This window comes from Semicossyphus pulcher, unplaced genomic scaffold (genome assembly GCF_022749685.1).
Source record: "Semicossyphus pulcher isolate SPU_LCO1_2020_fin unplaced genomic scaffold, fSemPul1.0.p SCAF_12, whole genome shotgun sequence".
NCBI lineage: Eukaryota > Metazoa > Chordata > Actinopteri > Labriformes > Labridae > Semicossyphus > Semicossyphus pulcher.
The window spans coordinates 9621900-9693988 of NW_027211626.1; the positions used below are offsets into that span (position 1 = coordinate 9621900).

The 72089-nt window shown below is 41.0% G+C and overlaps 3 protein-coding genes across 3 annotated transcripts; 2 read left to right on the forward strand and 1 right to left on the reverse strand.

Annotated features, from left to right (window-relative positions):
* The first annotated feature begins 8973 nt into the window (after positions 1–8973).
* On the forward strand, positions 8974–41390 carry pcsk2 (proprotein convertase subtilisin/kexin type 2). Its single transcript, XM_069659075.1, has 12 exons — positions 8974–9237; positions 10988–11092; positions 17608–17721; positions 18118–18226; positions 19871–19908; positions 26679–26755; positions 27711–27799; positions 28316–28491; positions 31200–31415; positions 33116–33216; positions 34962–35189; positions 40314–41390. The coding sequence occupies exons 1-12, from the start codon at positions 9052–9054 to the stop codon at positions 40801–40803; spliced, it is 1929 nt and encodes a 642-aa protein (XP_069515176.1). The 5' UTR covers positions 8974–9051; the 3' UTR covers positions 40804–41390.
* A 2086-nt stretch (positions 41391–43476) lies between these two features.
* LOC138588992 (filensin) lies at positions 43477–52984 on the reverse strand. The gene is made up of 8 exons (XM_069659254.1): positions 52611–52984; positions 51718–51778; positions 51292–51387; positions 49922–50014; positions 46759–46872; positions 45499–45719; positions 44650–44741; positions 43477–44468 (listed from the first exon to the last, which is right to left on the reverse strand). Exons 1-8 carry the CDS (start codon positions 52982–52984, stop codon positions 43477–43479), a joined length of 2043 nt encoding a protein of 680 aa, XP_069515355.1.
* Positions 52985–61459: 8475 nt separating this feature from the next.
* On the forward strand, positions 61460–64099 carry prokr1b (prokineticin receptor 1b). Its single transcript, XM_069659044.1, has 2 exons — positions 61460–61917; positions 63403–64099. Exons 1-2 carry the CDS (start codon positions 61460–61462, stop codon positions 64097–64099), a joined length of 1155 nt encoding a protein of 384 aa, XP_069515145.1.
* The last annotated feature ends 7990 nt before the right edge of the window (positions 64100–72089 follow it).

A 72089-nucleotide genomic window follows, 5' to 3' on the forward strand; every position in this document is an offset into this window, starting at 1 on the left:
GCTCCGTTGCTCTCACTGCCGCGTGCGAGGAAAGGTGTGTGAGAGCTGCAACGGCGGATTGTTTTTTCAAGAGAACGTTAATAATATAGGATATGTTCCCCCATATTGATGCTAAGCCTTGGAATGAACCTAGCGAGTTTATGTTTCATTTGTAAGAGGATTTATAGAAGGAGCTGGGCAGAGGGAAGACATGGTTTTCATTGCTGGAAAGGAAAACAATTGCATCGTTTATCTTTCCAGTTGTTGAATAAAACATAAAGTAGCTTGGGAAATGATACTATGAAGGGTCGTGCGTTCATTCACTGCCTCTCAGTACACATTGTCTTTGTCAATGTGTGTTATTTCTCTAAAAAAATTGGTTTTGGTAGCCATTACAAGTCAAGACTCATTTTACGTAGCCTGTTAATTTCTATTATGATTTGATTGCAAAACGTACAACGCCACCACCAGCAGCATCCATTACTAGCCTCACATTGGATAGAAAAGAGGAAAGCTAATGTAAATACATAAGAAAAACAGCAGCTGCCATATTCTAATGGCCGTCAGGGCGGCAAGTTGAAATAAGATTAGCCAAATTCTGAATTCAGCTGGACAGACCTGTGCGCTAAATGATCGCAGCAGCCACCCTTGCTCTTCTTGCATGCTGTTTTTACGCTGAAAACAATGGAGGCAGCAATAGCAACCACTTACTGTATGGAGCACCTGAACAATGTATCACATGACTATTTAAAGGGGCCACTTGTTGTAACAAACACACAGCAGCTCTCTGTAGCTCCCCTCAGCCTGACAGAGCGTATTAGCTTGTTTTAGCTTACTGTTTGGTTTCTCTGCTAGAAATGTTTAGTTACCACTTATCACTCTTATAGTGTTTCCACCTGAATTAGTGTAGCTTCTGTACTTAGCACCTAGCTGCAGCTAGGCAAAGTCAGCAACTGCGAAGCTAACATACATGTAACAGTTGTTTGCTAGCTGGTGGTGCATTTAGCTGCCACAGGGCTAATTTCCCTCAGGAGTTAGGTTACTAGAGACGGAGCTAAAAGGACAAAACTTATTGGACTTAAACTTGCCTGGTGAGCAGAATAATTACTAAAAGTTATGTTGCTTAAATTCAATAGGCTATAAAACTGTATGCTAACATATTCACACTGTTAAACCTGGCTGGCCTGGATAGACTCACTTACGAGGGTTACTTGCTGCTTACATTATGCTCAAGGTTAGCTCAAGGGTAAGCAGAAGCACAGGCAGGAATATCAATAGTGTCCATATTAGCTATAGCACCACGCAGAGAGAAACATGAAAACATCACAGCAGTGTAGCACTGGACCTCTTAAATGAAAGCTGTAGACTGTTGTCACCTGAATTACCGGTTCCTGTACAGTCTCGTGCTCCCTCCTAACAGGGAGTATATAAACACAGCACCTACACTTAAATGTTTAATAAAAGAAGAAGAGTGATGAGCTCAATTTAATCTTCTGTGCTGAGTTGTGGTCCATGACAAATGGAGCCTGAGTTTCCACCTGAGCTGGCCTTGCTGTGTTCTACGCCTCACAGCACATCAAGCTCCAACATAACCTGGCGTTGTTCCTCTGCTCCCAGCTATCTGCTCCTCCAGCTGGTGTGATGGTAGCAAGAGATCTATAGGACACAGTGTTACAGCACAATCTGCTTGTAGAGTAGCTGCAATTAAATCCTACTTATGCAGTGACAAAGGCCGGGCTCCCGACTACAGGAGTTTTAAAATGATAACCGAAACACAGATATTCTCTTTGGACTCAAACATATATGAAAATAATGCCACATAACTCACTACAGGATGTGATTCATATTATGTCTGTAAAAGAGGGAGGACATACCACCTCATGTGATCTTGTATGATTTCACAAAATGGAGACTGACTTTAACCCGAGGGTTGTCTACTCTACAGCAAGAACTGGAGGTGAGATTGTACCTGCTTGTATTGCATCATATTTATTTATCTGTGTAATTGATGGGGACGGAAGACGCTGGTGAACATCGGCTTGAAAATACAAGATGTGAACAAGCAAAAAGGGTCCAAATGCAGACCTCTTTCCTCAGGCACCTCAGGGTTCTGTGAGCCAATAGGGTCTGAGAATGAGTTTGTGAGTTCCGTTGTAACAGTATGTCACTTCCTTTGAAGCTACATTTTCGGTTATTACATTTTAACTATAAATCACCGTAGCCGGGCCAACAAAATCTGTTTCTGAACACATATGACGTGAAAAATAAGCAATTCAGTCATTGAATCTTCTCTCATATTAGCACTACAAAGCCTAATTTACATTTGGGTTCCGACTTTCGGAAGTCAAGGGCACTACTACTCTACTGCACTGGAGATTAGCAATTGGCTAACATGAGTTTTCTAAGCTTACTGTGTACATAATGTAGCTCAATAGCCACTGGCAACTAGCATTCTAATGCTGTTTAATAAACTAAATAAACAATTTTTGATCAGTAACTAACTATACGCCGATAACACCAACGAGCAGGGAGCGATATAACCCGCATGAGGTGCCTGAGGAGAGAGGTCTGAGCTACTCGATTGGACCCTCTTGAAACAAGCACGCAAGATGCTAATCTTAGTCCGTAGTTCTGGCAGATAACAGATAGAAACATTAAAAAGACAATATATACAGTACATACAAATACACAAAAACATTTTTCTAGGATTCAAGTGAAATGAAGTTTCACATTCATGGTTTGTCTTAAGCAATTGTTTGAAATGTTTTGGTTGTTTTTTTTTGTCAACAGTAGCATTCTAGCTAATGTTAGCCCCAGGGCTACAAAGTTTACCGCTTGGAAACACGATCAGTAGCTCCATCCCTCCTCACTCTCACTGACTTTCATGGTCACATTTAGAAAGTATCAACGTTGTCATCCAGATTTTCAAATCCAAATATCAAACATGAGCCTGTTAGCCGTGAAGGAAGTAAAAATTTACATCTGTCACGCCCTCACGTTACCAGATTATCTTGGCCGAACATCAGTACCGTCCAAGGTTCCAAACCAAATTCCTTCCCCGAATTTCGGGAGTTACCAGATGGGGTAGAAATCAACACAAAACTCTTAGCCTGGCCGAACTCTGCCAACTGAATGGATAGATTTCTTGAGAATACCAGAAACAGGGGGACATTACATCTCCCACGTTAACACACTAAAACATACTTTTGATAATTGTCAATTTATGCACAGGAGTTTGTATTGATTACATCCTGGTTTCCACAACTGCTCTCATATCCTATTTCAAGACCACAGCTGAAGTTGAGTTAAATGACCTAAAGCAGGTGACACTAGGGTGATAAAATGTCATCACTTGTCAGCCCTCTGCCAGTATGAAGCCCAGAGTTGTCTGTGGGTTCTGATATCCGTCTACCTGTGAGGGGCCGGCAGCTTATCTCACAGAAACAGAGGCAGGCAGTAGCTTCCAAGAGTGGAGAAGAAACAGACAGGGAGAGAGAGAGAGCGAATGGAACCATTAGAAGTGACACTATCCGCACTGCAATCAATGCGGATATCGTACCCACAATCCTCCACTCCCATCCCACAACACTGAGTAGCAATGACGGCGCAGTATGATATAGAGCTGCCTCTGAAATGACAGCTTAACTACAGGGCCCTTTAGCTTTCTATCTCTTTGATGCTCTTAATTTATCTGTAATTATATAGAGAGAAACTATTAGTGAGAGAAGGTTCCATTCGCAGATTTTTACTTCACAGTTTGCACTCCGTGAATGTTTGCATTTTAGAGAGCGCCTGTCAAATCGGCATCTTGATGAGAGCAGGGGAGCGGGATCTCTCTTAAACCATAAACTATTCATAAACTCTGCATATTAGATGCATAAAAACAACTGTGAGAGTAAGAGAAGAATTCCAGTGTGGTTTTGAAGGTTGGTGGAAGAGGTCGCAAAGGACTCTGCGTCTGTGCATGGTTGATTGTCTCCTAAGTATCAGTGTGTAGCTGTTGCCGTAATCCCTCCTGTTCCCCCTGTAACTCGTAGCACAAACACCGACATGCAGCCTGCATCCACTCCAGCCTCGGGCGACTATTAAAAATTAAACATCCATGTTGTTCGGCTCCTCCTCTGACACTGCCGTAGCAGATGCACGTCCATGCATTCTAACCGCCCCGTTAATGTTATGCCATCATACAGACTGAAACTACATTGTAAAATATCCAATTTCCAAAAGTCTCCAGAGCTTGAAATAAACAATCAGCCCAGGAAATTTTGAATTATATGTTTACTTGGAACACTATCGTGCGACAACAATAAGTGCAGCCATTTGAACATATTATTATCATTATTATGGACTGTTCAGTTTCCAGTGAAGTCGAATTTTACAAAAGATTACAAAGTCTAAATTGAGTTGTGCTGCCAGGCCTTTCTTTTAAATTACAAAAACAAGGAGGCCTAAGTTATTTCCAGTGCTTTGAAATTCTCTGTGTGCTACTAGAAGCACTGGGAACTTAGTTTGGTTGGTTTTGAAAGGGTTGTAAGAGAACAAGATGTTTCAGCTTGTGAGCATTGAAATAATCAATTAAACTACCACTATTAAAATCCTAATCACAGAGAATCCTTTCTCACATATCACAACACACACTTATAAACTCATAATTCAATTCAGTGCGATCCAAGTGATGATTAAATAAAAGCAAATAAAATACAAGCTGTAGTCTCAGATATTACCCAAAAATGATGATTAGAATGAATATCTTTCGGAGCAGAAACTTTATCTCTTCATCTCTCAGGTATTTCCCTGAAAACCTTGGACCTTAATTGAAATATCTAAAAATGAGATTGCGTTTTATCCTTCCACTTTAGGCCACGAAATTGAAAGCTACAAGTTGGACCTTGTATTTGGAATGATTTTGTCACACTGCTTATTCCAGGGTCAGTGATGAACCTTCGAGCTCAACTCATCATTTGTACTGTAAATTTGATAAATGCTGTTTTTTGTGAAAGATATATAAACAGTGCAAAACATGATGATAAGCAGTGTCCCTTTCCCTCTGCACCTACTCTTTATGCACAGTAATGGCTGTATGATCCTGTGCATTAAGACGGTTAACATCACGTCATTAACACATATAATTATTATAAGTCACAAAAGAGAGCTGTTGTGAACCAAAAGATTTTCATTTGGAGAAATTGGCTGCAAACTTAAAAACATGCAAATATCCAAAACAAATGCAATGACGGAAACATGCTGCGAATTAAGAAAGCTGAAACAAATACATTAAAAACCAGGGTGTATCCCGCATCTCGCCCAATGACAGCTGGGATAGGCTCCAGCTCCCCGGCGACCCTCAACAGGATAAGCGGTATAGATAATCAATGGACGATGAGCCTCCAGGCCACTTGATGATATAAATAAACCTCTTCTTTCTGTTTAATGACTCTTCCTAGCTACATCCTAAGGAAGACCCTATGAGGGTCAACACAGATAGACAGATTCTCCCTCATTAAAAATTCCTGAATCTGCATAGCCCACTATATACTTTCTCCTTTAGTAACATTACAGCCGGAAAAAAAACCATGTCTCTGCCATCGTTTAGTGGCAACTTGTTGAAACTTAGCTAGCATGAAATGTAATAATTAGTTGTAGTAACGTTAACAGTCAGTAGTGAGTTTGCAAAAATGACGATGACGGTTACAGCTGGCTCGAGCATGGCTCAAGTGGTTGCCATAGGTTGCACATAATGATATGCATAGTCTATTGACGGGATTGGCTCCTTAGGTTTGTGACATCTCAAACCTGCCAATCTGAAAACGTGTTGTTCAGCCTGTCCTTGGTACACTGCAGTTTAAAAGCAGACAGGCCCAGCCATGGAGATGACTGCTTATGTTGTCCCTGATATGTCTTGTAGCACATGAAGAACACCACATGGAGATGTTTACAAGGTTAAACACTTGATTTTCACTGGAGGGGGGCTTTCACAGCAAACATGCTGCAAATACATAAACGCAGCAAAGTGCACTTGTCGGCCACCATAGTTATCAGTATTATACTCTGAATTTGTCTTCTTTATGTCGGCAACAATGCTCCATAATCTTCCATCTTTCAGTGTCTCATAGGAAATAGTATTTGTATGTGTAATGTGATCAGATGTGAGAAGTTTCATTGTAAGCATTTGACTCCATAGGAGTGTCATAGTCCTTGAATATTTCTTCACAGTGGGAGACGCAGCTCGACAAATACACCCACTCCTCTCACAACATAAATCGTTGGTAATTTGTCAAGAAAACCCTGAAAGCTGATGATGCAGCTTTTTTTTTTTCTTTACAGCTCTCCCAGACAAAACATGATGAAGAGGACATGTGAATCAGCAGCCGAAGCGGGAGTCACGACTGAAGGCCAGGCAGTGAGGAATGATGTAGCGATGGAGAAGGGAAGGATGCCGGCTTGCCCAAGCTAAATAAATAATCTCTGTGCTGCAGAGTAGCAGAGAGTGTGGGAGGAGGTCTGCAGGGGGTCATGGAAACAGTGATTAGTAAAGCGGATTCACTTATAGAAAATCCACCTTCATTATTTTTGCAGACTTCTGTGATACATGATCCTTGTGTTGTGCTACATATCTTTCAAACTATTATGGAACAGTGGGTGCTGCATGTGACAGTACGCCATTATGCTGATAGATTAGTGTCTGTTACACAGGTGCATAATAGAGATGAACACTCTGAATATAAAACACGTGTCATAAAATATGCATAGGCATATTCTATAAGGCTTTTCTTATTCTCCCCATGTCTCACTTTTTACTGTATAAGTAAAATCAGTTATTGGTAGGAGTGCAGAGCATAAAAAATTTACTTCATAAAATTGCTTTTAATTAAGCTATTTTGCAAAATGTACACATAACACTTGGAGAGATAAGCAGTAGAATTTTTTAAAAATGTTTTCATTTAAAGCTCTTGTGAGGAGTTTTTCGCAGGTTATGAAACAGTCTGAAATTAATTCTGATTACTTTATGTGACCTACAAAAGCAAACCAGAGCATCAGCGACAAGATTGATTATTGCTGTATAGTTATTTTTTATGCTTGAAATTGCTGGGGGGGGGGTAGGTGTCAGACGAAGCAATTAACTGCACGCTCCTTTGTTTACATTTTCCAGGGCACAAATTTAAAGTGAGTGATACATTATGACTGTTAAAGAAAGCAGGATGAGATTTTTTGTTAAAAACCACCGCTTGAGCATGTACAGGACAAAATCAGCAAAGAGATAAGAGGCACAGCTTTGTCCACAGGGGGCGCCAAAATCACACAAACTGAAAGTTCCTCACAGGAGCTTTAAATAAATGTCTGTTAAGTCACTATCTAATGCCGAATGAGGTAACACAATGGTGACTGAGCCTATGGCCCACTGATGAAAGTCTTTGCAGTATATGGTATTATTACAGACTGGGTGTCTGTGGCGACTTTTGTGGAAAAAATCACAAGCGGCGCCCAGTTAGTGACGCGTTTTCAATCACCCAGCAGTGGTCAGTCTGCCAGAGAGGGTAGGTGGAGCTAAGCGGCTGCTTTTCCGGTCTCTGCAAGTGTCGCAAGTAAACAGTAATCTACTGTGGCTGAACAAACAAAGAAAAGATCGATGACTACAGATACAACTTCAAAAAGAAGTGAAAATCCAAAGAAAAAGGAACAAACTCGATGCTCAGATGAAGGCAAACAGTCTTAAAAGGAAAGTGACCGTCAGCGAGGAAAATCAAGAGTTACAACCGGGGCCAACCGTGGACGTCACACATGACATGTGACAATATCTCCCGCAATTACCGTTTCTCGCCATGAGGTGCCGCCAAAGAGAACGAAACTGAGATCTTCGAGATTACCACTTTAAACCTTGTTTTAGCTTTAGTTCAACACCACTTTTAAACCAATAAGGCGAACAAACAAATAAAAAATCCTGCTTCCCTTAGTTTACTAACTCGTGCAAAAAAACCCAACTAAACAAAGAGTACTGTTCATAGGAGAATTATTTAATGGGCCGTTGCATAAAAGGGGCTCAGGGGGCGTCTTTATTTCAGCCAGGCGATGAACTGTAAGGACCGCTGTAGTAACAATTGCTGGCCGTGCAGCAGGAAGCATAAGCTCCTTTTCGCTGCTCACTTTAACCTTGCCTGTATAAAGGAAAATTAGTGTGTCTCCCTCTTACTCCTAGTCTCTCACATCCCTGTTACATCAGTCCACAGTCCCCTTCATGTAGCGTGTAGCAGCAGGAGGAGAGCATGCAGGGGAGCTGGAGTCCTTTAATGAGCAGCCTTTGTAAGAGCACTCTTTTTCTGCACGGTTCTTTCTAACAACCTGCTGTTCACATCCAAGCCACCATTTATAGTCTGATGGGATTGCTCTTACATTCCACTACACACAGAGGGTCAGGCTGCTCGTAGTAGAGGTCACATCTTTAAAAGGTGAACTGTAGGATACAGGGGAGAATGTGCTACCTAAGAATTCTGTATGATTATAGGCCTACATATTAAAGGGGTATTGCTTTAAAAAAGGAAGGTCAACATGAGCTGTAAATGGGCTTTATTGGGATTGTATGTGAACCTTTTTTTCTAAGCTGTATTGGAAAGTAATCAATAACATTTTTTTTTATCAGCCACGAGGATGATGGGAGGAATTCTCCAAGGTGCTGAAAAGTCCACGAGCTCATCCGGGGGAGGGAAAAGAAAAAAAAGAGAAAAACCGGAACACACCCGCTGGAGCCCATTGGTACGACGTCACGCGCAGAAAGTACCCGAGCGAGTAAGGTAAATGAATTAGAGAGGAGAGGAGGAGGATGAGGAGGAGAGATAGAAAGCTGAGGATGCAGCTTTGGTCCACAACACACATCTCCATCACTCCAACCACACTGCACGAGCGGCACCACCTCGGTTAAATAGCTACAACTTCCAGTGATCGACGAGGAGATGCTTTGATTCGACCCCTTTACATTCTCCTCCTTCTTGTCCTCCTCCTCCCATCCTTAGCGAGGAGCATCCCGCACGCTGATTTCACTCCGACGGAGACGGGCAGGCAGACAGGCGGATTGACACGATGCGTGGATCTCCCCGACATGGGACAGCCGTGGGATTATTAGTGCTGCTGAACGCGCTGCTGCTGCTCGCGACGCAGGCTGCAGAGGGAGTCTTAACGGACCATGTTCTGGTTCAGCTGCACGAGGACGCACAGGATGAGGCGCACCAACTTGCAACACAACATGGGTTCCAGAGCGCCAGAAAGGTAGGGGGAAACTGTCACGCAATGCTCGCATGATTACGCTTTTTATTTTATCCTGAGAAAAACAAACTTAAATATAAGATGTATTCTTGCAAATGAAATTATTCGCGTTAAAAAATATATATAAACATGTTTGGCAACGATCCTGTCTCTTAACGAGAAATAGTCAAGCATGTTTGGCAACAGAGACCATCCGGTTGAAAAAAAATACTACGATTATTCTCGGTGTTTTCTTTTAGTTTGACTTCATTCCACTTTTGCTTAATTTGATGACGTCATCACACTAAAAAACGCAGGCCCTGATTAGCAGGTTTCCCACAGGATCATGGCCTCTGTGGACTCTGAAGCTGCTCAGAAATTAATCAAATTAATTAACACACCACACATGTACCAGACGCATCTAATTGCAAAGCACAGTTGGAGCTTTTGTGAGTGTGAAATGTACCTTTAAAAAAAAAAAGAAAAGGCAAACCCATTACATCAGCAGGGGTTTCTCTCACAACATGAAGTTGTTGTGTGATCTCATCCTTGAAGACTGCATGTTTGCAGGATTTATCTCTAAATGCTGTGAAAAAAAAAAATATATATATATTGTTTATATTCATTGTGTTGCCTTTTTACAAAACACCTTTCCCATCTCTCACATTCAGAGCGGGGCATCCACATTTTAATCGACATACATGGCCTTCCTGCCTAGACGTGACATTTTACTCACCTGTGATATCACGTCTCATTAAAGAGCTTGACAAATGCATCACAACATGTCAAAAAAAAAAGCTGTTTATGACATGAGCAATGGTAATCATTACCTGACAGTGTTTGCACCTTGTCACATGTCAAAATAAATGTGTGGGGTGAAATTGTCCGGAGCGTTAGCTACTGAGGCGTAGCAGCAAACAGGGATGTCTGCGCTGCACTGAATGAGGATTTTCTCTAATGTACCTCCACAAAAACATGATGATGTAGAATCTGTGTGATATCCAGCTTTGTGATTGCAAGCATCTAGGACCCCCCTCTCTTCTACCTCCCTGCCTCCCAGGTTATGTAATCGGCAGCTATATTTGTCTTAATGGGATATGCACCATTAAACAATGTCTGTGTCGTCTGAATTATCCTCCATTGTTGCTTAATTAACAAGACTGGGACACAGAATGGGGACTCAACATGCAGATGAGAGCACAAAGGGAGACAGACAGATCTGTGACCAGCCAAACATTTGAATAAAAGAGCATTCAATGGACTCGCAGTATTTGCTTTTGATTATTTGCATCACGTGCATGATCTCTTATTCCAACAATAAGGGGAGCATAAAAGAGCAGCAGAAGAGAAGAATAATCCTCATGCTTCCATAATTTTGTTTTCTCATTGGATCTGACAGGCGCATCTAAAAGCCTTTATTGTAAGGATTGACCCGTCCCCTAGCTGTTACTAAAGCATAAGGGGGTCTTTAATCTGAGCACAGTGCCAGAGGGAAAGCTCGGGATGATGCATCTCATTTCCCTGCCCTGCTGATTTATTATAGTTGATCCCAGCACTGTTCTCCCGCGCCTTAAAATAGATCCTTGTTGAAAGCCATTGAATCCGCTCCCTTGTTTCCCACCTGGAGGATGACCTGCCCTCTCTCTCCTCCATTTATGATCTATTGTGTTTTTGTACTGGCCAATCTCACACTTTCTGATTGCTTCCTCTGTGTTTGTTCTCTTGATCCATCTTCCTCTTTTGCTTTTTTTTTTTTCTCTCTCTCTCAACGCAGCTCCCCTTCGGAGAGGGTCTCTTTCACTTCTACCCTCAGGACACTTCAAAGAGACGGAGCAAACGCAGCGCCCGCAGCAGACAGCGGCTCCAAAAAGACCGCAGGGTGAGCACGCACAATGGAGATGATGCACACAGAGAGGATCACGCTGTGTGTCACCTGCACGCATGAACCTAGAGCAGCATGGCTGCCCTTTCACTTGCCTGACAGTTTATTTCAGATAGCCTCTGTGTAGAATACACTGCATAAACAGGGCTTTAAATATTACATAAAGAAAGATGGACGCTCCTAGCTTGCAAATTCAAAATATTTATCACTAAATCTGATGGAGACAGAAAGTGTGCTAATCATGAGTGAAAAAACACACCAAATATGATCATGTTTATCAATCAGAAACAATGAGAACATCAAAAATCCATTGTGTTCTCTCCATACAGCAGAGACGGCTTTATAATCTATACAGTTGTGTGACTCAGTGTCTAGAAGCACCTGGTGCTGAAGGCTAATATCTGCTAACATACTCTAAAGCAACTATTATAATTGCTCTATCATGCTAAAGTTGATGCAAATTGATCACACTCAGAGTCTATAGTGGGAACCGTGTGAGCATTAACCGTAATTTGAAAGTGTTATCATGTACGAGATGATGTCAGCAGCACTGGTCCTCAGTCAGGGTCTCATTATAGCAGCTGTCATTTTGAGCAGCGACTGATATCTTATCGTTATTTTCAACAGGAAATTATTTGCACAGGCCTCACAAATATATTAAATAATCTCCATTATGAAAAAAAAACTCTAAATGTGATATGGCTTATAAATAGCACAATGATAGAAAACACTGTTTGTCATTGGATGTTGTCTCAGGTTGTTGAGGTGGATAAATTCATACTTAAAGCATGCCATGGACAGGTAACACTCCACCTGACATATGAGCTGCATCACAGCTGAAAGAGCCCGTATCTTTTGAATGGATATTCTCATATTTTGGGTTTCACATTTTTGGGTGTTCATTGTTCACAGTGAAAAAGTGAAAACTGCATAATTCCGTGTTTTTCCCGACATTTTTAAAAAGGTCGCCTCTGAAATGGGCCGTTCAGAACAGCTGCAGGTTTCTACGTAGAACCTTGCTTTCGCTGAAATCGACCAATCGTCGTTCACCTCAGGCTGCCTTCTCACACTAGTTTGTAGTCGAGTCGTTGTCAAGATTTCAGCTCACCATTCCGATACCCCCTGGTGATTCTGGCTCGTACATATAAGGCTGAATAACCAATCCTAGAGCAGCCATGTTTTCTACTAAAAACAGTTCGGCCGCTGTGGGGGAGCGGCTACGCGGTCACTCCAAATACTGTCAGCCAATCGTGGCTAACATCTGACCTTTGAATGGCAAAACGGATTGCTCATTTCAGGAGGAAGGAGAGGCTCCGGAAAATAATTAAATTAAAACATGTATACAATTTTTAAAACGAAACAAACTTTGCCAACGTGATTCAAAAACACATTCGAATAATTGATTGTATATCTAAAACATGTCCCCTTTAATATCCTTGCTGCTTTCTGACTTTCTTTCTTTCTAGTATCAAGAAAAAAAAAAGAACAGTGTTCAGAGCAACCCTGTGGGATGCCACTAATTCAATATCCAGCTCTAATTCACTTCCTACTTACTCTCTATTAAAGACCTGCTTTTCGGTGGTAGTTTGGGATTTTATTCCCCTGAATATTTATCCACTGAGTGTGTATCCTTGTTTTGTTTAAATTGTGGTTATATGCCTTCCTGTAGTGTATATTTCAAGCCAGTTAGACTAGCTAGCAGCAAATGCACACCTTAAAGAGGCCGGACTTGCTAATGTTTGGTTTTTCTTGCTTGAAATATGACTCAAACTATTCATCTAACATCATAATAGACATGGATTCATTATATGTCTATTAACTTACTGATAAAATGACAAACTGATTCAGCTCTATTATATAAAATCAAACACAAAGATGTGCTTTGTCTTCAGGCTCTTATCTGAACAAAACAGTGCTGCTGCTAGCTTAGCTCTCCGTGTTTAGCTCCGTGTTCAGCTCTGTCCACTGTTGGAGGCGGTGAATGTGGAGGTCCTGCTGCACACAATCAACTAACCTCTCTAATTGCGCTTGTGAGAGGTGCTAATGAAAATAAATGCGAGGCCACTCCAGCGAGCTAATGCGGCTGATGGAAGTGAGACTGCGAGGACATGGGCCGGGCTGAATGTTCCAGATGCTGGGTTTTAATCAGATGCTTGACATGCTCATATGCCACACTGCAGATATTGATTTCTGTGCATCTCGGGAAGGGATGAGGTCAGCCGGTCGGATTTAATGTCGCCTGTTTATCATTCTGAAGTGTTCTGCGCCCATGTTTCAAGGTAGTACGGTGGACATATGTCAGTTTTTCAACAGCAGTTCTTTCATAAAAGGGGGAGTAGTTTGTTGCATTAAAGAAAAATGTAACCAACAAACCAGTATAGGGTTGCACAATATATCTAATTTTCACATTCATTTCAATAGGAACATTCGCAAGTAACAGGGAAATACATGAGCCGTGCATGACCACAATTTAGCCAATCAGATGAAGCCCCGGCTAGCTGTGAGCTACACCTTTGGATAAATACAGATGTAAAAAATAGAGATGATTAAGACCGTGTTGTAAAAAGGAACAGCACTTCTGTTATTTGGAATTATTTATTATCAAGGGGAATTGAAATGTGACAAACATACTGTGTAAAAGGTGCAGAAGATTGAGATATAGGATCTGTGCATTATAGCAAATAATTGCACACTTCAATATATATATGTTTTTTTTAAAGATTATTTTTTTGGCTTTTACCTTTATTTCACAGGACAGCTGAAGATAGACAGGAGATGTTGGGAATAGAGAGTGGGGGATGCCATGCACTGGATCGGGGGTGGCCAACCCTGCTCCTGGGGGGCTGCCTTCCTGCATGTTTTGGGTTTCTCCGCACTCTAACACACCTGATTTGAATGATCTGCTCGTTATCAACCAACTGAAGCGTCTCAGGGGATTGGTAACGAGCGAAACATTCGAACCAGGTGTGTTGGAGTGCGAAGAAACCTAAAACATGCAGGAAGGTTGCTCTCCAGGGGCAGGGTTGGCCACCCCTGCACTGGATGATCGGCAGACCGAGGGTCGAGCCTGCGATGAGGGCTGTGGCCTCTGTACATGGGGTGCCCGCTCTACCAACTGAGCTAAACCAGCGCCCCGCTGTTATTGCAATATTGAACAATTTTATCACATAGTTGTTCCTCTTATCATGCTGGCTAAAAAATAGTTTTGTTAAGATAAAAAAAGTGTTTCCTTTTATAGTTGTCTGTTGAATATTATTTTATTGTTACACACTAATTTAAAGATATAATCTTAAAGTTCTTTGGATTTTCACTTATTTTTGAAGTCGATCGATCTTTTCTTTGTTTGTTCAGCCATAGTAGATTACTGTTTACTCGCAACATTTCCAGAAACCGGAAAAACAGCCGCTTAGCCCTGCCTACCCTCTCTGGCAGACCAACCACTGCTGGCTGATGGAAAAACGCGTCACTAACTGGGCACCACTTCTGATTTTTTCCTACAAAAGTCGCTGCCCACAGCCAGTCTGTAATACTGCAAATGCAACGGCTTTCATCAGTGGGCCATAGGCTCAATCACCATTGTGTTACCTCATTTGGCGATAGATAGTGACTTAACAGACATTTATTTACATGAAAATCTTTGCGATTATATCTTTAGCATAGTTCAAACATGTACATTTAGTAGCAGCACTGGATGCATTATTGTTGGATGGATTTCTTAGCGCCCAAGAAGACTCTTTCTTTGCTGGACTCTGAGTGGAGCACGTTGACCCACTTGTGACTCAATCACTATCTTTTCCTTGTATCCCTCCACATCTCTCTGAATGCCTACTTGTCCTTGTCCTCTCTTATCCTCATACATCTCATGTGCAACAATGATTTCAAATGAGATCACATCCGTGCCTTCATCCTGTCCATCCTTCCATAGTTCCTTCCTTCTATCTAACATGAGACGATACATTCAGAGTCTATTTCAGGCATAAAGGGAAGTGGGTTTGAACTAAACAAAGATGGAAAATAGAATATATCTCTGTGAATGAGCAGCATCCCTTGACCCTGCAGACACATGCCAGGGAAATCCAGCAGGAAAATGAGGACGTGTAAGAAAGGAGAGAGAGGGAGAGAGGCAGCCAGCTCTTTGATTTGAAGGGAAGTGAAGCGTTGTGAGCTGTGAGCAGGCAGCAGGCAAAAAGGCGGAGAGCGATGGTGGTGCATGGGCACTGTTTGATGTTGTGAGTGGGCAGTATGACATGCCGTCTCTGGGGAAATACCAGCTCTCCTGCCAAGTGATGGAATAAATTGATGATGGAAGGAGAGAAGGGGGAAACGCAGGGATAATGTAGACAGTCTTGGTGGTTTCCCTCTGAATGAGGCCAATTCAAAAACAGCTCGAATTAATTTCAAAATCTCAAAGACAGAATATAAACATGCAAATAACAGTCGTTTATTTATTTCAGGTCTGACTTGCCCGTCAAAGGACTTCCTGACGCATTGATTTACAACATGTGTGCCTTCTGATTGCTTAGAGTGTGCCATAAAAGAAAGATCTGGATGAATAGGCTTTGGCCGTTTTAAAAGGCCGTCTTAAGTGCTGCTCTGCTCTCTTATCTGTGGCGGTAAACACACCGGACAATGCCTGTTTCTCTCTGTCACACTAGAGTGGGTTTGCTAAGGGTAAGCACAAGAGGAACATTCAGCCACGGGGACCTGAAAAAGATTTTTAAATTTACAGTTAAAGTCAATGAGACGTTTAAGGCACATTTGAAGTGTTTTTATTTTTCAGTAAAGAAAGTGCAGTTTCTAGAAACAGTCAGTGTCCAGTGAAGTTAGTGTTCTTTAAACCTTGGTGACAAGCAGATTTAAAGTAATATTTCAAACATCAGGTTTGGTTTAGGTATTGCTGGAGTCTTATAGATTTATTTAAAGTGATTTTATTTTTTTAGTAAAGTGAGAACAGTTTCTAGTCGTTTCATTAAGAGAGAGAGAGAGAGGACTAAAAGGACCTGAACCTTCAGAGTCTTTCAGACCCTGGTGAAAGGCAGATTTAAGGTAATATTTCAAATTAAGAGCTTTACCTCAGGCTTGGATTAGGTATTGCCAGACTCGTATCGGAGTTTATTTGTAGTGTTTTAATTTTTTAAGTAAAGAAAGTACCGTTTCTAGAGACAGAAAAGGACCTAAACCTTTATGAAGTAATTTTTTTGTTTCAAATTAAGAGCTTTACCTCAGGCTTGGTTTGGCCATTGCCAGAGTCTAACTGTGCGTTCACACATATTCGCCTTGCGTTACTCACACGAGTTTGACCGCCGGATCAAAACGTGCGTTTAAATAACAGGCGAATATTCGCACTTTGCTTCTGGAATGGAGGAGAGGAAGCTTATCTCCATGGTTACCAACGGCGTCAGGAGAATTTCGATGTTGATAGGCCACGTGACGCGAACTTGGCGAGGAAGTTCAATTTTTTCAACTAACGCGACTTTGTATGGAATCTCGCCGCAGATTCAGGTCTATCCGCGTTCGCGAACGCACAGTAACAGGTTAATTTTAGGTGTTTAATTTTTAGTAAAGAAAGGATAAGGAAACTGTTGATAATTCCTTTCAAATTAAGAGCTTTGGTTTAGGCCTTTATGTTTTTAGTAAAGTAAGTACAGTTTTGTGTCTTTCCAGTGTTCCTATACAACTTTATTGAAGTCAGTATTCTTGAGACCTTGGTGACAAGCAGATTGCTGGTATAATTTCAAAATAAGAGCTTGGTTAAGGGATTGCCAAACTCTAATAGATCTAGTGTCTCATCATTCATTTTTAATTTCTTTAACCACTTTAGTAACAGGAAGCAGCCTGCAATTTCAAACTAAAACAGCTCACTGGATAGGCTTCCATGTTGTCCCCATGACTACTGGTAGAGATGAACACAGTGAAACATTATGAGTGTTTTGTTTTCTTTGTGGCTTCATTTCTAATTCCGATGCCAGCTGCTAATCAAGCACCTGAATTCCATCTCAGACATTTATCTCCATCATTTACACTCTCTGTCCTGTGTTATCTTACAGCGCTTTATAACTTCATTGTGGTGGTTTTGTGTAAGCGTTTGTAATCCAAAACACAGCTGCTCGTCTGCCTGAGTCGAGTCAAAGAAACACAAGCGTATCTGTGAGCATAATTGCGGCTTTTTGTTGAAAGTGTACTGAGAGGAAGAGAAAAAAAAAACTCCATCTCTTGTGTGGCAGGTGAGTTTGGAAGCCTCGGCTCCAGCTGCAGCCGCTCTGATTGGGGGGAAAGGAAAGAATAGCCCCTTTGATTTACATGATGCTCTGTCTTTTTGTTACAGTGGAGCACAGCTGGGTTTTGCTGTGCGCAGAAGGGAACACGCCTACATCTCCTAACGTCATAAGAAATCCTGTTTTCTACTTTTGCTTATGTGCAACTGGATGTGCTCCGTGTATGACGCTCACAGAAAATGTTCATCGCTGACCGTGACCGTGACCTGGTATTTCTCCCGCTCTCTCTCCTCCCAGGTAAAGAACGTCTTTGAGCAGGAAGGCTTCGATCGTCAGAAGCGAGGCTACAGAAATATCAATGATATCGAAGTCAACATGAGCGACCCTCTATTCACCAAACAGTGGTATCTGGTGAGTAATCAGCCGAGCAGCCGGCTGCACGCCGCCCTGACCTTTAGGACCAACCCACATTTTCCCACCTTAATTACTCCGCCGTATTCCCCACCACTTTCTGAATCAACATTGTTATTCATTCTTTAATTAGCCTGGTCAATAAAGTCCACAGCATCTTACTGTTGCATTCATGCCGCCTAGTTTCCTCCCCTCTTGTTTACCATAACTGGCAAGCGTGACTTTTACGCTGCGGCTAGTTTGCTGTCATTCATCCGGCGTGTCAGATGACATTTAACTCCTTCACATCCTCCTCCCTTCTCCTTCCCACACACACACGCTCCATGTTGTTTTGTAATCGCGGCTCACCTGGGTGCCATGAGTCATGGATGTTCTCCATATTGTCTGAGTGATTAGATAAACACAGGCCAGGCAGACGGGACCCCTGGGCTGGATCTTAATGTGGCTGAAGCTTGGCAACTGGGCTACACGGGGAAAGGAGTTACCATCGCAATCATGGACGATGGTGAGCGTCAAGTGTTGTTGTATCTAACCCCTGAGTGTTGTCTGAAAGCACTCAATTAAACATGCATTTATTCATCATACTGATTAGATTAATTACTTTGTTTACATCTTTTTAATTAACACTACAATTAATAGGAAGAAATGTGTGCTTTCCAGATGATGTATGGAGGCCGCTGATATGTTTTTGCATAGTTTGTCATTAAGAATATCTGTTGGTGCAGATTGATTTGCCATTCTCTACTTAAGGTGACTAATGACATCACATTAAGAAAACCAAGCATTCCCAAATTGATCTTAAAACAAATCTTTCGAACGTTTCCCCTTTTAATTTCAGTAAACGTTATTGGCACTATTCCTAGATACACTGATGATAAAAATTTAGCTATAAACTCTTAAAGTGACAATTAATGACAACTGTTTAAAGCCAAAGATGTAGTACAGTTTTCTTAACTTATAAGGAAACCTGTTTTTGACTGAATGAATTGTCCGCTCTTATTTTGAAAAAAAACGTATGACGTATGACGCTTCAGTGGTAAAATGTCAATGAGCAATTAAATGTGACACACTTGTTTATGAAAGGCCCTTTTCCTGTTTTGCCTGTTGATTCATAAATGATAGCTTCAGTGTGCACAACAACAACTAATATGAGGAACGTTAACCAATGACGTGTGTCAATAGGGAGTGATAAATTGCTAAGATACAATATTCTAATATAATCAAGTAATTTAAAGTATATAAGTTAAAAAAATTGCTTAGTTTATGCCTCTGATGTGCTGTGATTTTACCAAACAAAAACCAAGGCGTCGTGCAAATATCCAGTTTAAAATTAGAATGTATTAATTACATGATATACGCAGAGAAAAGTAGCAAAAAAAAAATGTATCGACTCAAATATTCTTGGTGATTAGTTTACTATTGATTAATGATTTAAAGTTGTAATCTCGAAGATCTCAGTTTCGTTCACTGGCGGCAACTAAGACGATAAACGGTAATTGCGGGAGCACACTTCCCAGATATCCAGACAGTGTGACGTCCACGGCTGACACTCTTGATTTTCCTCGCAGGCGGTCTCTGTCCTTTTTAGGAGCGTCAAATTTGTTTCTTTTTCTTTGTATTTTAACTTATTTTTGAAGTTGTAGTCATCAATCTTTTTTTTGTTTGTTCAGCCACAGTAGATTAGAGACCGGAAAAGCAGCCACTTAGCTCTGCCTACCGTCTCTGGCAGACCAACCACTGCTGTGTGATGGAAAACGCGTCACTAACTGGGCGCCACTTGTGATTTTTTTCACGAAAGTCGCCATAGACACCCTGTAAATAATAATACTATATACTGTAAATGCAAAGGCTTTCATCAGTGGGCCATAGGCTCAATCACCGTTGTGTTACCTCATTCGGCGATAGATAGAGACTTAACAGACATTTATTGACATGAAAATCTTCGAGATTATATCTTTAATTGTTTCAGCACTTTCCTACATATTTTGTCATCAGTTTGTTTTTTGTCAAAGTTTAATAATTCATTGATATCATAGTGTCAATTAGAACAATACTAATTATACTGTGGTGTAATGGCCATAAGAGAAGTTAGGCCATGCTATCATTCTCCCTCCACTGATCGCTGATTGATCTCTAAATCTCATTTCAGGAATCGACTACCTCCATCCAGACCTGGCCTCCAACTATGTGAGTACCTGTGTGTTATTCATTTCACACTTCTTCATTTCCTTGACGTGCTGTCGTGGACTAAAGCAGGGGTTCAGGTGGTGGATTTCATGGGCTTTGCGGTGCGCCGTCGGCAGTGACAGGTGCTCTCCGAGTCGCCTTCATGGCTGCCGAGTCTCCTTGTACCCCTGGAGGACGCGGAGACAGGCAGACGGCCGGCCGAGCTGTTTAATGTTAATGCACCCTGCGCTGTGGCAGGCACAATGGCAGGCCGATCTGTCACGAGCACAGATAATGCCAGGGTAGTTGGCGCTGCATAATGTGATGCTCCGTCTCCAGAATACTGATAAAAACTTAAAGGACAAGAGGGATTGCTAAATGGAACAAGGAGGTGCAGAAGGCTTAGTTTGATCTGACTTTTAAATGTACAGTTCGTGAGTGTGACTGCATTAAGGTGTCGTCTTGAATCCAAGGAAGTGCCGATGTTAACCTTCCATGGAAACTGAGGTGTGAAGTGAGTCATGCTTGCTGGCCTTAAAACACCCCTTTTGTATATTATAGAGTTGTACAGGGAAATAGAGTAGATTGCCTACTTTCCTCACCTATTTGATTACATATATTGTTGCAAAGCAGGAGCAGCTTTCTATCTGTTTTATTTGTACGTCTCAGCCCTCGTGCACACGGTGTAATCCCTCTAAATGCAGCTTCCATAAGTGTATTTTCTTTCCCGCTAAGGCTTCCTGCCTTTTGCATGTTTCTTGCCTGTGAACAGAGACGAGCCTCGGCCCAAAAATAACACTCCGTCTCAGCTGGGGTGATGCAGGAACACACTCCACTGGACTGATGGATCATGCTGTGCATAGATCCAAAGTGTGTGTTTGCGTGAGCGAGGGCGTGCGCTGGAGAGAGAGAGAGAAAGACACCGTGTATGTGATCCTGCTTTGTTACTGTCGTCATGGTGTTTTGCAGAACAACAAAGACCTCCTGCTATGAGCTGAATGAATATCATATGAAATGGAATACGATGTAATTTTGGCTTCAGCACATGATTCAGATTGAAATCGATTGTGGGGCTTTGGATCTGTGTGTGCATATCTGCTTTAGACAACTTCATGTTCATGCAGGGGCGCTGGATTGTGCTTTGCCATTTGTGAGGTGCGTTATTTTAAGATTGAGTCTGTCGTGAGATAACAAATGAAAACTTTGGAAGTTCAGTTTAAGGCATATTTATCTGCAAATACCAAATACGAGTACTTGAAATGATTTACAGATTGCAGTATTATAACACCCAGTGACATGCTAGCAGATATGCAGCTTAATTCATTCCCAACCTTTAAAGACTATCACTGATGGGAATAAAAGGAGGAAACATTGGTTGAATGACTTTATAAGTGAGGGAAGCTGAGTTCTCTCGGGGGTAGGGGGTTAAACTCCAGGTGAATGCTAGGTGTTCTTGAAGACTGAGAAGTAAACTGTCGAGCACACTCACACCGAGCCAAGGAGTTACTTTAAATGCCTTTGTGAGTGCGGGTATATCTCTTAAAAAAACAATGAGATTAACACCGACCGGTATCGACCCTCGTAGGGCCTTCCTCAGGATGTAGCTAGGAAGAGTCATCAAACAGAGTGAAAGAGGAGGTTTACTTATATCATCAAGTGGCCTGGAGGCTGAATTACATCAACATATGAATAAATAGATGTATTATCCATCCATTATCTATTCCACTTATCCTGTTGAGGGTCGCTGGGAGCTCTATGCTGGAGCTAAACCCAGCTGTCACTGGGCGAGAAGCGGGGTTTACACGCCCGCACTGATCACCAGTCAATCACAGGGCTGACACGCAGAGACAGACAACCTCTCATGCTCAAATTCACACCTACGGGTGATTTTAGAGTCACCAATGAACCTAAGGAGCATGGGAGGAAGCCACACGTGCACGGGGAGAACATTCAAACTCCACACAGAAAGCTGTGAGGCGACAGCGCTAACGACTGCACCACCATGCAGCCTAGAAATATAATAAATAATCAAATCGAAAAGTGTACCATAAATAGTAAACAGCCCAGAGGCCTCCCTCCCTCGATAGTTTTCTTTATAAGGCAGTTTTTTGTCTCAGTTTGGCCTAATTTCACATTGACAGTTACTCTTTTTATCTCCATGCTGACCGGCATCTCATCAACACTAGTACTGTCTTTAGTTAATAAAGGGTTAGAGGCATTAATAATCAGGTGACCAGCTTCAACTTCTGTCTCAGGAAGGATTGTGTTTAGCAGAGGTGTGAGGAGAGAGAGAGGAAGTAACAGAGAGAAAAAGACACGAGGGCCTATAAAATCACCTTGTACAGAAACGGCTTCAGATGACACTTTTAAAAAGATTAAAACACATGTAGCATCTGTCTTTAAACTTGGCTTGGATTTCGTGTTATAGTTTCTTTCATGGCACTTTCATTTAAACGGATGTTGCAAATGACTTTTAAGCAAGGTCACATTACACAGCATCAGCTCTCCTGCATTAGTTTATCAGCACTAAATGGTCTTTTTAAGTCGGCCATGATAACATGATAAACGGCACTTAGAGAGAGATACACGAGGATGTTTTGTCTGAGCGTTTTCCTCTTAGCTTTAAAAGATACAGTAATTAATCACATCGCTCTGGATGTAAGGTATATTTCCTTTTGGTGGTAAAACAAAGATCCTTTATTAAAGTGAAATTCTTACAGCTGTTAGTATATGTAATGTGACAGGGAGCCCTGACTGGAGCCTGTTTTTATGTAAAGGTCATGCCAAAAAGAGTTTGGAACCACTGATTTATCTTCATTGATGTACTGAATATTAAATGTATAATGTGTTTAAATCTGCAGTTAACCTTTAACTTCATCTCAAATATAACTGAGTCAAAGGGACAATTTCCTCCTGTGTATTGTCGTGGATTAGGAGTCGGAAGAGGCACAAAATGGAAAATACTGCACTTCAAGAAATGTACTTATGAGCGCACCAAAAAATACTTTATCTGAACCTATTAAAACAGGACATGCTGGCCTCCAGAATAGGAGCTTTCTTTAACTAACATCCGCTTCGACTACACTGAAAGAGCGAGGCTTTCCGGGGAGAGGTGAGGTTCATTCATTATTGCGGCCCAGGTTGCTCACAGGACACCAGAGGAAAGAGCGGAGTCTGATTGATAGCGGGAGATATGAGAATCACAGCGAGTGATTCATGGGCACGCTCGTGTGTCATTTATTACAGGGTCTCGGCACTTTTCACTCCTCTTTAATGAAAAAAAAAAAACTCAGTCGAGCTCCTGACGTAAAACAAGTTAAGGAGAGCGTGTGCTCTGAATAAAGAACACCATTTTCAAGCATCCCTGCTGTTGCCACCTGTTTCAAATTTCTTCATCCTGTTCTTATTTGACATATATTCGATTTATTGGACATCATTTTCCAAAGAAAGAAATATGTTTATATGACATTTAACCTTCTATTTATCACATCTCCTATAATAGAACACCAGCAGAGGTTTAAATCTCTCTCCATGGCCCCTTCAACATGGTACTCCAGTCGGCATAAGCATTTCTACTCTCCTCTTCTTCCCTGCTCCACATTGTGATAATTACGGTGTTTCTCCATTGGGTCAATAAGCTTTTGCTGTTTTGCGTTCCCTTTGTCGCCGCCTGAGTCACTCCTGTAAATGCCAGCCAGCAGAGCCGGGAGGCCGGAGCGTGGAAAAACAGTCCCACGATTGATATGATGCGTTTGTGATTATACGGCTAATGAACGCCGCTGTGGCTTCTCCATACCTACGAGTGCACAAAGCACCTGTTACTGGGTACGCAGAGGAAAATAAAAAAGAACACTCCAAGGGAAATTATTGGCAGGTAAAGAAAGGGGAGATTACTGCAGACTGCAAGAGCCTGAATGCACCTTGGAGGAGTGTAGAAAGAGCAATATGCATGACATTTCCCGATGTGACTGTGTGTGCTGTTGTGCCTGGAGAAGTAGGATAAACGCCCTGTGTTATATAAATGTAGGCCTACTCTCTGCTTGTGGTATTTGCACATTTTCACTTATTATCTCAAAATAAAACACACACGAGAGGTGCATATTTTGTCCACAGACTAGGATGCATTTGGAGTGAATTATTCCTGTATGCTTCGTCTATCGACTTCATGCCAGTACTCTGTGGACCATCACTTTCTTTTGTAAACAGCTTATTTTTAAATGATGGTGTAGGTCAGAGTGTTTACTAATGTAAACTCACAACAAAATGTCGCCTCACAACTAGAATGTTCCTGGTTCGAAACCCGGTTCAGACAAAGCGGGCCTTTCTGTGTGGAGCTTGCATGTTCTCCCCCTGCATGCGTGGGTTCTGTTTGGGTGCTCCGGCTTCCTCCCGCAGTCCAAACACATGCGGTTCATTGGTGACTCTAAAATTGCCGTAGGTGTGAGTGTGAGCGTGAAAGGTTGACTGGTTCTGTGTCTATGTGTCAGTCCACGTTGTGCAACGCCTCTCGCCCAATGACAGCTGGGAGAGGCGACCCAGAACTAATAAATGGATAGTGTAAAAGTATATCATATTTCTATATCCAGTTGGCATCATAAGATATGTTCTCTTATTTCATCCCCTTCTTGTGAACAGGATATCTGGAAGGATTAACTTTAAATTTGGGAATGTCCACTTGGACCGTAGGTTGAACTGGGGGTAAAAGGTCAAAGGTGACTATAACCTATTGTCCGTCCCATTCTTGTGAATGCTATATGTTAGCACAGAGAAAGGGAGACGTTATCTGGTATTGTATTGCTCCTGCACAGTGTTGGGTAACGTTACTTTTAAGAGAAACTCATTACATTACAAGATGACTGCCATTAAAAAGTGACTCGTTATGTCACGGCGTTACCTACTGAGAAAAGTAACACGTTAGAGTAATTTTGCTTTACCAAAAATCAAAACCCCCTTTGCGATTCTTTACGCATGTCTGTTAAATTGTCAGGACGGCATGCAGCCTAATGTTATTGCATAGTCCACTTTACAGGCCAAAATCTGTAACTCTTATAACAGCAATGACAGATGCGATTTACAGCTCTTTATTAAGCTAACAATCTGACAGCGGACTGGGCAGAGGCTTGCAGTATTTGGCACAGCTGCTGTTAAAACAACACAACACAGCCTGCGTTATACTGTTTTAACTTAGTTGCCATCAGTGTTGCAGAGCTGTGATTAGCTCGCAGGAGCTTCTTCAAATTTGAAGTAGAGCTCTTCGCAGCTGACAAGCACTTACCTGTTTGATGTAAGCCTGTATATACGGTTGTTTTTTTGTTTTGTTTTTTTAATATAATAATGTATTCTTTTTAAATATTTTTAATAAACTACTATATCCTCAGGCCCTACTCATTCTGCGGAAACACATTGGTTAATGTACAAAGTAGCCGATGTGACTTGAACTCACCTGCTGCTAATAAACATCTTTATCACAGAACAGGTCAGAAACAGACCATGTTCTGTACACAGTAAAGCAGTGTTACTTAAATTAATAACCGTGATATTATAGTTAACGTTACTGTTTTTTTATCATTATAGAAAGTAGCTGTCCAACACTGTCCTATGCAGAAAGAGTATTGTTCAGAGTGCTATGGCACACACCCACTGAGCTGAAGACTTAGAGAGGCAGACTGCTCTTCTCATGACTAATCTTGTGTGGTACACTGAGTACTACTTGGCGTAAATCCTGCCTTACACCACTGGTTGTTGGAATACCCAGTGCCCACTGTGAAATAAGTAGGTGTAGGCCTTATAGCTGTGTCTGTGTGTGTGTGTGTGTGTGTGTGTGTGTGTGTGTGTGTGTGTGTGTGTGTGTGTGTGTGTGTGTGTGTGTGTGTTGGTGTGACTCCTTCACACTAAGCTTTTCTGATAATTATGTTGAATACTATAATATCTCTCTGGTACATGCGGGCTCTCCTGTGTCTTTTCTTCCTGCTTTTCCACATCTGATCCTATTACTTTTGGAATTAAATGGTGGCAGTAAATGGGCCGTTATTATCTCAGCTTGAAATCCCAAATGTGACAACACAATTTTTTCAGTACAGACAAAAAAATATATAATTACATTTGGGTGTTTCTGTCAAGTTGTCTCAAATTGTTTCACTGCCTTTAGCTCCATTTAATGCAGGTCAGCTCTGATCATATTTGGGGAATTATTCAGCTTGTTGCTCGGATTTGTATGAAATCGATACGACTCTCATGTCTGAAGCTACAAGCAGCCAATTAGCCTAGCTTGGCATTAAGACTGGGAACTGGGGGAAATAGCTAGCTTGGCTACCTACCAGCACAGCTAAAGCTTACCTATTACCTAGTTTATACTTGGTCATATTTCTACCAAATTTAAAATGCAAAAAAGGCAAATTGTTGTTTGCGGGGAGAGTTTAAGCCTGACTTAATCTATTAGATAGTTGCTTCCAGCCTTTTACGCTAAGCTTAAGCTAAGCTACAGATGGAAAACGGGGCCAGCTAGCTTAATGCTAGCATAACAGTTGTCCCATCTAAGTCTTGGAAAAAGTGTCCAAAATGTTTGTTTTGTTGGACTGTGTTGGTTATAGCTAGGTGTGCCTTATTGAGTGTAACTATCAATGTTTCAGACGATGCCATTTATTGGAAAAAACTCAAAATTGTTCCACATCGAGCAGGCAATGATAAGGTCAGCACTTCACCTTAAAATGCTCCTCTCTGCTTTCTCTCCTTTTGTTTTTCTGTCTCTTGCCGTTGTTGTTTTTCTGAATGCATCCATTTGGTCCTTTCAGAATGCCGATGCCAGCTATGACTTCAGCAGCAATGACCCGTTCCCGTTTCCCCGCTACACAGACGACTGGTTCAACAGGTAAAGCTCACTCAGCCAATCCCTGTTTATATATACACATAGTCAGTGTGTGCACATGTGTGTGCTCTCCCTGGAGTCTGGCAGCTCTCCTCCTATTGATTTTTTTTCCACATAGTTCCATTAAGACATAATGGTGCAGTATAAACAGAGCTGTTGTCTAACACGGCACAATAGAAAAACAGCCTATTTTTACCCGCTCACTTGGAGGAGATGAGGTGGATAAAGGAGGACTAGCACAAGTCTAGTCTGCTCTCAGGGTTGCAGTGTTCACAGTGTCGACCTTCTGTCTGATAACACCTTATCTGCCTCGCATCTCCCAATCACACTGGGTGATCCACTGCCACTGAGACACATGTAGCGGAGAGGAACAAAGAGAAATACATCCTTTCTCCGCCTCTCCTCCTCCATTGTGCCTCCATCTGTTTAGTTGCATCAGTGTGTATGTGTGTGCGTCTGTGTGTGGGAGTGAGAAAAAGGGGGTATTTGGGTTTGCCAGTGTAGCAGTAGCTGACTGTCAGGCACAACTCGCTGGCTAATCAGCTGGTTGTTATAAATAGCTGCCTGTCTGTAGCAATGCATGCTGGGAGCAAGGGGTTGACTCTCTGCAGTGTCCCTGTGGGGATCGGAGGGATGGAGAGATAGACACACATCACATGGTGCACACAGAACAATGATATGTGCAAACATATTCAGTCAGAAATGAATGATGGCTAAATGGAGGTTTCCTCTCCATGAGCTAATGCCCTAAGATTAAAAAGTGTTTATGCTAATTTTAATTGATTTATGGCTATTAAAAAAAATGCTTATCATCTTCTTTTAACAGTCTAGACACAAAGTCAACAAACAAAGGTGTTGCATGTAATCTTGGGAATCTTATCTCAACCTTAACTCTTTTGTGAATTCATGCAAATTCATGCAAATCCTCTTAAATGTATTCTCTGCTTTTTGCAAACAGTCACGGCACACGGTGTGCCGGGGAGGTGTCTGCGGCAGCCAACAACAACATCTGCGGTGTGGGAGTCGCCTACAACTCCAAGGTGGCAGGTGTGTGTCATATTAAAGCTGCAGTTTGACAGTGAGAGGAATAACAATGAGCTGACAGCAATGTAAGCAAATAACAGCTCTGATAATGTAATGATGAGAGGATCACGAGGATGATTCACTCTGAGGAAAACACTGCATGCTTCATTTATAAATGTAGTGGAAGAACGGTGTTGTTGTTTGGTTCTGAAGCATGTTAAATGGTGTACTGCACCCATGGAATTATGGGAAATTACTCTGAAGTCAGTGAGAAGCAGCATAGCAACAGCATAATAGCGTAAATCCAGACGACTCCGTGTTTCCATTTCGTATTGATTTTCTTTAAATTTGCTCTGGGAGTTACACAGTAGAAAAAGGAGAATGAGTATTGACTGCGTGATCTGTGTGCACATATGAAGCTGACATTACTGTCTCGCTATTGCCAAGCCTTTAGATGCTATAAATGTGCTGTGTTGTACTGTCGTGACTGTCTAGATATTATAATTTAATTTAGATTGACGTGAGACGTTGCTCTCTCAGGTATCAGGATGTTGGACCAGCCCTTCATGACTGACATCATTGAGGCATCATCAATCAGCCACATGCCCCAGGTTATTGACATCTACAGCGCCAGCTGGGGACCGACAGATGATGGCAAGACGGTGGATGGACCCCGAGAGCTCACGCTGCAGGCCATGGCTGATGGGGTCAACAAGGTTCGGCAACATCACACCTGCTGTGCTGAGGATTTCATTATCATATGAAAGTGAACTAAAATTTAAACCATTTTTGCCAGTTGAATCAAGCCACCCTCTGCAGTTTAAGTGATTTATATTAGCTTTGTTAGGGTGGAGGCACTAACAGGTATATGAGGTCATTTATTCCACTCTCAGCTTTTTAAAGAATATGTATTGTAGCAAATAGGACGAGACGGATGCTGCATGCTAGTGACAGTGCAGCTCAAGAGATGGTAAGTGGACGTAGCTCCGTGCCTTGAACCTGCATTATTTCTAATGGCCAGTAGGGGGAGACTCCACTGGTAGCAAAAACAAGTCCAATTGCACAAAACCAGATGGAAAAAATTGCCCTACTTCTCAGTCGATTTATAACCTTGGTTGACATTTTCCTAATGAGTTTGTGGTGTCAATCGATTGTTTAAGTCTTGGCTTCACGTTGGTGCAGTGGTTAGCGCTGTCGCCTCACAGCTGGAAGGTTCCTGCACCCACTTCTCTTCTACAGTCTATGTTTTGAGACCGAAATGTCAGTTGCACTTTTGGGTACTTCTTTTTATCTACTATCTATTTATTTTATCTACCGTACATTTATCGTCAGCTGAGGATGAATCATCCTTTACATGTCCTCAAGCACCAACAAAGGTTTCTCATACTGTATCATATAAATTTGCAGCCCCAGAGGATGCACATTGCCAGCTTTAGAGATCCCCTGACTTTTCATCTAGCTCCACCATGAAGTTCACATTTTTGCAAAATCGATGAACAATTATATTTGGAATTGCCTGGACTTTGTTGCTCTGAGGACAAATTGTAATAACTCTGGTGATCTTTTCCTCATGGCACCAATATCAGAACTAAATTATAATTTACAATTTTTCTGCCTCAGCTGTAATGAACTTGTTTCGGGCTTATTAGCGAATGAAAGCAAAAAGTCAGAGTGGAGTTTCAGGGCTGCTGCAGCTGATAGGAATTCTGCTCTTGCTCAAGGACACTTCAGCAAAGAGAAAACTCTCCCAAGGGCTGCCAGCGAGGGCTTAAATGCAGGCCCTCTGGTTGAAGGGCAGTCTTTTTTGACACACATACACACACACACAGTGCTACCGCCAATTACTTGCTTGATTAATCATCGTGCACCGCGTGCAGGCCAGTGTGGGTTGCTCTGAAGTGACCCGGGTCTCAGGCCGGGCAGCTGAGTAGGAGCAAAGAGGTCTGTAATCTCTGATCATGTAAACACAATTAATCAAGCAGGCACTCTGCGATCTGCCTCTTGTATTCTAATGATCACTTATATAAGCTGCTGTTTAGGCTGAACATGTTGTGCATAAGGGAAACATTTACAATGAAGAGGCGTCTTTAACATGACTGTGTGGTTTCTGGAAATAGTAATAATAATGAATGCTGCTGTGTGTTGTGCAAATTAATGCTCTCAGTTTGCGTTGTGCAGAAAGCTTGACGCTCATAGGTGAGCTCAACGATGCTCAAACCTGCCTTTGCAATTCAAATAGAGAGCGACATAAATAAGCACCGCGAAGAGAAGGACGCGCCACTCCTCCTCCTCCTCCTCCTCCTCCTCCTCCACTTGATCCGTTCTTTCTGTGGGGATGCGGTCGGCCTTTTGTAGAAACAGGTGCAGCATTTTGTGAAGAGGAGGCTCTCTTGCGTGGAGCCGTCGTCAGTAGTTTCATGTTTCGCGGCACTCTATCAGTAACAAAGATGACATTTTATTGTGCTTGAATTTACAAAGGGGGAACATAACAGACATAAGCCTTGACTTCTGTAAGGCCTTTTCACCTGATGTAATGTAAGACTTTTACCTAAAGAAAGTGGCCTCTTCTATTGAATTAGATTTCAAGAAAATAATAAACGGTTATCTTTCTTTACTCAAAATGTGTCGCTCTGTATCCTGTATCTTGGTAAAAGATGGAGGACAGTCAGGTTTTTGTCATTAGCTGTGTAATCATCGAAGGAACTCGAGCTAATTTCATCAGTATCATCATCTTCTTTCAATGTTTATTCAGCACCACATCCTCCTACCTTTAACCTTTTATGTATTGGTAATTGCTTGTTTGTTCGCATAACCATTATTATTATTATGATGGTTTACTTCTAAAAGTATGGCTGCTGTGCTCACTCAGTGGGAGGCAGTTTTTTGGAAACAGAATCGATGAAATCTTTATTGATTTTTATTAACTAAAAACAAAATAATAGGCTTGTCAAAGTCACAAATAAATGCATAGTGCTAATTAAAGCTAATTTTATTTAGCCTCTCTATTAAGCTCTGGAAAGGAATAGTCTTTCAACTCAAATGTGTGCCGTCTTTAGCTTTAAAACTGTGTTTAGTCTCTATGATTTGTATGGAGCGGCAGGTCTCCTTGTCCTGATTAGCCCGTTTCCTCAGAGCTCTCATTCTTCCACATGAATTAAACGCACATAAACAAAACATCACATCATGAGCCTTAATGCGAACACAGTGGTGATAGATCTCATTAGGCAGTGTGACTTTCCTCCGAACATTTTGCCTATCTTTATCTATCTTTGCCACAGTGTAATGACTGGTTCTTTGATATTTGAAGAGAGATTATATAGATTATAGTTATAATAAGGTTAAATTCCCAACTTCCTCTACTCATTTCACCGTTGTAAGTCTTACTAGTAATAAGCGGAAGTGTGACATTATAATGTTGTTTCAGGGCCGTGGAGGTAAAGGCAGCATCTACGTGTGGGCATCAGGAGACGGTGGTAGCTATGACGACTGCAACTGTGATGGTTATGCCTCGAGCATGTGGACAATCTCCATCAACTCAGCCATCAATGACGGACGCACCGCCCTGTACGACGAGAGCTGCTCCTCCACCCTGGCATCCACGTTCAGCAACGGAAGGAAGAGGAATCCAGAGGCCGGCGTTGTGAGTGTGTCTGAGTACATATATGTCACACATGACTTTTGCTAAGTATATCAAATGTCTTTTTTCAGTCTCAGGTGGAAGAATAGGTGTTCCTGTTCCTCATTTTGTTGTAGATGCCCAGAAAAGCCGTCATAATGCGTTGATCAGAGCATTTAAAACATAGTGGATGTGTTATTAAGAAAACTGTGGTTTTAATGGAGTCATTGTCCTTCTTTATTAGTTCTTATTGTTTACCATGAGTGCTTCAATGTGTTCTTTTTCTATATGACTGTAAAGAAAAATAGCAAAGGGATTGAGTTAGAAGTAAATCTATTGACTAACACAAGCAGGTTATAACTGTAAGAGGTTCATTTACCTGCAGAGTTGTGTCATCAGTGGGTGATCCCTGACAAAAGGAGTTGAGTGAGTCACCAGAATCAAAGACACAACGAGAGAATATACCATCTTTGAAAAGAGCAGCGAAAGCTCATTGGATAATGTTCTCTCCCTGAGTGAGGACAAATGCCTGACCTTGATGGTCAACATCCAACGAAAATGAATGCTCATACATCTTGCCATGCGCACATTGAGGATATAACAGACATTCGTTGCCATGCTTGTGTGTAAAAGAATTTCTCTGTGTATAAAGGCAGCAGTGTTTGGGTTTGTGATTATGCAAATCACCTTTGGCTGTTGACACAGCCACGGATCTTCCCCAGGGTTCCCCCTCTAATTTCAGCCAATCTGTCATTATTGCTAATTAAGCACCAAGTTAAATAATGAACATAAACACAGCTATGCTGCTAATTTGTCTATATCATAATTTAGCCAATGTTAACTCTAAACTCTTAGTATCTTTTTTCTTCTTTTGTCTAAAGCTCATGCATAAGGAAAAGGATTATATTTATTGCGGAGGCCCTTAAAGTTATAGGTGTTACTGTACTAATGCCAGTAATGGTATCAGCCTCCGATACTTAATATTAGTATATTATATTGTTTATATTATATTGTTTTGATATCAAAAAAACATTGTAGGTAACATATCATGTGATGATAACAAACAACCACGCAAAGCTAGTCAAGGGTGATGTTAATGAAAGCTAACAAAATGTCAGCAATCTGTGTTTGTCTGTGCTCAGTATCTGCCAATCCCAGTCTAGGTAGTAAAATCAATTTCGGGAGGGAAAAACGGTATCGCCACATTTCTGCTAATTAACATGCTCTCCCCCAATAATATTGTAGAATGATAAAAAACGATACATGATATGACACAAGATACGATGCGATACATGATACACAATACAATACATGATGCGATACACCATATACGATATACCATACACGATACGATACATGATATGATACACGATACGATACACGATACGATACATAATACGATACATAATACAATACACGATACGATACACGATATGACACAAGATACGATACTCGATACGATTCACGATATGATACGATGCAATAAATGATACGATACACGATACGATACACGATACGATACACGATACGATACACGATACGATACATGATACGGTATACTTTATTGCCCCCGTTGAGAAATCTGTCTTGGACTCAAATGCTACTTACATTTAGCTGCCTCCAATGAATGTCTGAGTTAGTAGCTTCTGGACAACCCTATAAAATATACTTTTAGTGCTACAGATGCATTTTTGTTCTGACCTTCCTGTTATTTGCTTTTTCAGGCCACCACAGACCTGTATGGGAACTGCACACTGCGTCACTCGGGAACATCAGCAGCAGCTCCAGAGGCAGCCGGTGTCTTTGCTCTGGCTATTGAGGCTAAGTACGTGCTCTACTGCCCCTTCTTTACACCTGCAATAACTGGGATTTAGATGGACTGTCTGTACAAAACATAATCACGTTGCATGTTTCAGTCTGTGCTGGTCAGAAGGTTTATTTGAAAAAGAAAAACATGATTTTAGTCGTTAGATTTGGATCATCCTGAATTGAAAGGACGGCTTTTATGCTCCTCCTTTATAAGCTGTAATTCTTTCTGAGCGTAACCTTGAGATTCTGTTTCACATTGATGTCTTTGACTTCCTCTGTGAAATCCTTTTTCTCATATCCTTTATTCAAATCCGCTCTCCCGATCTGAACTCCCTAAAAGCACAGTTCATTTCACCACTTCTCACAGAATTGCTTATTTATTGCATAAGTCAAATGAAAAGTACAAAAATTGCTCATTCTCTTTCACACAAAACACAGACTCTATGTGCCTTTGCCAAGGACACAAATCATATTTAAATCAGGTAAAGGTCTAAACACTTCAGTCCTTGATTATCTCAATCTTCTTATAATATAGGTTAATGGTGAAACCAAAGCATCTAATGTTGATTATTGCAACAAAATATGTTAATCAAGCCACATTAACACACACTAAACATTTCTTAATAATCCTTATGATTTTAGAACAGCTTATTCCTTGTGTAACAGAAATGAACTGATAACATGCAGCTTAAGTAAACCCGCCCACACATAATTAAATGAGTATTACATCTAAAACCTGGAGAATTACCGCTTCTTAAATCCCAGAGGAGAGACTTTCCTCTCCCTTTAGATGCTTCAAGTCTCACATCGAAGGTTTACAATCTTCTGCTGCAATAAACTGACACCTGCTAGTGGAGTTGGGTAAAGACACACTGTTTGCTCTGCACACACAATAATGATGTTGCTATTAGGAGGAGCGGATGCTTACCCTGTCCGGCGGCAAATAACCCACGAGGCTGTTAGGACGAGTGCACTGTCCTTTTACTGCCCAAACACACTCGAATCATGCTACAGCAGGAGTGAGTGAGTCAGCCTGAACAAAGCTGTCGCTACACACAGCCAAGATAACAGAGGGAGAAACAAACACAGGCGACTTTGTGCCTCGACGTACAAACACTATGGGTGTTAGATAACTGTAAAAAATGTGAAAGCAAAACCCCGAATTAGAAATGTAAAGCTAAAGCTAACTAGCTAAGACTTTAAGCTAACATCTAATGAGGGATTTCACATCACATTTACTATTCAACTTGCTACTTAACAAGTCTGCTAATGACAGTTAACATGGCCATCACTTGTTCGTGAAAATTTGCCAACAATGACATGGCTGGTTAGCTAGCTAGTCTTGTCATTTAACATACTGTCAAATCATATTTACTTAGCCCTACTCAATATAATTGACATTGAATCTTGCTAGCATACCATTAGCTTCCTGGCTCTTAGCTGGCTGCTTTGAGCTAAGGCGCGGACTACAAATATCTTTCGTTGGCAAGTAGTAGCTAAGATTCATAAGCTAGTGAACAAGGTTTCCATTGCATTAAAACTTTACGGGATGGTAGTGAGATTTCCACTCCTCAGGTGGTACCAGGGAAACAGAGTAACAGCTTGTCAAAATCTTAATATTTTGGTGGCAAAACTCCTGAAATAAAAGTTATGGCCTGTATTTTGTGGAAGTAACCGCTCAAGTCGTCCATTTGCTTTTTAACTTACAATATTGTCTCCCCCTGCCTCTTTTTAACGTTGATGACTGTATGTCCACTTCAGCCCAAACCTGACATGGAGAGACATGCAGCACCTCTCAGTCCTGACCTCCAAGAGAAACCAGCTCCATGACGAGGTCCATCAGTGGAGGAGGAACGGCGTGGGCCTCGAGTTCAACCACCTGTTTGGCTACGGTGTGCTGGATGCCGGGGGCATGGTGAAAATGGCTAAGGAATGGAAAACAGTGCCTGAACGTTTCCACTGTGTAGCCGGATCCATTCAGGACACACAGTGAGTCACATTTCTACTCATTTACTTTTTTTCCCTGTGCTGCATACATACTGTGAACTCTACGCATTGTAATATTTCATACTGTCTCTACCAAGATGTTGAAAGGAAAACACTGCTGCACCCAAGAGACACACTCATCTAATTACTGGGTAATCCCAATAAGGTTTGATTCAATAAAACATCTGCGATGGGAGTGTCCACTTCATAACCCTGTAATATTCAGATTAGCTGCTCAGTCTGTCTGATGGTCCTGTAGATTTATAGTGGCACAGTCTGAGTGAGACAGGCGCTGTTTTTTGGTTAATGCTTTTCTCTTTTGACGTCTAAATTGGATTTCTGTGTGACAGATTATGGTTAGTATCCCCAGTGAAATTGTTGAAAAGAAATGGAAAAGACATTCACTGTCAGATTTTTTGTCAAAAACTGAAAATTGACGGGATTTATTTTCTGTGAGAGAAAAAAGTTCTCCTTAACTTAAAAACTGCTTATTGTTTCTTCACTTGTATGTTCGACCGAAGGTGCAGAAAGATGTACATGCAAAATTTCTTTTTTTACTAACCTTTAGGTGAGGCTAAGTAACTTTTGAGAAATAGCCTACTGTAGCAACGCTGCAGGACTAACATGGGACAGTGTATTGGGGGAAGATGTTGCCCTAGTTCAGCTGGATAGGCCAGGTTCAGAGAAGGGGATGGAACGGACGTGGGAAAAGGGGGAGAACGGACAGGAGAAGGGAGACGCTGTGACACCGGGTCTGGAGTTAGCTGGCTAGTTCGGTCACCAGCCCTGTTGTTGTTTTGGGCACTCTTCCAACCCATTATTAGCCTGTATTTCAGGGCAATAAAACCTGGTCCTCCGGTTAAGCTTCAGCCACCGTGTCTCATCATTCTGTTAGCTAGCTAGCCGTGTGGCAGAGCTGCGAGCGCTCCAATACAGTCTTCCCATTACACATTACACGTTTTGCCACTACGGTGTTACTAGGTCTGCTATGACCTGTTGCTTATGGTGGCTAATCTTTAGGCAATTAATGCTGTGCAATGTGCAGTACTATATACATTTGCTGACTTTATTCCACTTTTCAATACTGTCACAGTACTTCAGCATTTTAGCTTAATGCTAAAGTGTATGTGTTTAAACGTTAAGGAGTCAATTAGCTCTTAGTTGTCACTTGTTACTTGTCGTTTCTGTTCAGCTAATGTCGCATAGCCTGGATTTAAATCCATCAAAGCTAGTTTCATCCAGTCAATGGTCCAAGATACAATTTACAATGTGAAAATGTGAAATGCTAAAATACTAAACTACTCTTAGCTAAATGCTAAGCAGCACATTAGCATTAAGTTGTCGTAGCTACAGCTGCTGCCGTTCAGCTGATTGTTACATAGCCTCGCTTTAAATCAAAGTTTAAAAGGCATGCAGACATTAAAACTATTATCAGTCAAATAATTTTATCCAAGATTAAACTCTATGTTAATGAATTGTTATTTATTGAGCTCTTTGAAGAAAGACCATATCACACACAGAAAAAACCCCAGCTGCCATTTAGACATCCGTGTTATCTTATCCTCCCCCCACTCACATTAGGTAGTATCTTCCCTTGCATCACCCTATCTTCTTCCGGCCATCTTTTCCATCCAAAGCCTTGCTTTCACTTTCTTCTCTGTGAGACCAGCGTCTTTCCCTGTCATTCTGTCCTTTCATCTCACCTCCTATTCACTTATATCCCCTGTCTCCCTCTACACTACTCATAAGGCCTCATCCATCTTGCATATCCTGAGGCTTTGAGCTGCTGTGTGATGCCTGGTGGTTTCCCCTGGCAAACCCTCTTATGCGCTCTAATTAGAGTGGCACAAACAGCCCAGCATGGCGTGCCCTGGAAACACTGTAAATCAGACTGACTGACAGCCAGGAAGGGATTCCAGGAGGAGTTGGAGGTGTTTATTTGCGTGGATGTGAACCTGCAGCTTTCACATTCATTGTGAAAATGTCAAGGTGTAGTTGAAGATAAAAACAGCAGAGGAAATATGGAATGTCTGTTTAGATTTTGCCACCTTCAACACCCCCAGGTCCTTTTTTTACTCTCTAATCAATGCTCCACAGACGCAGATGCAGTCACGACAACATAGTGCGGAAGTGATCCTGTGTGTGTGTGTGTGTGTGTGTGTGTGCCTCCCTTTAGTGCACTGCCAGATAAAAAAGGAGCATCCCTTTAGACTCAAATGGCTTTAAATGCATCCCCGAGGACATTGCATGCAAATTGTGAGGAGGGCTTGCCTTCTTATTTTTGGACAGCTTGTTCAGGGGCCCAAATCGTCATAAAATGACACTGTAGGTACCCCTATAGAGTCATTTATTTATGCTTTTCTCCAGCTTATTGCTTTTTGTGGCATTTAAGTTGGTTTATGTTATATAAAGATCGCAAATGTCCGCTCTGGGTGGGAGTTGGGCCAGTGGATGGGTCTAAATATGTGATTTCAGTTGGGATACTGGAGTTCGATTCCTGTTTGTTTTCCTTTCTTTTAAGAAACGGACTACTTTTTAACTGGCACTGATTTTAACTTAAACCATGACTCTTGTTTCCTAACCCTTTGTGCCTAAACCCCAACCTAAATGTGACTTTAGATTGCTTATCAATGGATCAGGAGTCAATCTCGGATCCCATCAGTTATAGTCTGATGACGATAGAGCCTCTCGGGACAAACGGTGAACATGCGGGGGTGTGTAGCGGGCGGTTAGCGAACTACTTCCACTCAAGACTTCCTTTTTACACGTTGCATTGTGAAACCGTTTTCTTGTGATTGACTTTAATTAACGGGTCGTACCTTTGCTGAAATTTTCACATGATGATGCAGATTAGTAAAAAGTAAATATGAAGCTTTGTCAGGTCTGTCCTCAAGAGGAGAAGAAAACTACGTATAAAATCCTTATTTGTTGAACGGAGGACGGATCATTTCTGATGCATTCAAGGAAGTCAGGAAATCGAAACGCTTTCGTGACACAGCGTCAAGGGAATTTATCTGAACCTGAATTTTAGATCTAGAACAGATTGTTAGCTGAACTTGCTGCAGATGTCTGTTTAAAGAGATTAAGAAGGTTAATCATCGTCAGATCACGCTGATGGGAGCTGGGCTGAAGTTCAGGGTTATAGACCAAGCTGCCATATTTCAGTCAGGAGTGAGAACTTGTTGCCGCTGATGTGACTGAAGACATTCTTTCATCAATACGGGATCCATTGCAGAAAGTGCGTCAGCTCTTGGACAAAACATTTAAACAAATCACAGCTTGTAAAGGTAGTATTTATGAGGGAGAAATAAAATCCCTTTTATCCGAGCTACTTTTCAGCAGTGTGTTGAACGCTGTGTCACTGGCTGTGTCATATTTTTCATCAGTTCGCTGTTTCCACAGCAGCACTGCAGGGCTTGCGCTGCCTCTATTGTGGTAGAGATATAATTACAACAAGCCCACCTCTGATGATAGTGTATCACCAGAGAGAGGCAATAAACACCAACACAGCCACAGCCGCGCAAACACACGGCTCAGCATTGATCTGATAGCTGCTCTGGCTGGCTGTGGCTTATTTAGCTGGAGGAGAACTTCTCATTATCCGTGGAGCTGGCATGCATTGGCCCTGTGAGCTGTGGGGTTGTTTTAATCTCCACTGGTGCTGCCCTTCAGAGGCGAACCTCTGCATGCTCTATGACCCACTGCTGTAATTACTCACACACATGAGGGAACTGTGCACCTGCTGCGCACTAAATCTTTAAGTCTCAGATTTTGTTATACTGACTGAATTATTATCTTAAACATGGTTCTCATAAAGATGGGCAAAAAATAGAACCTAGACAGTAAACTGCAAGTTTGTAAAATGACTTTAAAGTCTCTTTAACCATTGTTTTCACCCATAACAAACCAGTTACAGTGACGTTAAGAAAAAAAACAGTCTAATATTTGGTTATGTCAAATTTCACACCGTGCATTCAGGGTGTAACTTACTGTAAAAATCCCACTGTGAATTGCTCTGTTTTTCTTGGAATAGTAATTTGCTTTATCAGCTCTAAGAAGCTCGCTGCTGCACTCGCCTATCAGTGCTCATCACAGAGCTCCATTAATCATTCTTCAAACAGAGTGCTCTTCCACACGTCTCCCTAACTCCCTGTCTGCGTCTTGTCCCTGTTACCCTCTCTCTCTCCCCTACTTCCCACCGTCTGCCTCGGCTTCTAATAATGTTATTAAGCCTCCTCGTAGCCTGTGGCCACCACCCCTGTCCTGCTGTGTTCTCACTCCTTCTCTCCATCAGTCAAGGAGACGGGAACAACAGTATGTAATCTTGACCGCGAAGAAGCTACAATACACAGAGCAGCCTGCTTTTACGCCCTGTTCTGAACAAATCCAGTGGCACACAATAAGAAAATGAGAATGTTTATTCACTGAAACGGGGCCAGAAATCAGACGTAGTACAGTATTTGGCATATTATTCACGTACTGGAAAAAGGCCTCTAATTAAACCTTGGGTATTGAATGCACACTTTTCTGCAGTACAGTCGTATAAATCCATCCAACAGGCAATCAGGTATGATTATAAATTGCAAAAGTGTTAAAACTCATTTTTGCTTTTCCTGTTTTATATGTCGATTATTAAGAAAACAATAATTAGGTGGTTTTAAAGTGATATTCATCATCAGTCGCAGCCTGTATGCACTGACTAGTTTTGAAAAGATCAAATTGGCAGTAGAGAAAGGTAGCCGACTGTATGATCACCGGTTGGCAGCTTTAGAAGCTGTGAATTCCCTCGGCGAGACATAAATTACACGGTAAAGCACCAAGATATGACAATCATCACTGCCTTTGTGCGATAAGGAAGCAGGTTCAAAAGGAGCCTTGATTCGCCGAAGGAAAAATAGGTCAAGTACTGTATTTACTTGGAAATTTAAAAGAGTGTGCGGCTGAAATACACTGGAAGAAAGAAACAGTTCCTTCACCTGCTCCCGGAGCTGAACATTTTAAGTTAAAGCCATTCAATTGTGTTGATATTCTGTCCATATTATTATCATTTTACTTTTGTTCATTTCGATACTGATACTTGGCCTGACACACGGTTTTAAAGTGTTCAACCTGTTTGTTTTTCTCCAGTAAAATCCAGTCCGGCAACAAGCTGGTGTTGGCCATCACCACTGAAGCCTGCCAGGGGAAGGACAACTTTGTCCGCTACCTGGAGCACGTTCAGGCGGTGGTCACCGTCAACGCCAGCCGCCGCGGCGATCTCAACATCAACATGACCTCGCCCATGGGCACAAAGTCCATCCTGCTGAGCCGGAGGCCCCGCGACGACGACGCCAAGGTGGGCTTCGACAAGTGGCCCTTCATGACCACCCACACCTGGGGCGAGGACCCCCGCGGGACCTGGGTCCTGGAGGTGGGCTTTCAGGGCGAGGAGCCACAGCGCGGGGTCCTGAAGGAGTGGACTCTCATGCTGCACGGAACACAAAGTGCCCCTTATATAGACCAGATAGTGCGCGATTATCAGTCCAAACTTGCGATGTCCAAAAAGGAGGAGCTGGAGGAGGAGCTGGATGAGGCTGTGGAGAGAAGTCTGAAGAGCTTGCTGAGTAAAAACAACTAAAAATCCATCTGCATGTTGTCAACTCGTTCACTTTCTCTTTCTCTGCAATCTCGCTCTATCGTCTAAATCTCACAGCATCACCTCAGTTCTTCACGCTCTCTTGTTATCCTCCCTTCCGTCTACCTCTTCCCCCTTCCTCACTCTGCTTTTTGTTCTCAAGTGTTTCAATTAGCCCCCCAACCTTCAATGAATGTTCTTGTAATCCAACCGTCATAAAAGTGTAACTTTTAATAATCTGTCCTAGAGATATGAAACTATATCACCTGAATTTTTACACTCTACAGAATTGTACATAACAGAATATAATCCACTCTTTCATGCTCTTGCTTTGACTGCCCTGCACCTCTCTTCTGCCAACTGTTGTACAGTTTGTGACTGTAAATGATTTTCTGTGTCATTCTACTTAAAGTTTATTATCTTGCAAACAGAGCAGTGATACTTCTTTCTGTTTATATTTTTATGTGACATGCATTGTTTATATAAACAAAGAAAGGAATATGTGGTTTATTTTGCAGCCTGTCGTCCTCAGTTCATATTTCATAACCTTTGACGTATAATATAATAAATCTATTCAGCTGTTTATTAAAGCACTTGAGTGATTTACAACACACCACCAAACACACTGAGTAAAAAACATTCTCTATCATTCAATCGCATAAATAAAGAATTTGATAAAGACCAAATACAGGGAAGTTAAGTAGAAAAAATTACACCTATATTCTGGAAAGTGGAGAAAAAGCCGAATTTTAATGTACCCAGTTTCAGTCTTTCTCAATTTTTCTGTCATTCTGTACTTTGCTGTCCAATAAAGGGAAAATGCCCCATAAAAAGTGGCGCATAAGCTACTTATGCAAAGGTACTCTTTAATTTATAGATATGGTTTAGTACATGTAGCTATATGTAGCATCAATAGCTCAGTGTTTTGGTTCTACATGTCGCTTCTTCACTGTTTAGATCCCTTTCCGCTACACTCATTAGCATCATTACCAGAGATAGCAGGAAGAAGAAATGAACAAAAAAATCTTAAACATTAGCATCTACCTGCTGAACGTAACAGAGCATTTAGCCGTACATTCTTAGCTAGCTAGCAAATATCTCTTGCTAGCTAGACGTTGGGCTAAATATAGGACTTGCATTTATCATTCAGCTGAATGCTAACGTTGCTTTGTATTGTTGACTGTGTGGCAATTGTTTAACATCAACTTATAGACATTATTTCAATTATTCTTACAGCTTGTTTCTTCTGCTCTCAAGTGGCCAAAAATGAGTTAAAAACAAGGGAAGCTAAGCTAATTTTAGTTTTGGAAAAGTTAGCAACTTGCTTTATTAAAAAATACATTTTCCAACCTATACTAATATCAGGGGGATGGGGTACAAAAACATATTTGTCTAAATATGCCAGGCTCTCAAAAATAACTTGATTTTAATACCACTATGTTTTAGTGTTGTGTTCATCTCACACTCCTCTATTATGTTGTCATTAACTATTTTTACCTCATATAAACATATTTTGTTGAACATAATGCTTACTGTAACTTAATCAGCTCACATATGTATCATTTATTTCACAAATGTGACATCTATTCCTTATTATGTTTTATATCCAAGAGCATCTTGACCAGCTGTCATTAGGCGAAGGGCAGGGTACACCCTGGACTGGTTGCCAGTTAATCACAGGGCTGACACATAGAGACAGACAACCTTTCACATTCACACCCACGGGCATTTTAGAGTCACCAATTAACGTTACAAGCATGTCTTTGGACTGTGGGAGGAAGCCGGAGACCCCGGAGGGAACCCACGCATGCACGAGGAGAACATGCAAACTCCACACAGAAAGGCCCACCTTGGCCAAACGAGGGTTTGAACCGGTGACCTTTTAGCTGTGAGGCAACAGCGCTAACCACTGCACCACCGTGCACTCCATTTGTTCTTAATATTTACCAAACCTTTCTAATTGCCACATAGAAAATAAACATGTGTCCTGTGGATGCTGCAACATTTATAATAAGACTCTTTAACCCATAAACTGTCACATAAACCAACAATGTAGGTGCAAAAGCGTAGGAGTAATAATTATATTTAATACATAAAAATATTTCCTCACAGATGTATAGGATCATATGTGTGTGATGTTCTTGGTGCATTGCGTCAGACTGAAAGTAAAGAGAATAAGGTTTCATTGATGTTTGAATCTTTTTTTATTATTCAATATATCAAAGCAAATTAATACACAGCAAAGTTGTGCTGAGGGCAGGCAGTGGCATCCAATTGAACAAATGAGCTCAAAGGGGAAAGTTGGAGTTCTAAGACAGAGTTCAGAAGGGTGGCACAACTTCTCTTTTCTTATCAAATTTAATTGGTGGCATGGAGCTTCAGTTTTCATTGTCCCAAGTTTTCAGACAGTAAAGGACTCTTAGCATGAGCATGGTTGTTAAGTCGAACAACAACAGCAGTACTTATGGAACCAGCCAAACGTATTCTGGACGCAAGACCAGAGACTGCAAGCAAATGGAAGAGCATTGAATATCAGAGCAGGAATGTGAACATTGGTCTTACTACAGTGGTTTGAGGAACAGCTGTATTGAAGTAGCCTGATACCAACATCAGGATTGTCCTGGACCAAAGGACCCTGGTGGAGTTAGCTTACTCTCCATATAAGGTGACGTGATTTCAATGTTTCTTCTTGCTGGACTTCTCGATCATGGTCTCCACCACCATGGAAGTCTCCTCGTAACCTTTGACCTTGCGGCCATTTGAGAACTTCTCCACAGACTCCACCACCTCCACCTTCTCGTAGCTCATGGCGTCGGGGATGTAGCTGCTGGAGCTGGTGCTGGTGCCGGAACTAGAGCTGGAGCTGGTGCTGGCACCTCGAGGCGCGGGCTTTGGAGTCGGCCCACTCGGCCCATTGTCGTCCCCTCTTTTCTTTGGATAATTGGCAGCTGGGGTGGGGTCTTTGGGACCGGGGCTTGGGCCAGAGGGTTGAGGGACTGGGCTTGGATCTTTGCGGTGAGGTTGAGGCTCTCCATTCTTTTGCTTACCTTTACCTCCATTGTCTTTACCCTTTCCACCTTTATTGTCATCCTTTCCTTCTCCTCCCTTAGAAGGATCGGTGGGGCCGGGAGGCCTTGGGTCTATAATGGGCAGAGGAGGGGTAGGAGAGGGTGTTTTGCGTCCGTAAGGCTCATAGGGAGGCATCATTCCATCTCTGATTGTGACAAAGATGTGGCCGGCAGATGGCGTGGAGGTGTAGAAGCAGGGATCTGGGTAGCTGCCGTCACCGGTGACGAGGACGTAACGACCCTTTGTGTAGAAGTCGGCGATTGGCTCAGGCTTCTTGTACTTCCTCATTCTGTCTCTGACAATGTTACAAAGAGTGTCGAAGGCCTTGCTGATCTGAGCTCCATCTGGGACGTCCTGTGGAGACACTCCGGTGTAAACAGGTCTGTGCTCGGTTCTCTTCACCTTCTCCTCCTGCACTTCCTCAGATGGCATCTCCTTTGTATCTTCATCTGCAGCTTCTCCAGCAGCTCCGTTTTTGTCCTCCTGGCCACTGTCCATCACGTCTTTGGGGGTCAGCTCTTTCTTTTTGAAGACCTTCTTGGCCAGGATCTTCTGGCGGGGCTTGATGCTGGTGATGTCTTGGATAGCCTGGGTGATATCTGGACACATATGAGGTCATAAGTCAACTAGCTGGAACTGGTGAACTAAGGAGCTTTTTTAGCTTGCAAGACTGAATCACTGAAAGAGTGATTAAACTTGTCTGAATGGCAGCTGATTGTATGTGCCCCTAATAGTGATTCTCAATAAAAACAGGCTGTGCTGTGCACATGATGTCCTTACCTCTCCCCCTGCTCGATGCAGTGGGTGTGTGAGTGTAGCGGTAATTAGTGGTGAACAGGGTAATAGGAGTGCCAATTATCGCTGAATTCAACCTGCCGGGAAGAGAGCAGTGAAATGTCAGACATGCAACTGAGAAGCTTCGCTGTGTTAAGGAAATATGTAATTTAAAAAAAGAAACAACAGGTCACATTCAATTACACAAATACAGCAAGTCTGATGGAAAAAAATAGGCAGTTTGCTTGTTGTACTAGTGTATAACAGGAAAACATGAGTTGTCTCACAGTGCCATCTGCTGGATCTGCATTGTATACTAACTTAGTGATAAATGTATGTTGGTACCTCCTCCTATGTTGTTGAACAAGAACTAACATCTGTACCTGAAAGTCACCAAGTCGTTTAAGGGGATTTTGTGGGTTCCAACAAACTAAGAAGTTTACGTAATACAAGTAAACTCAAATGGGCGGAGAATGAATGAAGAAGGGCATGAAACGGATTTGGACCTTTATGTAGGGAGATTAGATTTACAGAAACTTTAATTCAACAGTTAAATTAATTAAAATTTAAGGAAGTAATATGATCAGCATATCTTTAGAGCTTTCTTCTAACTACAACATTTCTTGGGTTTACAAAGGTCCCAGGTTGAAAGCATCAGTATCTGAAAAAATGTACAGCTACAGTTTGTATTGCTTGTACTTTATATTAGATTTACAGAGTATCTAAAAACAGTTTAACAGCATTTAAGTCAGCCTTTAGCGAAGACCACCATTCCTTTTAATGCCATATATTACATCTAAAAAACTCAACTTCCCTTAGGCCTCGCATTTCTGTGTTAGTACAGCCGCTGCCTACCTGTTATCTTCGTTCTCGATGATCCTCTTGTACCTCTCCAGCTCGTTCTCGAGAGATGTCTGGTACATGGCGAGGTGGCGACATTCACTGGTGAACTTCTCCAGCGACCTCTCGGCTTCCTCGATCTCCTTCCGCAGAGATTCTATTTGCTCGTTGTGCATCTGGATCTCATCGTCGTAAGTCTCCTGTGTACTTTTGATGGCTTGCTCCAGCACTGTGGTCTGTAAGAAGGGACAGAGGCGGGAATAAATAAGGACAATTGTGAATGATACTTTGCCCTTTTAGGAGATTTGACAATGCAATGTGCAAGTCATTAACAAACACAAGCTCAGAATGTGTTGCTAACGTAAAGTAGGAAGTCAAGAAAAACAACATATAAGAATGGAATGAAATATATGTTGGCTTTTCACATAAAATTGGTTATCTATTGATGTAAAAGTACAACAACTAAGTATGGTTAAAACATATCACATTGTATGGATGTAGAATTAAGAGCATCCCTTGTGCAGATAGCAGAGGTATGTCTTAAATAAACACCTGTAGCTACAAAGCAGCTAACAAATCCAAGCAGGTTTGAGGAAACACTGAACCTTTAACTACACTGGTCTAATCTTATGGTCATGGCTGACATCTAGTGGTACTTCTGCAGCATGTGAATATGAGCACTACTGACTGCCTTGTTCAGAGAGTTATTACGACTTCAAGACAAAGTAAAATGAAAACAATCTTACAAGAATGATTTTCAACACATTTGTTAACCTAGAAACATATTCATCACCTGAAACAGAGACATTAATGAGCAAGTATTTTTACTATTGTATTATTATTTTGTAATACTTGTGTTTCTGTTTGCTTTAGAAAATACTTTCGACAATGTGATACACAAAATTCCCTAGGTTTTCCTAAACATTTTGGAGCTCAAATGTAATTTTTCAAGCAAAAGAGGTGAAAAATCAAAAATCAAAAATTCACTGTAATATGAATACAATCTGCTTTTTTCGCTTAATAATAGTAAGTTGAATATTATGGGTCCTGGACAGTTGACCTCGGACAAAAAGCAATTGAAAACCGTTGGCTCTGGAATAACCAGACTGTCCCTACTCCTTATGTTCTGACATAAACAGTAATTCACACACAGTAGTTCACAACAAGAGTTTGGGTTCTTTCTTCATTTGGATAAAAATTAGGTTCCTTTTAGACATCCACTTTAATGTGCATGTGTTTAAATATTGGAAAGAGTGTGTGCACGGTGTGACCCACCTCAGTCTGTAGGCGCTGTTTCTGAGCCTGCAGCTGACAGAGGGCGCTCTTAAACTCCTCCAGCTGACTATGCAGCCCCGGCACTTTCCTCTGGGCCAGCAGCTTCTCCTGCTCCTGAAAACGTTGAGCACAAATCAGTGAGAACATGCAGAGAGGTGCCATTTATCTTTACAGCATGGAAATTACATCGCACACATACACACCCACCAGGCAAGCTCTATTCAAGGCCTCACTTTATTAAAAGCTTTACTGATTGATCTCTGTGTGTAAAGTAAAGAACAAAATGTGTGTTGCTTAAAGCAGCATTTTTTTGTTTGTTTTATCATTTATTAATTCTAGCTCATAGCAGACCGTATTAAAAAAATAGTTGAACATTAAGGTTGTGAAACTCAGTGTGATTAGTTGTGCCTGTTTTTCATCTTGAGCGTAGCTTCTCAAGGCAGACAGTCTCATTAGCCTATATTATTGCTGTGCACAGACAACATTATCTAACACAGACTAATATTGTGATGATAGTTGAGTTTGTCATCAAAATATGTCTGGTGGTTTATGGTGTTTTCTTGTAAGCGTGCTTTCAGCTAGTTCAATCAATACAGAGAGCTGGATCGCCAGTCTTTAGACGCTCGACAAACGTAGCTAATTGTAACGTTAGCTAACAAGTATGGATGCATGATATTGGATTTTTTCCGAACCCTTTTTGCTGATTTCATTAGCGATAAATTAGGCAAATGTTTTTTTCCACCAAATTGCAGACAACATCAAGTCTCCACTGTAGTGGAATTGCTATCATGCCTACTCTTATTGTAGTATCCATAAACTGCTATACCGCAGAAACCTTGCACTCTTCTTCACGCTTGACGGATGAGGGGTGGTGCAGGCAGTGCGTGTGCACTGAGTTAACGTCCGAGTTAATGTCGTAGCATTACGTCAAGTTTTTTAGGGAATCATTGAGCATTTAAGCATCATTAAAGCGTTGGTTTATCGGCGGAAAATATCGGCAGAAAAATGACAGATCTGCAGATTCCAATAACGTGTCGATAATATGGTGCATCCCTACTAACAAGTGACAGCAAGCCAACAATGATAGTGACAGAAGCTGGCAAAAATTAACTACTTGTACCGTAACTGATTTTTGTCTTCTTAAAAAATACTTTCATTTTATATTTTTACCAGAAACAACAAACATTGAACTTATTGAACACTAATAAAAGCTCCCTCCTTGTTTACCCTTTACTCTTTTTCACTGGATTTCTGCACAGCCGAGCAGCCAAAACCTGTGGCTCTTTGTCTCTGCCCACTGAGACTTAATTCAACCAATTATACAATTTCTTCATCCAGAGCAGCTTTACCTCTGAGAAATGTTTCTATAAATAACAACTCCAATCTGCTAGACATGCCAGTGGCTGTGGTCGCAGTTCCTCACACATTATCATGCTCATCCATTCTTCCCAGCATTTCCTTCATTATGTGTCCCCACGCTCGCAAACTGATGGCCTGTACATTTGTCCACAGGAGTGTTTGACTGCATTTTCACACATGGACACACACGTGTTCAAAGTCAAGCACAGAGAAGGAAACCACTTGAACATATTGACACTGTAGCCATTTTCCTCTGACATAACGCACGTAGTGGGAAGCTCAAATGGTAATACTATTGCTATTTTGTTACTGTTTTCCAGGTCGTATAAATGTAGGGTATCTGAAAATCATTATCATTTCATCGCTTCAAGATTGATAAACAATTGAAATGGAAATTGAAAGAGAAAATCCAGAGTGATATCAAGCAAAGTATCAAGGTAAAAAACCTTATTGATTACTCATTAGCTACTGTTACACAACGGCTAATGCTAGCATTCAACCAGTTCCTAGCTACCACTTCTTTAGCTAGCATTACGTTAGCTAGGAATGTTAGGCATTGGGTATATCATATAACACTACCAAACAGTAATATCAGCCTTATAATATTAGCCTTAAACTTGCTACCTAACTGGTTTTTATACAACAGGAAATGCTTATACAAAGATGAGTAAACTCCTAGCTAACGTAAGGAGCTAGCTAGGAACTTACTTGCACATTTCCTATTGTATCGTGTAACGGTACCTAAAGGTCATATTAGCTTTCAGCCCCTCTTAAGCTAACTGTTCAGTGCATGGACTGTATAAAAAGATAGACAACATGACAGCTCCCTAAATGTGAAGCCAAAACATTTCAAGCGCCCCCTGCTGACTGGTTGCAGTATAGGTCATAAAGCCCGCCTCCTCCATGTTAACAGATGGGACATGAGTCAAACTATAAAATGAAAATACACGCCAAATACATTTTTCTCAAACATGGTTTCTGTCATTATAGTTAGTTCTTATCATGCTGATTTATGTCCAAGTTCATTTTTCTGACTAGTTTATTTTTAATTAGTTATTTGATGCTGTAAAAAGGATGATTGACAGCTCTGTTGACAAATCCGGCTCCTGCAGCCGATCTGTTCCGGATTAACAGAGTGGAGGACGAACGGCGAGAGGAAACGTAACTCAAACAATCACTATAGTCATTGAAGTTTCCATATCTGTGAATGTCTGCTTCAGACCAACACACGAAGCTGTTGTGCTGTTAAACGCGCCGGCGTGCAGGATCCTTGCTGGTTTTTTATCTGTAAGTTAAGTGTGTGTTTTGATTAGCGGAAGTGGCAACGGCGGCACCACCCGCCGATTTCTACTGCGCAGCTCTGGCTCCAAATGACGTCACCATTGCAAGATGGCAGCGCCTATCACGGGGGCTATTTTGGCATCAATTTTGTACATGAGAGCAGAGGGAGACGCGTCGCCCATCTATGTACAGTCATTGGTTCAGTGACTGAAGGCAAACTTCTGACTTATCGAGCTAGTGGGCTATCAAATATGCTTAAATTTCCCTTAAAGTTTCCACAGTTTTTTGTCTTTTCAGTTGGTGAAATGATAATGATTTGTCAGATATCCTAAATGTATACAACTTACAACCTGGAACACAGCGATATGATTTGAACATTTGAGCTTCCAATCCTGAGCGTGATGTGAGAGTAAAACCTTGACCACCAGACTCGTAGCTATAGGACTGACTGTCACCATCTTCTCCTCCAGGGACTGCAGATCACACACACACACACACTTAGAGACAAGATTAGTGACCTCACCTCGGAGATGCCCACTGACACGTTGGGAACAAGTGGAAGTGTCTGGTTGATTTGCTGCAAAATGTTTACATAGGTCTGGATCTCTGCAAGGTTCTGTGTAGAGAATGATAGTATGAAAGAAAAACATAAGCATCCGTATGCCATTGCATTTTGCAAACTTGAACCATTTTATCTGGCCTGCTCTTTTTAATAATCTATTTATTTAGCATTTTAATTGAGGTTTAGTTTGTGGTTTAATAAAAGAATCCAATAATAGAGTTCCATTTAGCTGAAATATATTCATACACCGTGTTAGTATTTCTTTACAGCAAAGAGATTTTTTTCTCAATCCATTAGTACAAGCGTGATCTCAGACTTCGTAATAAAGAGGAGATATATGTCCTCTCTCTTGGGGATACTACAAAGACCAGTGTTCTTATGCAACAGCTTCCTATTCTTTCCCTCATAATGTAGAAACAGCCGTGCCTTTTGATACGCTATCTCAATATTGCAGAGTCATGCATTTATTCATCATCAAAAGCAGCATTGTGTGAAAATAAAAAGAGAGAAACTGCTCGGGCAATGGGGAGTGCACCTGATGCATTATGTAGTTTTCTTTAGTCTCAGCATTTATGTGCTCATTGTGTTGCACCTTGAAGCCATCTGTACTGCACAGTGGGTAATATTTCAGTGAGCTTTCCTGTCATGAAGAAACGTGTTACTCTGCAATCCTTCCCACACTCGCATCACAGAGGGTAAATCTGTTGCTAAAGCCCCAGGTACATCAAAAACAAAATCCTCCGGCACCTTTGGCAATGTTTTGTGCCTTCTCATTGGAAGAGCAATGACCTTAGGAAAGCAAGAGGAATATACAATTTCAGACGTGGTCACCTATCAAAAGCATTATGTCAGAGTTATTAATTGCTTTGAGCAATGACAGGGAATTACTGAAGCAACTTCTCAGAGAGAGGCTTTTACTGACCCAGTTTAAAAATCCATCAATCAGGAGTACAATAACATGAGCATCGATGCAGTTTCTCACTGTCACTTCAGTACTTATGTTCTCTCATATCAGCTCATATTGATTTATGTACAAAGATAAAGCCCACAATTTTCATTTGGCCCTGTACATGAAAAAAAAATTGATTTCTGTAGTCCTCTGTTTTAGTTATTCATGTTAGGACTACATTTAACAGAATAAACCAAGGTAGACTTTTACAAATTGTTGGTTATCTCCATCTTAAGGGCTTCCTATCCAGAATTTCTTGGTATGATTATCTATAGAGGACTGGTTATCATTAACGTTGTTGGAGAACTTACAATAAGTGAGTTTCCGGTCAGTACATTTTCAGGTTAGTAAGTTTTGATTGTTTCCCATGAACGCCACTGACCTTCTTGTGTCGATCTCTGGTTGAGTTAATGTCGTCTTGCAGGAACTGTGATTGGATCTGATGCTCCAGGTTTCGCAGCAGAGCGCTGTCAGCCTCCTGCAAGAGAGGAGAAGAGAAAATAAGAGAACAGCAACAATAGGGAACACAGGAGAAAACACTGGTACAGTGGACAGTACTTTGAGCCCCACGAAGGCACAAAAGAATATTGAAGGAACATTCCGCATTCATAAAATGGTGTGGAAAAGTCTTCACTGCCCGATCAAGCGTCATTATTACATTACGAAATCAGCTACACTATCTGTAATATGTTAAATCTAAATTAAATTCATTCACACATTACGTACACATACCTTTTTAAAAAGTACCATCATTTGTAAATAGTGGCTGAGTTAACATCATTCAGTCGTCATTTCATCCATACTGTACCTTGTTGAGCTGTTCCAGCGTTCCCCGTAGCTGTTCTTGATAATCACACTCATTTCTATATCTGGAACATAAAACATCTCGATTATGCGTTAATGCAGGAAGTGGAACAAGTCACATTCACATATGAAGCTACAGTGAATACTCACCTTAAATCTGTTTTTGTGCGTGTGTGTGTTTTGTGTTCACAGTGAGACAGGACACATTAACAAACTCATCTCAACTGCTTTTTGTTCATGTGTAAGGAAAGCATCACAGGGTGAAATCCAGCTGAATCAACCACACAGTCGATATTCTTTGCAGCTGGTCAATAATATAGTTAGGCCTAGTTGCCTGCAGACAGCTGAGCTCTTATGAATATATCCATGACACCCAACAAATAGTCCCTATTTAAACTGTTGACAGCATGTTCTGTGAGTTTACTAGAGTTACATGGAGACTATTTCTGGAAAGAAATGTTGCAGTTAAATGATTTAAATAGCCCAATGCTGCTTGATAATTAATGTTTGCCTGTATTTAATTATTGTGGTTTTGTACTCTGTTATTTGGGTTGACTGGCCCTTTAGTTTGACATCATTTTAATTAAATGTTATTTGATGATGTCTGATGTCGAAGTTCAAACGTGTCAGTGTTCAGATTTTTTGCAGTTTGCACATTATGAGGCATTCATTTAATTACTTGACTTTTGCCCAACTGTGCCCATTCTGGAATTTATTGCCAATAATTTATGGTTCCCCATATTTCCTAATTATTATCACCTTTCTAATTTTTTTTCTTAAGGGTTAAAGTTCTTCATCACTTCCTCTTAGTGACTAGAATGTTTGCACAAATCTAAATTAATCTGTGAAGAAGCGATTTGTCCTTTGACACACAGATAAAACCCGTCACTCTCTTACTTGCTGGTGAACTCATCCAGCATGCGGCAGGCGTCTCTCAGCTCTCGCTCCAGCTTGTTGTGGTCAGAGAACAGCTCTCTGATTCGCTGTCTGTTGACATCAATCTGCTCTGTGAAGGCTTCCTCCAGGCCGCTGGCCTCCTCCATCCGCTGCAGCGTCTCCAGCTGCTTGCGGAACACGGCGTTGCGTTGCTCCAGGACTCGGGCCCTGTTGATGTAGCGTGCAAAGCGGCTGTTGAGCTCCTGAAGGCTCTCCCAGCCCTGGATGGCTGAGATGCCTGCAGAGGTTTCAAAGTCTTCGGGTTCCTCATCGAAGACATCTGAGCGCTCATACTTTTCCTTGCGCACCTCGCGCAGGTAACTGGTCTTGAACATGGTGGTACACTTCTCTCCTCTGGGTTGGTGGTATCCCCTGGAGTGCTTGGTCCCCTTCAGCACCTTTAATGTGTGAAAACTTGGGTGCTCACCCTTTGCTGTCTCATGCTAGACTAAACGCTGCACAGCACTGGCTGCTGGCGAAATAGCCCCCAAAACCTCCCCCTGGTCGTGGCCGCGCACGCTGTGAACCTGGGGCCTTCCACAGTTTATTGTTGCCTTTGTGGCAGAGATTAGAAAAGCCATGCTGATGATGACAAAGCAGAACCCTCAAAACAAACAAGTGGCTGGCCCGGGAAAGCACTGGGTGGCCATACACCATTATTGTGGTTCTTAGTCAGCTGCTTTCTAGATCCCTGTTTGATATGGCAGATTGGCACCACAGGACAGAGGGGAAGTTTCGTGCAGGGCAATTTATGTGGACTGTGGAGAACTATTACTGCCAGAGTGACTGAGTGTTGATACACTGTGCACAGTGCACTGGAAAAAAAGGTTGTTGTTCATCTACAAGTACTTTTTAGCTCATTATAGAAAGCATTACACACCCAGAATACAGGCATAGTGTTAGTTCTGTCTAAAGTATAATGAAAAAAAGGTCTGATAAAAGTGTCAATCTTAATTTCTACACACAATATCGTCTGTTTTAACGAAACAATCAAAGTGAATGGCCCGTATTGAAATGCAAAGTATGCTGCGATAGTTGTGTTGTTTGCTGGGAAGATGGTGATGATGAAACATCTCAGCACTTTAGTTTTTTAATAAGAAGGAAAGCCTCCAGTTGTTTTTCCTCAAGGTACATTTACTCGACATCCCATTATATCTTTATTTCACTTTTGCACTTCCCTTCTTTCTCTTACATTTGCAAAAACATTAAGAGAAGATGAGAGCTAGGGGAGGTGATAACAGACTGAGGAAGAGGCCGACGAGCTTCTGCTCTTGCATGCTTTAGTACGGTGTCAGTGCAAACATCCTTCTGGACAGATCTAGCAAGCTGCCTGTGAAACACCTGAATGTAACACGTCAAATGGCTCCACATCAGCAGGTTTTGGCCCCCAGCAAAGCCCATGGCCCATGGCATACTACCAGACTGCTAGTTAGGCTGCAGTATCAAAATGAGTCTGCTATACAAAACCTTCTCAGACATACATACTGAGTATAATCAGTGGTGGAAAGTCACTCAATAGATTTACTGAAGTACTGCACTAAGTTACAAATTACGAATGTTTATTTTGTGCATTATTAAACATCTACTCCACTACATCTAGGAGGCAACACTAGGCTAGGAAACCCTTGGATTAGCTGAAAAATGCATTGACACAGATGTCAAAAATGGTCTTTCTAAGCTCATGAAATGTTGACCTTTTAAAAATATGGGATTTTCACAACGCAAAGACCCAACTTCTAGTTTATAACGGAAATATCATTTTTGATATTTTAAAGTGGTAATGTCAAAGATCTCAGATTCACCCTCTTTGGTGGCAACTATGGCGATAAATGGTAATTGCAGGAGCACACTTCCCAGATATCCAAACAGTGTGGCATGTGTGCAACCACAGTTGGCTCCGGTTGTAACTCTTGATTTTCCTCGCTGACGGTCGCTTTCCTTTTCAGACTGTTTGCCTTCATCTGAGCGTCCAATTAGTTTCTTTTTCTTTGGATTTTCACTTATTTTTGAAGTTGTATCTGTAGTCATCGATCTTTTCTTTGTTTGTTCAGCCATAGCAGATTACTGTTTACTCGCAACACTTGCAGAGACTGGAAAAGCAGCCGCTTAGCTCCGCCTACCCTCTCTGGCAGACCAATCACTGCTGGATGATGGAAAACGTGTCACTAACTGGGCGTTGCTTGTGATTTTTTCCACGAAAGTTGCACCAGACACCCACTTTGTAATACTGCAAATACAAAGGCTTTCATCAGAGGGCCATAGGCTCAATCACCATCGTGTTACCTCATTTGGTGATAAATAGAGACTTAACAGACATTTATTTAAATGAAAATCTTCAAGATTATTACTTTAAGTAAATTTTGCTTTACTGTAGTAAGGTTTTGAAAGACTGGAGTAAATAAGTCACAGAGTGGTACATGCACTCATACTGAAGTAATTGATCTGAATACTACTACTTTTGAAAGACTAAATCATTTTATTGCCCACTTTATATTCAATACCACATTTATACTCACAAAAAGCCAACTTGAAATGACATGACATGTTTTTTTCTATTCTGTAACATTCAGCACTAACCATTTACCACAGCACCAAGATCAGGAACATTCCCTCCAACTAATAAGCCATGTCTCCAAGGACGCATCTCCATGCCAGTGTGAATCTCCAGGTGGTTACAGGGATCTGTATCAGTCAGCCACAGATGATGCATATGTTATACCAGTCTGTTCTCACACATGTATGACGAATGACTCCTAAACCCTTATATCCATGTGACATTTCCACAACATGAGCTGATTTAAATCAATAAGCACACTGGGACATTGAGCATATAGAATATTCAAAATTATAATTTTCTTATCCTTATGGCAGGGGTCTCCAACAGGTAGCTCGCGGCCTGGATTTAAGTAGCTCGCCAAGAGGTTCACAGACTCTGTACAAGAAATCCTTCGACAATAAATGCACCTTGAAAGCCTCTTCCCACTTCAATTCAATCAAATACACAGATGTCCCACCCCCTCCAATAGAAAATAATAGGCTGATCAGCTATCAATAAAAAACAGTGATGCTCCAGGCAAGTTTGTCAACGTCTGAACCTAACCAATCACAGCATTGTTACAGCAACGTTCATCGACAGGTTGGGTCAGTTATGCTGTACGCTAGTTGAGCTAAAGTGAGGAGTTGGGCGCTATTAGCCTGTTTAGCCAGATTTATGATGGACAATGAAGGTGTCCACGCCAAGAAAAAGCTTAAAACATACTATCTCCACGGGGAGTGAGTTTCTATTCATGAATGTGAAGGACAAGTGTGTGTGCCTCATCAGTGGTACCAACGTTTCAGTCGACAAAAGAATCAACATGAGGTGCCAGCGATTACAGCGATGTAATGTTGGCCACTCACATTTTTTCAAAGTAGCTCTCAGGTGAAAAAAGGTTGGAGACCCCTGCCTTATGGACTATGTTCAATACTGCACAACAAATATGTTTTACGATACACAGTACATTGATCATAGCATTGTTTCCTGATACAACTGTCACTGGGATTTAATTTTGGGGTTGGTTTTGGACGCTTTCATTCTTGTGAACTTGGGCGCTACAGAAAAGAGGAAATGTGCAGTGACATTTAAGGACACCTCTGACCTGCAGCTGGTTAGATGGCTGATTTAGATGTGGTTCACTGGTGATTTGATCAGTGATTGAGATTGTAGGAAGGCCTCAGAAAAGATGACTACTGACATGTGTCCTGTTGACCACACTCCTGTTGGCCATTTTCCTCCACTGGCACACTCAAATGCTGATGATGTTATATTGGTGTGTTCCAAGCTGTAAATCATATTAATGTAGGAAATCTTAAGAATTATTATCATTTAAACACCACCTGATTGATCAGCAAAGGGAAAGATGATTGAAAATGAAAATCAGGAGGAAAATCAGGCAATATTTCAAGTTAAAAGATCAGTGTTGATAAGTTACAAGCTACGGTCAGACAGCAGCTAATGTTAGCATTTAGCCACCAAAACCTAGTATTACAGTTTGGTAGTGTTACAGGATACAATAGGGAAGGGGTAAATGATGTTAGCTAAGAATTTATTGAGCTAACGATATTATATTATTTATTTCCCATGGATTTACTTCCTTTAGCTAACATAATAGCTAGGACGTGGTTGAATGCTAACATTAGCTGTTGTCTTATGGCAGCTAATGGGTTATCAATTATCTTGTTTTAACTTAAAATATGGTCAGATGTCACTCTGGAGTTCCACTTTTTATTGTCCTCTCAGTTGCTGATCAAATTGGGAAGCAGTGAAAGGCTAATGTTTTGTCAGATTCTCTACATTTATTCCACTTATAACTGTGAACAAAGCCGTACGACATGACAACAGCGCTTGAGCTTCCCACCCTGGCGACAGAGGAAAATGGCCATCGTGTGAATATGTTGAATACCAAGTGAACCCAGCTGCATGTTCAGTTACTGCATTCATATGATGAAAATGATTAATAAACAATAAAGAAACCGCTAAATTATTTCAATTTCCACTGTCTAGTCTCCCTCTCTCGTTCCTGTGTGCCATTGAGCGCCCCCTACAGGCCTGGAGCACTTCCGTTTATATAGTGTTCCCTTTTGCACGTGTTTTCTGGGTTCGTATGTTTTTGACTTTGCATCGTTTCTGTATTTGCAGCGCGTTTGACGTTGATGCATTTGATTCGGCTTTTTTTTCATTTGCAGTGTGTTTCTGTCGTTGCATGTGTTTTGACCTTTTGCATGTGTTTTCGATTTGCATCATTTCTGAATTTGCAGCCTGCTTCTTTGCAGCTGTTGCAGCGCGATTGCCCTTTTTGGCCACTGTAAGAATCAACCTTTTAACCCCGAACAGACTTTCTCTGCGAAGATTTAAACCTCATAAACATAAAAAATACTTGGTATGGATTCTGGTTTACTGCTGTTTATCTCCCCATAACTTTGTCACCAATAAACCACCTGACTATCTGTCCACCCTCACGCAGAGGCCGTAGATTACAGCTCTTGTTTTGTGCATATTGTTCATGGTCGGGGAGAGAGCAACAGGATCGACCAGCCTTATTTTTCCATCTATATTCTTCGGTTACGAGTGGCGCTAAATCTGAGGCCTTGGTAAGATTAGAAAGCTGTCTTGAGTTGGAAATGAAAGCCTAGTGTTTATCCTTCTGGTCCAGCCTCCTGGGCTACAGTGACAGACACGAGCAGAGCCGAGCATCATATTTAGAGGGTAATAAAAGATAATAGGAGCATGCAAAGGCACTTCTCTCGTCTCTTATGAGCCGAGGGAGTGGATATGTTCAATCTCTAGAAAACGAAGCAACTGCTCTCTTCTCGGGTGTCCATTATAGGTCCACTTGTTTGTCTTGTTATCCTTTGTTATATTCAAGCTGCACAGACTGTATCTGCCAGCCCTTTGCACTCGCTTCACTCTGAGACAACACCAAAAGTCATTTCGATACTATTGACAGATGATTTTCAGAGGCGAAATAAAGAGCAGGGCTAGCCTTCCATCACAATAAGAAATTGATCCTTAAAGTCATCAGCGCTGCTGTCTGTGCCGGTTTATCTGCTGTTCAGGATGGGTGATCACAGAGATATGGGGCTGACAGCTTTCCACAGCTCTCTTCATATTGAAGCCGGGCCAAAAGAGCAAACAAAGATAAGATTAAGTTCACAGACTCACAAATTACTAAATTCCTGTCTTACTTTTAAGACATATGGCAGGAAATATCCAACTCTACCTCATAAATGGCTTATTAAAAATGTAAAGAATTTTTAAAATAGAAATTTTCTTACACAACAGATGGAGCCTATCCTGTTTGTTTTGAGCAAAGATATTCTCCTATATCTCCTAAAGCCCCTTTGTAATCAGCGTTGGTGACAACCACTCTGAATATCAAACAGGTTATTTCTTTTTTTTTTACCAGAGGTAGCACATGTAAGGCGGGATCAGGGGTTATTTATTTACACTTATCACCTGTTCTCAAGTGATTTCGATTCAAGACCAAGCCTGCTTCATTATCATGGAGTGATAATGATGAGCTTTAAAATATGTATGTACGTAATATATGCGTATTTTAATATCTGCATTACATGACAACTCAAATTGATGCTGTTGAAGTAAACCCTGACACTGAAGCACCATGATGTAAGGTATTTATTCACCATCTTAAGAAATGGAACTAAGATTCATTGGTATGTTACAAATTCTGTTTGTTCAGTTTAAAATCAGATAGTTAACCTTTTTTAAAAGTAATTTATAAAATGCTTGGTGAGACATAATGGGATTTCAGTCGAGATAACAAAGACCAGAGAATTTTGGTATGGTAGAGTGCCTAATGAAGTAGATCATTACTATAGGCCGCGTAAGAATCACTGCAACCTTGAGGTTGTTCAGCAAACATGCATTCATGTTTAAAAAGCTATCAGGCTGATAAGCATGCGGTACAAACAAACACATGATCTCTTCCAGCATACACTTAACGGATAACTAAAATAACATGCTTCTGAATACAGTCGCGTGAATTGAAGGAGAAAGAGCTTCTTTACACAATGTTAATGGGACCGTATCTCAGTGCGGCCGCTCCCCCATGTGGGGTCGCACACGTGAGGGAAGGACTATGCGGTGCCTCCAAATACTGTCAGCAAATCGTGGCTAAGGTCTGACCTTTGAATGGTTAAATGGCTTGTTCGTTTCAGGCGGAAGAAGAGGCTCTGAAAAATAATTGAATTAAAATATGTATGCAATTTTTAAAACAAAAAAACTTTACATGTGAAATCATGTGATCAGTGAAACAATTTGAATCAAAAACACAGTAGAATAACAGAAAACTGATTGCATAGCTTAAATATGTCCCCTTTGAACATATGCTTGCTAGATTGCTTATGTAGACACATCAACAGCAAAGTAGCCACCCTTTTTTTCTATGTAGCCACCATGGAGTGTGCTCCGTTGGACGCAATTGCTTTGGCCTCACAGTGCTGTGTATGTGCTTTCCACTGAGAAGTTCCCTCAGGAAGCTCATTCAGTGAAAAAGCTTCACCTAGCTAAAAACAACAAAATTAGCCTCTGGCTAATTAACATTTAGCAGCAAAAGAGACAGATATTTCCCAGTGTCAGAGCAATAATATAATATGTCTGTGTTAACAACTCTTTTCCGCTGCACTCAAGTGGCTGAAATAAAATGCTATAGCAAGTTCAATGTCAAGTTACTCATCCCTTTGGGACTGAGAAAACTCAAGGACATGTTTTACAAGCTAATTTTTTACTTGCCGTACAATTAAATTAAGCTGTCTTTTGACTTGTGACATTGTAATTAGACCTTCTGTATTTAGATACAATCACAAAGCAGAGGTCTAATATGGTACAACTACCTTGCAACATGAAGTGACTACATGCTAATATCCTGCTATGTTATCACTGTTTACATTTTTAGTCTGGAAATTGTATTAGCTGCCCTTACATGTACATTATAGGGAGTTATTGTTTAGCTAAACCAATTAACCTTTATAACCCTCGCAACCACCCACACGTGCACACGCACCTACCTCTCCTGCAGCTGCTGAATGACGTGTGACGTAGTTTCTCCTCACAGACACACTTGGGGTTAAGAAGAAGCAGACACAAGTTTCTCCCCCCTCTCCGTCAAAGGAGCGCTCAGGAGGAGAGCAGAGCGGATATCAAAGCTCAGGGAAGCAGGCGAAGCGACTTTGTGTTTCCACCGGACTAACAAGACAACACTTCGGCTGTTGAGTTATTTTTAATTAGCCTATTTAGCCGAGAAAAGTCACGGAACATTCTGCAGCGTTTTCTGGTAAGAAAGTTTTGTTTTCATTCACTGGTTTTGTGTCACTGGGGGGATGAGCATAAAAAGAGAGAAATAGCTTGTCCCTCGCATAAAAGTTAGCCTTTGAGTGTGTTTCTTTTTTCTTTATAAACCAGACAGTTACTAATAAGCTGTGAAGAGCTTTAGCTAACCCCAGTTAAGACTCCCTGCACAGTAACTACATAAGTGCCTTTATTTTAAGTGATTTTTTTTATTGTAATTCTGCAATTTCTTTTGCATGGCATTGCATGAAACTGACAACATGGGTCATGATTGAAAAAGCTATTTGTGATCATGGCTGAAATCATTAAGATCTCTCCCTCTATCTCTCTTAAAACGTATGTGCTGTTTGCTATTCAGTTAGGTCTATTTTCTCGTGCTTAAGTCTTAATAAAAATCTTGCAGTATCGTAATAAAATGTTTTATTGTTATTGGTTTTTATATTACAGTTTTCCTTTGCCTCATATGCATGCAGCAGGATTTAAGTGACCACTTTTGCAGCAAATTAAAAGCCCAGTCACTGCTCTGAGCCTGCTCTATGACGTTGGCTTGCTGTAAAGTGGCAAGGTCCTAATAAATTGCACCGAGGCCTTTCCTAGACTTAATGGCCTTACTCAAACATTTTTCATAAAAAGTATCATAGAAACGTCACACCTGACAGCATTATTGCTGCTGAAGCGCTGAGATTATGCAATGTGTTTTTCAAACACCGTGTTGCCATGAATCCTGACACATCTGAACAATGATGAAATGGTGCCTTTCTGTTCCAGGTGAAGATGTGCCGTTGCGTCAAAAGATGATTCCACCTGTTTGAAATCTCATCCTCACACAAGCAACTAAATATTTAAGCAGATTTCAAGGAATTTTTGGCATCATGTACCAAAAAGCCTTTAACACCTAATCTGTTGGTTAAATTTTTTTCCCGAAACAAGTCTTTCAAACCAAAATAACAGCGTGTTCGAAAACATGGCGGACTCCAACATTAGCCACATAGAAGTAGACTTAACAGGGAGTCTCCCAGCTGCCACACTGGATCACTACATAGACACTTATGATATGGACTATGGCATCCCTCCTGAAGAGATCCCCGACACCACGCAGGGCCAGGCCTTCTTCGTGGCCACCATCGTTATCGGCGTGGTTCTGGTCTGCATCGTGCTCGTCTGCGGGCTGGGAAACTTCATCTTCATCGCCACGCTGACGCGTTACAAAAAACTCCGAAACATCACCAACCTGCTCATCGCCAACCTGGCCATCTCAGACTTCATCGTGGCCGTGGTGTGCTGCCCGTTCCTGGTGGACTACTATGTGGTGAAGCAGCTCTCCTGGGATCACGGATTGGTGCTGTGTGCTTCTGTCAACTACCTGCGGACTGTGTCTCTCTACGTGTCCACAAACGCATTGCTTGCCATCGCGGTCGACAGGTGAGTCCTTCATTCCTTTCATATTTCTGTAGAATCTGTGGAATCAATTCAGTAAGCCAGTGCTACTTGGGAATATCTCCCAGCACTGTCTACAGAGATCAATAAAGCTTCTGTGTTGTTATCTGTCAGTATTTTCTCCTTATCTCTCCTCATAAAAACCTCACTAAACAATAACGGCATGCCAGTACAGATGTCACTTAAAATAATATGATATTAGGCAATTTATCTGCAGATACTGATAGTCCGGTTTTCAAATCAAAGCAGGCAACGGTTGTAGCCGTCCTTGCTCATTTTATAATCTCTGTATCTTGAATTAATCTTTCTAACATTAAATCTTCAATAATCTATCATGCTATGATACACTAATCCAATTTAAATTGAGCTACAACCAAGCTGTTGCAAAATACATACTACAAGTTTAATCACAGTGGTTCTACTCCCTACTGGTTATGTCTCTGAAGTGGATATTTTACTTTTGTCAGTGATGCCAGGTCTTATCGTGGATTAAACTAGCACTATAAAGCAACTGAGATTTTTATCTTGATGTATAATTTTTGTTTCTTTTTGTGCACACTAGCGCTGGGACTTAATAGGCTGTTTAACAACACGCATTGATTCATTTTTGATTGTTAATTTGCCTGAAAAGCTCAACGGAATACATGTTCCTTGCTGCTCTGTTTAGAATGCAACAGGTAGATATCCTTTCTAGAGGAATCAGTCTGTATGTCCTTATTTATTTGTGTCTTATTATCTATTGTAGTTTTTCTAGTCCTACTCCTCTGGCAGTCGTGTTTTTTAAGCATGCGTCAAACAACCAGAAGCAGGAATTTAGGTTTTTCACATCCTACAAATTGCCAGTTCTCAGAGGTAGTTAAAAAGACAAACAGTGAATGTATGTTCCCCAAAATGAACCAAATGAATCAGATATGAATGTTTTTGAATGCTGCAAGGGAATATTGTTTATAAAACTCGGCCTTATATATATAAAAAAAGAAACTACATTTTGGTAAATTCAGTGACTTTTTTTTAACACTACTTGTTTGACCATATCAATTAGATATAATTGAATTGTATACACATTGACTCTATTGGTCCAACCATCATTAAAGTATTTATAATTTGTCTTTATATGTGATTGAAGAGTATTTACATAGACTCTTCAATCACATGTACATTATTTTATTCCAACAAATATGAATAATTTATCATTTACATCTGTCATTAAACTCATGTTTAAAGACAGTAATTTACCTGACGTAGGGATTGCAGATATTGCCATGAGGTGTAAGAAGCCTCTTTACCTTTTTCCTCAAAAATTATGATCTTCTACCAATATGAAAAATGTACTTCACTGAATAATGGATCGCTGTGTATTAAACTTTAATCTTCCATGAGTGACTTAGAGCCATATTTTGAATTCACAGCATTCAGACTGCTCCATGTTTAGTCCTCGCATCTCAATGCAAAATGTTTGTGTTCTTGTAGGTACATGGCTATCGTCCATCCGTTGAGGCCTCGTATGAAGTATCAAACCGCCTACTGCCTGATAACAGGAGTCTGGATTGTTCCCATTCTGATATCCATACCTTCTGCCTACTTTGCCTCGGAGACCATGTACCCTAACGGTGGCTCCACCTCCACCACTCATAAAGTCTTCTGTGCTCAGATCTGGCCTGTGGACCAGCAGGCCTACTACCGCTCCTACTTCTTGTTCATTTTTGCCGTGGAGTTTGTTGGACCTGTGATCGTCATGGCGATGTGTTACACCCGGATATCCTGCGAGCTCTGGTTCAAAAACGTCCCTGGTTTCCAGACGGAACAGATCAGAAAGAGGCTGCGTTGTCGCCGCAAAACAGTGATAGTCCTGATCATGATCTTGACGGCGTACATCCTGTGCTGGGCTCCGTACTACGGCTTCACCATCCTGCGAGATTTCCATCCAACGCTTATCTCCCGCCAGAAAAACTCATTGGTGGCCTTCTATGTCATCGAGTGCATTGCCATGAGCAACAGCATGATCAATACCTTCTGCTTTGTTAGCGTTAAGAACAACACCGTGAAGTACTTGAAGAAGATTGTGCTGCTGCGCTGGAGGTCAAAGTATGCCCCCGGTAAGCACGTGGATGAGATGGATATGAGGACCTCCTCCATGCCCGTAACAGAGGAGATTGAATGTAACTGACTGTAAATATTTGTTAATGACCTAACTGTCTGTGTTCATTTTGACCTTGAACATTACAAATTTAAAGATTTCAAGCATCATGACCCACAAGTATGCTTCAGCACTACATTGAATAATGCGGCCACAGAGTCTAAACTTGTCAGCACTTCTATGTGAGGTATTATAAGAATGTAAGTGAGCATTTTGTGAATATTTTAAGTGTGTTATTGTTAAATGTTTTAGAACGCATAAGGATTTAAGGTTAATTTAATGTGAGACAATGTAAATAACAGCTGCTACTGACCTTACTTATCCATGATGCTGATTACCTACAATTCATAGGGTTAATCTTTGTATAAACCACATCTGTTCTTTTCATTATGTATTCAGTAAGGTGGAATTACTCTTGATATTTAAGAAATCCTTGCTTTTGTATCTAAAATTGTGTTTTCTTTCTTTTTGCCTTCATAGAACATATCTAGGTTGGCTATCAACAGTTATAAGTTGTTATGGACAGAGTGGCTCCATACCCAGATTACTCCTCTTAACGCTTGTTCCCAGCCCTCTTCACATATGAGACTGTCTGTCTTATTTAACTATAAGTCATGCTTACAATGTAATTCTAAGCTTAGATTGGCTCCAGTGTGGTCCTTGTACGGTAGACAGCAGATAAACACCACGTCATCTGAAGGATTAAATACCAACAGGAGGAATGGTCTGGTAGAATTGACTTGGCATTACACTGCTCCTGCAAGTGTATTGTTTTCGTCACTTCTCCTTGATCAAGTATAAACTCTTCAATGTAATCTGGGTCTCCTGAGTCTTCTTCCTCTTCTGGGTTGTCAAGCTTAACAAATTCCATCACAGTGTCATTTTGTGGAAGGTCGTGTATTCAGAAGTATTCCCATGTCTTTTTAATGTCCTAAAAAGATAATAGTTTCTTGGTCATTTGTCCTTAAAAAGAATTGCATGCTGTTTTGTAGATAAAAGCTTTTAATGTGTGCTTATGGTAATAAAAAAAGGAAAACTTGCTATTATTTGTTACGCCATACTTTATTTGCTTCTCTCCTCTATACAAGCACCACAAAGGACAGCAAACAGCACTGTAACATATGAAGCGGATACAGAACTTTGCCTTTTAAAAGAAATCCCACGTTTCTAATATATATATATTTATTTATTTATTTATTTATATATATGTTTGTGCCTTTAAATATTCATGAGTAAACAGGGTGGTTGGAAACATGGTATACTGAAACAGGAGTGCTACAACGACCACTCAGTAAGGTGATTCAAAGTACAAGTTGTCACGGCAACATTATTTCATAAGAATTTGGTTAAAATAACATATTTTGATCATTGCATTTCACTAACGACATTAAACTGAAATTATGTTGATTGCTGATCTGTGACTGTGACTGCCCGCCCCTTTGTATTTAGTTTGGTAAAAAATGTGCCCGGTCTGAATCAGGGTTAGCTTTACACTTAACTAGCCAATCTGTACAAACTAGTGTTGGCATATACTGCTGAAGAAGCAAAAAGAAGGAAGAGCTTAGAGGAGAAAAAATCTACAAAGAGAGCCCTCAGTCAAAAGAGGGATCAGACGGGTGGGAGTGGGAGGGGCTGAAGAGCGAAGCGATGCAGAGGTTGCCCTGTTCCTTCTTCACAGGTAACGGTAGCTCTTACGGTAACAGCTAATAGCACTAAGCTCCAACACCTAGAGGTAAAAATGTGGTCCACACTAAGAATCACATATTTTGTACTGTTTGAACATTTTGCCAGCAATACAGTGATGCAGAGTGTTCATGTTGCTTACTACCACTTTAAGAACACAATCTAAAATGACATACCTGAAATTTCTGCTTCCTCACAAATATTAAAGAAGCTTCTTTATAACCTGTCTACAGATAAAATAGAACTGTGGATAATAACAAAAGTGGAAAACTTTCCAACAAAGCCACAGCAAGAATAAAAGCATCACCTTGTTAAACTTGAAGGTTTTGTTGTCATTTTGCTGTTTTTGTTGTCGATTTTCAATAAGTGAAAACAAAAACAGGAAAATGTCTGGTGAACTCATTCTTGTGAAAATGACATCTCTTTAATACCAGAAGGGGATACTTTTAAATGTAGCACAAATGTCCACTTGGACATAAGGATCAACTAATATTAGAATTTGGTTGTTAAAGGTCAAAGGTCACTGATCTCTCAAAAACATTTTTTACCTACCTCAAACAAATAGTTAAGCTTAATATGACATCATTTTGACACAAATATCTAATAGGATAAAACGATGAAGTGATGATATTTTTAATTAAATAGGCCAAAGGTCGAATTTAGTCTTACATCATAATGTCCCGCAAAAACACTTTCCTTGCCATTACTTCCATTCCACTCTTTTGAATGCAATATCTCAGGTAGCATGGAGGGAATATCTTTAAGTTTAAATTTCAACCTGGACTCAAGAATTAACTGATTAAAGATACAATAATAAAAGATAACATAAGAACATATGTTATGTTAGTTTGAGTACGCACATGGTTTACATAACTTATGTTTGTTAAGTTGCGTTCATGACACAATTTATGTTATGCAAGAGCCATTACATACTTAACTTAAACACTGACTTTTGTTTTGTCACCCCTAACGCACATGCTCTTTAAACTTCGGCACCTGATTTCTGCTTTTCTCCGCTAATACTTAGTTTGGCCACTAGAGGTAGCTGCTCTAACTATAAACGTAAATATGAGTCATTGAGCTGTTTGATAGATGAATGTGGACATTCTTTAATTACACCAAGCAGCACCAGCTCAGGGGACTACCCATCTCCTGCTGATTTAGTAGCGATGTCAGAGGACATAATTTGATTTCCATTATGAAAGGAACATTGACCTACTGACTGTATCAAACCTCTTTAGATTAACACACAGCGGGAGGTTAAAAGGCTATTAGCATTCTGTCTCACATAGTTGCCATGTAATAGAGTAGGAACACTGGTTATCACATGATAACTCTGGAACACATTTACTTTAAATTGCATTTGCTGACCTTTTTCTTATCAATCTCTTTCTACAGTCTATCTCACTGTTATTGTTTTATGAGGAACTTAGTCATGCTTTCCCTCATATAACCATTAGGTTGTTGTTGAGTATGTCGACAGCTTGTGAAGATTGTCGACTCATATGCTAATTCTTTTACAGGCCGAGGTTTGATACCAGGAAATGTTTTCTCGCAATTATCGGCTCCTTGCTTATTGTTCCCATTAGTCTCCGTGCTCCGGCCCCTGTGGGTGAACTGTCAGGTTATGCTGGGGTGTTTTTTCACTCTGTACTTTCCAGAGAACCTACTATTAGGTTGTACAAATAAACGACACTTTAAAACACATATTTTCTCCTGCCAGCTGGCAGCTCAGCTTCTCATGTTTGGCTCCAGGGGGCTGTTTCTCAGGAAGACACAAGTGTTTACAACTCGTTACTCCCTAAGTCTGAATTTCTCACTCGGTCAGATGCCACATATTTTTTGATACCCCACAGACATCCACACTTCAACACTTTCACTCTGCTCCAATATCATTTTTTTGTGTAAAGTGTGAGTGTTTATATTTGTCTAACCTGAAAATACACTAGGCTCCAGTACAAGCATGTTTTGACATACTACAAATATGTGCAGGAGAAAACACAGAAATATTTGAATTTAAAAGCCAACAGTTTGCACAATCCCTTCAAATAACACCATTTATGTCACCTAATACATAAAGCTTTTAATAGTTTGAATTCTGTCTTTGAAATCTTTCATTTACTCAGCTGTGCATGTGGCTAAGAGATCAGTCGCCGTACAACGGGAAGGTCGGCGGTTCGATCCCCAGCTCCAACAATCTACATGTTGATGTATCCTTGGGCAATATACTGCTATATATACTGCTCCCTAATCCTAAATTGCTGTAAATGTGTGTGAATGATTAGTATATCAGTTGCCTTGTATGGCACTAGATGAGTGTATGAAAGGGTGAAAATGACATGTAGTGTAAAAGCGCCTTTAATGGTTTAAAGACTAGAAAACCGCTACATACTAAGTGCAGTCCATTCACCCTTTATTGGCAACACAGACTCCAAATAATACTGAATTTTTTTTATGGACATGTCTAAAAAAATCAGATGGATTTGGAAATGCCGTCTTTAAATAGGTCTTAACATGTTACACTTGCAATTTGGACAAAAGGGATTTTATTTTATCATCCCACCAGGACGTACACGATCTCAGCATTGAGTGTGGGAGGGCCGTGTAACACTTATCAGTGACACTTATTAGTCCATGGAGTTACAATGGGACTGAGATCGTGAGTTGAGTTCTCATGAGTTGGCGCCTCTGCCAAATGTGCATTTAGAGGGAAAAATGGACTAGACTCACCTAGAACAGCGGGTGTGACGATAGGCAAGGTGCCCACCTGCCACCCAATCACACATGAGTTGAGTCGGGCGCTTAGCCCCGCACCCTCAGGCAGCCCGAGACGCCAACAGACACAAAACCTTTCAGATTTTCTATTGTTTAATTTTCCATTTTTCTATCCAACATTCCACAAATGGAAAACTGGAAAAACGACTCTAAAATCTTAATTGTACATTGATCTGAAGAAAGAAAAATAACATTTTTGAAAAATGAATTAAATTTTCCAATTTTTATGTTGAAAATTGAACTGATAAGCGTTACACGTACCGTGGGAAATGAACTGTTGGAGTATTGACGAGTGTCTGTCTCTTGACCCGTCAGGTCAGCTGATATAGAATGCTTAATCTGACATAATGTTCCTTACTACCACTTCCTGAAATTAACTTCGCTTGAACTTTAATAGACGGTACGTAAATCGATTTAGTTCGTAAAAAGAGCATTAGGTGTTAGGAGTAGAAAAAGCCCTCCTGACTGTCATCATGAGCAGATCCAGCAGAACGTCTTTGTCCAGGAAGTCACATTTGACATTTACAGGGAATTACTTTTTCCTTCTCCTGTTTTGTGAAATATTCCTGACTCTTACTGCACAGTTGATCCATTTTTCATTTTTCATTTGAAGAAGTCCACAGAAAATCCATGCTGTTGGATTTAAATCCATGCTGTATTTAGGCTTAGAAGGTGGCTCTAAAGGCTTTTTACTGGAAGATGAGAACTGGAGGACGTTCGTGGAGGATGAGAACTGGAGTCAGCTTGGATTTCCACCAAATATGAGCCACATAAATAATCCCGTTCTCAACTACACCTCTCTGCTCTTGAACTATATGTCCAGCATGTTCACAAAACTCACATCTCCCCCAGAGAATGGTATATACTGTACTTCAGTGATGTGCCATCGCCTTCTCATAGAACTGATGTAGCGTATTAAGTGGTCAAATATTTATGCCAAGCTAACATCATAGTCTCATGGCTCTACCTAACAGACCAATACGAAATGCTCTCAATCTTAAACTATTTTTCCAAAAAGTCCAACCATTCCTTTAACATGAGAGTTTTAGGGAAATAATAGAACCATTGACATGCATAATATCAATGCATCCAAATTAAAAATAAGCAAACTTTGTCCAAATTTGTAATTAAGCTGAATAAAATAATATCAATAATCCAAACATGTTCATATGTGTGTGTCATTCCTGCTCGTTGGACCCAAAAAGAAGCAGACACATAATGCTCAGTGAAGATTATATTCTCTCTCTACACTCCTCCATTTCTCAAAGACACAGAAGCAACAGTATCCTCTTTACTTCAACAGGTGGGTAGGTCTAGCCAGGAGCTATAGCATGTTCAGCAGACTAATCACTATTAGACGTCAAAACAGGCCCGTTAAGGCCACAGCTCTTAGATAGCCCTTTAATGCAATGTTTCTGCGTTTTCCTGGCCTGACATGGCCCACAGCTTTGGAGGGGAGAGACATCCTCTGACAGCAAATCGTTAGCCGGTCGTGAATAATGATGCTGATTTCAGGCTCAGTTTGTGCTGAGTAGAGGGCAATTTAATCAATAGTGTTTCTTTAACAGCTTAAATGAAGAACTCTCCATTTGTCAACTGGCCTTTGTTATAACGGTGCACCAGTGTCTCTGAACGGCAGGGTGTGAACTGAGAGGATAAGCCTTTGTTTAGAGAATTGGTTGTAAGATTAGTTTAACTTCAATACATATATTTTTTGCTATACATACATGCATACTCTTATATAGTTTACACATATATTGAAACAATGCTGTTGTTTAATTAGCTCCCTTTGGCGTTTAATCATTAACGATGGAACTGAAATGAGCCATGGTTGCTATGCGAAATATTTGGCAACCAAGGTCATAAACAAGACATGTTAAGTAGTAATGGACGTGTTAGCAAGCTATTTTGCCTTTATCATAAAGCTCCATGGAAGGTCCAGTTAATTGGAATATAATTCGCATGTAATTAATGTTGCTTCTTTCTCATACCATTTAATCCTCCGTGCATGCTCACTCATAATTTCCTGCAATAATCAGCTGGTTGCATCTACCCAATAGCACAGCAGCAAGCCCACATTGTTCGCCTATCATGATTGCTTCTGTTATGTAAAGCATGATCTTTTCTCTGCCTCCAGTTTATTCATACTGTTGTATGTGTGCTTCTCGACTGCCTGATCAACGCTCACCGATTCATCACTCAATCGGACCTGGACTCAACCAAGCAATACGTCCAACTGCTGCACAGGGCAGACGGTTTTTGATCACGTAGAGTCTAAGCTCCAAATACTTTCTAAAAAGACATTATAACCCCATCATCTACTTATAACAAATACTTATCTTTACTTTCATAAATTGTCTCACCTGATTGAAATGTAACTTTGTAGTTGCAATGAAACCTGTATTTTTCACATTGAAAATTTGAGCATGACAATGTTAGAGGGCGTAATTGTGAGCTTCTGTAAGGCAGCATCACATATATTTGACTTAAACCACACCAGGCATAAAATTAAACATTACATCGTTAGTTTTTAGTGTGTCTCAACCATCCCAGATGCGGCAGATGAGTCTTTTAACGTTCAGATTTTAGCCAACCAAGGACATCGGAGAGTAAGGGGGTAAAGAGGTTGATTTTCTCACTCATCACCCGTTAACTAACTAACCTTCCATGATCTAACCAGCCAAATTACCAGAATTGTGGGTCGTTGAGTGGGTCAGAAAGCTCATTGTCAAACATGACTGAGATGGATTACCTGTGCATGAGGACATGGTAATCAAACCTTCAACAGGCAAAAGCTGTGCTAATAATTGACACACAAAAAAATATTTTCCCAAATATTTTAAATTAAATTCACAATTTCTTACAAAACAACAAAAAGTTTAGAGCCTAGATACATTAAATTAGCTATCAGTTTACCGATGATACTCTACTTTTGCAATCAGTTTAGGTCTTGAAACTTTATCTACATTGTCCTGGGAAATTGCTTTCCATGGAAAATTTGTACTATTTAAGTTATGCAACTACTGTAGTGTGAAACAAATGACGCCCCCTCGAGTTTTAATTACATGGTTCGACGGCTTTGTCAAATTTGTTTCAAATACAGCACCACAGCCCACATCTCTGGTTTTGTAATCCCAGTGTGCCATCCACACAACATTCTGGAGGTTATTAGGCTTCTTCAGAAAACAAGTTAGAACCAGTTGAGCAAACTGGATTTTATAAATCCATCCATCCATTATCGAAACCACTTATCTTGTGCGGGGTCACAGCAGGGCTGGAGTCTATCCAAGACTATCTGAGGCTCCAGCTCCAGTCAGTCAAAGGGCTGACACAGAGACAGAAAACAACTCACACCTACAGGCAATTAAGAGTCATCAATTAACCGAACAACATCTCTTTAGACTCTTTAGAAGCCGGAGTACCCGGGGGAACCCACGCATGTACGGGCAGAACATGCACACGCCCCCTAAACACAAAATGAACATTGTTTAGATGACGCTCAGAGTATACTGATTTCAGGAATTGATGCGTTTTAAACTATTTTGAGTAACTTTAATTTTCT

What these genes read in the sequence shown, in the direction of transcription:
- prokr1b (XM_069659044.1), top strand. Translation starts at nt 61,460, where the DNA reads ATGGCGGACTCCAACATTAGCCACATAGAAGTAGACTTAACAGGGAGT. An exon ending in CTTGCCATCGCGGTCGACAG is followed by an intron (nt 61,918 to 63,402) that starts GTGAGTCCTTCA and finishes GTGTTCTTGTAG; the next exon opens with GTACATGGCTATCGTCCATC.
- LOC138588992 (XM_069659254.1), bottom strand. Translation starts at nt 52,984, where the DNA reads ATGTTCAAGACCAGTTACCTGCGCGAGGTGCGCAAGGAAAAGTATGAG. An exon ending in CTGGATGAGTTCACCAGCAA is followed by an intron (nt 51,779 to 52,610) that starts GTAAGAGAGTGA and finishes TTTATGTTCCAG; the next exon opens with ATATAGAAATGAGTGTGATT. An exon ending in AACAGCGCCTACAGACTGAG is followed by an intron (nt 45,720 to 46,758) that starts GTGGGTCACACC and finishes CCCTTCTTACAG; the next exon opens with ACCACAGTGCTGGAGCAAGC.
- pcsk2 (XM_069659075.1), top strand. Translation starts at nt 9,052, where the DNA reads ATGCGTGGATCTCCCCGACATGGGACAGCCGTGGGATTATTAGTGCTG. An exon ending in TGGCTGATGGGGTCAACAAG is followed by an intron (nt 28,492 to 31,199) that starts GTTCGGCAACAT and finishes ATGTTGTTTCAG; the next exon opens with GGCCGTGGAGGTAAAGGCAG. An exon ending in GCTCTGGCTATTGAGGCTAA is followed by an intron (nt 33,217 to 34,961) that starts GTACGTGCTCTA and finishes TGTCCACTTCAG; the next exon opens with CCCAAACCTGACATGGAGAG.